The following is a 72089-nucleotide window of genomic DNA, read 5'->3' on the forward strand; positions in this document are numbered from 1 at the left end:
CCGCTCCGACGGTTCTTCTGGCTTTTTTGCCTCCTCGCTGTTGTGTTTCAAAGGGCTACTACCGCCCTAGAGGTAGTACCGCTCCTTGGAGCGGTAGTACCGCTCGGTGCGGGCTGTGACCATAACGGTTGGATTTTTCCCCACCTATAAAAGGGGGTCTTCTTCCCCAATGAACCTTATCCTTTGAGCTCGTGTTCTTCCCCATTGTTGACCTTCTTCGAGCTTGCTAACTCTCAATCCCTCCATGGATTCTTGCTAGTTTTTGAGGGAAAAGAGAGAGGAGATCTAGATCCACATTTCCACCAATCACTTTCTCCTCTATGTGAGGGGAACCCCTTGGATCTAGATCCTTGAGTTCTTGGTGTTCTCCTTCTTGTTCTTCCTCTCATTTTCCTCCCTAGCATTAGTTGCTTCGGTGGGATTTGAGAGAGAAGGACTTGGGCACTCCGTGTGCCCTTGCCATTGCATTTGGTGCATCGGTTTGAGTTCTCCACGGTGATACGTGGAAGTTACAAGTTGAGAAGCTTATTACTCTTGGGTGCTTGGTACCCTTGAGCTTGTTCCTCTTGGGTGCTTGGGCGCCCTAGACGGTTGGTGGTGTTCGGAGCTCAATCATTGTGGTGTAAAGCTCCGGGCAAGCGTCGGGGTCTCCAATTAGGTTGTGGAGATCGCCCCGAGCAATTTGACGGGTTCATGTGACCGCCCCCAAGGGTTGCCAAAGTGTACGGGTTCGGTGACCGCCCCCAAGGGTTGCCATTTGTACGGGTTCGGTGACCGCCCTCAAGGGTCCCTTAGTGGAATCACGGCATCTTGCATTGTGCGAGGGCGTGAGGAGATTACGGTGGCCCTAGTGGCTTCTTGGGGAGCATTGTGCCTCCACACCGCTCCAAACGGAGATTAGCATCCGCAAGGGTGTGAACTTCGGGATACATCGTCGTCTCCGCGTGCCTCGGTTATCTCTTACCCGAGCCCTTTACTTATGCACTTTACTTTGAGATAGCCATATTGTTTCTTGTCATATATCTTGCTATCATCTAAGTAGTTTTTCTTGCTTAGCATAAGTTGTTGGTGCACATAGGTGAGCCTAGTTGTTGTAGGTTTTGTGCTTGAAAAATTAACCGCTGGGTTTATTCTGCATTTGTTCAAGCCTCAACCGTAATTATTTTAAAGCGCCTATTCACCCCCCCTCTAGGCGACATCCACGATCTTTCAATTGGTATCAGAGCCTCGTCTCTCTTTGTTAGGCTTAACCGCTTAGAGAGTAAAGATGTCGACTAGGGGATTAATTCTGTGACACACTTAGTTACGATGGCACAAATTTTGATGTTTGGGTAATTCACATGCTTAATCTCTTTAGGCTCATGGACCCAAATTTAGAGCGAATTGTAGATATGGGTTTTTCTCCTCCAAAAGATCCCCAAAGATTATCTTTAGAGGATGAGAAAAACTCTTATCTCAATGCTCAAGCTTCTAATATGCTTTTCGATGCTTTGAGCAATGTAGTTATATTTCAACTCATGCCTTTCCGGGATGCTCATGAGCTATGGACAAAGCTTCAAGATAAATATGGCGTGTCCAAGTTTTGTGGGGATGATCGTTCTCCCTCCACCTCCGGTCGTGTTGTGTTCTCAACTTCTTCTACTTCACCTACATGTGGTTTGCCACAAGGTAATGACATGGTGAGTAGTGGTGTTCATTGCAATGATGATAGTGGGCTTAGTTTTGATAATCCTTCATCACTTTCTTGTTGCGATGCTTCATCTTTGGACTCTAGCACTCCAAATATTTCACATGCTTGTGTTGATAGTCCTTGCGTATCATGTACAAATTGCTTGACTAAATCTCATGATGATATGCTTGCTATGTCTTGTTGGCATGATAAAAATGCATGTATTTCCTCGAGTTGTTGTGCTAACAATGTAGAGGAAACCCAACACTCCATGGAACAAGATGTGGTCTTGAATGGTGCTTCAAGGGATCCCACATCATCATCTATTGCCTTTTGCCTTATGGCCAAGGCTTCAAAGGTATCTCCCACTTTGAATCCCAATATATCTTGTGATAATATTGATGATGGCAAGAGTGATAATGATGTCGATTATGATGAAGAGAATGATGATGTTGCCTCCTTAAAAGTTAAGGGGGAAATAATTTTTAAAGCTCTTCTTAAGAATAAAATTGCTCGTTACAACTTCATGGAAATCATGTCTATTGATATTGAGGGAAAGAAATATATTGATGAGTTGGAATCTCGTCTTGAGGAGCATGAGGTCACCATTGATAAAATGGAAGGTCATGAGCGTGATTACGCTAATGAGATTGCGGACCTCTCTCAAGCTCTTGAACTTGAACAAACCACCAAGGAATCTCTTGAGGAGACTTTTTCTCTAGAGTTATCTAGAGTGAAGGAATCTCATGATAGAGCTCTTGAGGTGGCCAATGTTTTTGAAACTAAAAATGCTAAGCTTGAAGTTGCTCATGCTAGACTCCTTGAGGATTTTGAGCACCTCGAAAATGGCTCAAGAGTCATCAAGGGTGAGCTCATCAAACTCACCGAGTCTCATGCTCAACTTGAAGCTTCTTATTTAAAAGAGCTTGCCAAGTTTCCTTCTCCTCTTGTTGTTAATGATGATGCTTGTGCTACTAACTCTATTTCTTGTGAAGCATCCATTTTAAAGGAGAACGTTGAGCTACGGGCTCAACTTGAGTTGCTATCTAGCAATTATGAGAAATTGGAAGAAAGCCATGAAAAGTTGTCAAGCTCTCATGATGATCTTCTAGTATCCCATAATGTGCTAAAGATAGCTCATGAGGCCATGATTGCTAAGGTGACATCTAGTGAGCCTCATGTGGACACTAGCACTACTTTTAGTCAGAATGCTATATTGCCTTGTGCTAGTCCTCGCGATTCATCCATGCATAAAGTTGGTACATCTTGTGATGAATTGCTTTCCTTGCCTTGTTGCTCTAACGATGAAGCTTATACTTCCTCTAGTGCTTGTGTTGAGACTAACCATGTAGAGGAAATCAAAGAGCTCAAGGCCCAAGTCACTTCTTTGAAGAAAGACTTGGAAAAGAGTCATGAAGGGAAATTTACACTCAACAACATCTTGAGAGTGCAAAAATCCCCCAATGACAAAGGTGGACTTGGATTAAACTCCAACAAGAAGAAGAAGTCCAAGATGAACAAAAAGAAGGGCCAAGAACAAGTCAAGAATTCGGCCAAGATTGTTTGCTTCAAGTGCAAAGTAGAAGGGCATCATGTTAGATCTTGCCCATTGAAGAAGAAGGCCATTAGTGACAAGCAACAAGGGAAGCGGCCACAAGTTCGATCTCATGCTCAACCACAAGTTGAAGAAAGTCCTCTTCCCAAGAATCCTCAAGCTAATGCTTCTCAAGTTGAGAAATCAAGTGAGAAGAAAGTGAAGAGTAGACGTTGCTACTTATGTCGTGAGAAAGGTCACCTCGCCTCTTCATGCACTAGTGGTAACTTATCCAACCCAATTATTATTGATGATATCTATTCTCTTGGGAAGGATAATGTTGGCCATGTGTTTGCCAAATCTGTTGGTGCTCAAAGTGGTGTCAAGAAAAGAACCATTTGGGTAGCCAAGCCTATTGTGACTAACCTCTTAGGACCCAACTTGGTTGGGGACCAACTAGCTCAAACTTGATCAATAGGTGTTGTTGGAGGGCATTGGAGACTTGGCTACATTATGAAGATTTAAGGGGACTTCATCATTCTTATTGTCTCAAGCCAAGTCAATTGGGTTATCAAGTTTCTATTCTAGATCCAATGTGCCTCCTTCCGGTAACTTGTACTTAAATTATTTACACCGGAAGTTACTTGCCCCTTTGCATGTTTTGGTTTTGTTCCTTGCATGTGGTTGTATATGTTGTGCCTCCAATTTGCTTATCTTGAGTAATCAAGTATGTGTGTGTTGGTTTGCACATCATGTACGTGTGTGTAGTGCGTTGAGCCTTTGCGCATCTTGTTTGTATGTTAGTTGGCTCTTGTGAGAGATTAACGGAACATCCCATTTTGGGGGAGTGATGTGCTCTGTGCACCTCACGGTCCCATAAATGTGTTTACATGAGGAATACCACCTAGTATTGATATTGCAAGCTTATCTAGTCACTATGTGGTATGTCTTCTCATGAGAAATTCAAATTCTAAATAGTCCATTAATTATCTCTTATTGGATCCTCTTTTTGCCTCTTGTTAAGTTTTCTTTAATTGGTATCACATTATGGGGGAGTAATATGCTATGTATATTACTAGCCTAGAAAATGTGTACATTTGAGATATTGTCACCTAGAATTGATATTGTAAATTATCTTGTTCCTACGTGGCATGTTAGCTCTACAAGTTGCAATTTGCTTGTGTTTGGTGTGAAAATGATGTCGGATATCCTTGCTATCTACCACCGGGAATTATTTCCAAATACTTCTTGTCTTTTGACAATTGGTACTCACTTATGTGTGGTAGAAATTATTGATCATCTTCATGTTGGTGTTTGCTTTTTATTTTCCTTATCTCTTGCCAAGTTTGTGTCAACTCCCATTGCCTTCCGTGCCACTTGAGGATCTTGTTGTTTTCTTGATCTTGTCTAGTGTTTTCCTTGATATAGTGAACGTGGTGATCCTACCTTGTGCATTTTGTATTCAAATGCAAATTCTCTATAATGCACAACTCGTGGGGGAGCTATCCTATTTTCTATAAAACACTAAACTTGTGATCCATTTTAAGTGTGTGTTGGTGGACGGCAAGCCGTTTCTTTTTGGTACTTGTGCCATCATGAAACTTTGTAGAGAGCTTGGTTTGTTTGGAACCATCCTCTCTTTTGGGAGTTTGATATCATTTTGTGGGTTCCAATGGATATCTCATTCCTTGATGTATCTTTTAATGATATCTTCCAAGTGATGATTTCTCCATTTGGTATTCTTTTCACTTGGTATTTCCTTGTATTTTGGTATCGGTTCTTGAAAGTCTTGAGCATGCATATTAACTTCATGTAGTTTCCGTGGCATGCTTTCTCTCTTTGACCCAATATATAGGGGAAACTCCACCAAGTCTCAAATTGGATGAGATGTGCATGAATTTCATTTCCATATCTATATGCACATATTTATGTGGAGTTTGTCCTATGTATTGTTGGTGTTTCTAACTCTTTGGTCCCAATGAGTTTGGGTACCATTTTGTTTGTGTTGTTGTTCTAGGAACAATTGGAGATGCATTGGATGCTCGGCTCACTCACAAGGAAGGTGTTGTCACCATGTGCTTTTTGGAGTCAAGCTAGGATGATCAATGAACTACTTTGTACCTTCAATTGGTATCTACTACATCCTTCCAATGTTAACTCGGTAACAAGTATCTTCATATACTTCATGCACGCATTTCTTGCATCAACCTTGTGTAGGTTGTATCATGACATGTTATTCATTCTCTCTTGTGATACTTGTTTCCTTTCTCAAAGCATCCCAACAATGATCTCTTGTTGCTAGTTGTGATGTCTTTGATGGTTGTGTGGTAAGAATTCATTTATGTACAATAAGACCATATCTAGCCATGTGCTATGCTTCCAAGCAAATATCTTATTGGTATATCTATGACTTCCTTTTCGATATCTTGTTCCTTCGTGTTGTAACTATTTCGGGTGTACATCCTTCTTTGTAGATATATATCATTATGATCTCGTCTACCTAGAACCTTATACACTTGAGAGAAATTACATCTCTAGATGATATCCTTTCTTTCACGTCCACCTTGTCTTTCTTGTTATTTCTTTGGTGGCTCCGTGAAAGCTTTTGTCTTGAGTGCATGTCTTATCTCGTTGCATCTTGATGCACTCCTGTGTGGTGAAGATTATTTTCCTCATGCTTATCTCTACGAGGCTTTTGCCATCTTAATTGGTATCCCTCGTCTTGATGAGGCTTTCATCTTCTATCTTCACCATGGGTTGTCACAAGTTTTGGTTATTCATTTTGCATTTTTAGTGTGCTTGTGAACCCTTTTGCTTGGTGTGTGTGGGGAGGACATGTCATGCACCTTGTATCTCCATTATCCAAGACTATGTTGATGCTTAATGCTCATTCGTACATTAGTCTTCTCAAGTGCTTTGCCATGACTCACACACATCATTTTGGTTGAGCCTACTCTTAAGTTGCCTCTTTTATATGTTGCTCAACCATTTGTTTGTTGCAAGTGCTAGGCTTTGTTTTCTATATGCTCACTTGCACTTGTTGTGAGTTTCTATTGATTTTCGGGGAGTGATGATCCTATTTTGTGCACTCGGTACCCTAATGCAAATATTGTAAGAAGTGCACAAATCATGGAGAGCTTCACTAGTGTCTTTAGAACACTCTGTTGCTCTCTTGCACTTGTCGTGAGGTTCTATTGATCTTGGGGGAGTGACGATCCTATTTTGTGCTCGTTGTATCCAGTTACAAAACTAAATTGTGCACAAATCATGGGGAGCTTCTCTAGTTTCTCTAGAACACTGCTTTGCTCATATCATAATTTATTTCATTCATGTGGCACGTAGGATCATTGGTCTAGTTGGCTCAATTGATATCCGTTGATTGCTTGCTTCAATTGGTATCTTTTGATTGCTTGTTTGCTTGTTTCTCTCTTTCTTATGTCTTTGTGGCATATCTTTCTTTTGTAAACTTTGGGCCTAAATATAGTTAGTTTTCCTCCTAGTATTTACCGTCAAACTTGTGTATTGCATTCCACTCTCTTGTTGAGAAATACACAAATTATGGAGGAACACAATTTATATTGGCCTTCTAAGCTTTTCTCCCATTTTGGCAATCGATGCTAATGGGGGAGAAGTTTGAGAGAGTTTTGTGGAGAAGTTTAGAAAAATTCTCTCCTCTTGCTTTGGTTTTGTTCCTAAGCATTTGCATCTCTTACTCATGCATCATTGGTTGTTGCATTGCATGGTGATGCATAATTCCTTATATAAACTCTCAATTACCAAAATGGGGGAGATTGAAAGAACATGTGGTGCCCCCATGTTTGGTTTTGGTAATTGACGACAATCTCTATGGACTAGTGGTTGCCTTGAGTTATATTTGAAGGTTTTGTCCATAGGCTTTTCTTGGAGTACATGTGTTGGTCCCAAGGAGAGTTTGTGTTGACCAAGGCGCTATTAAGGAATTATCCAAAGATTGGTCATGTGAGAGTTGAGCTTATTGCAAGCATGTCTTGAAGAAGAAGATTGTGTGATCATTCATGTTTAGCTTCAAGACATCATCCAAATGAAGAGAGTTGGAAAGATTCTAGGTTGATCAAGACTAAGTCAAGAGTGAATCAAGTTGATCAACTCACAAAGCGTAGAAGATGTACCGAGAGGGATCAAGTGATCCCATGGTATGGTAAGCATTGTCCATTGTGCTTTGTGTACTAACCCATGGTCTATGTGAGAGTTCTATGTGGGGTTAGGTACGTGTTCATGGGCTTGCGTCAAGAGGAAGATATCACTCAACCCATGGAGAGGATGACATCAAGTGGTGATCGTCATCAAGATTGCCGTGTGCAAGTTCAAGTGGAGCATCACGAAGAGATCAAGTGCTTGAAGCTTGCCGTCCATTGTGGTGACAATGGACTTGTGAAGATGTGCCGAAGAGTGGCTCACCCATAGTGGACTATGGGGGAGTAATCATCTAGTCTTCATCGAGCCAACGCAATCAAGAAAGGTGGTCCAACTTGAGGGAGTCAAGATCGCCATCATCTAGCTCAAGTGGACCATGTGCAAGGCAAAGGTTTGCCCTTGATAGGTTTTCTATTTTACCGGTCTCATGGAGGTAGTTGGGAGACCGGGTTATAGGATCGGTAGCCGTACTATCAAGGGGGGCTCTCAAGTGAGTAGCTTGATCGTATAGTTCGTCGAGAGCTCAAACCATTGCATCCTTGCATCATGTTTCTTGGTTCTTGTTTGGTTCTCTTTGTGAGTCTTAGAGCTTATGGTCATCTTGATGACAAGCTTGAGTTCATCGAAAACGGAGTTTGCATGCGTCTTCTATGATGTTTTCGATGTTGGAGGTTTTACCGGTCTTATCCAAGGAAGGGTTCTCACCATTTTCTTTTGGGACTTTTCTCATTTGATTCTTGTTGGTATTTCTATCAAGATTGTGTTAGCCCTTGTCGCTAGCTTTCCAACAAACTTGGTTTCGTCGAATTCGGAGTCCGTTTGCAGAAGTTGTGTCAGTTTTGGTGTTCTGAAAAGGCTGCAGCGGTACTACCGCGGACAGGAGCGGATGTAATTTTTTACTACCGCTTGGAGCAGTACTACCGCGGCTACTTCCGTGGCTACTTCCGCTCGGGACCAAAAACTCGTCACAAGTCCAGCGATGGTAGGCATGGATGTAATTTTTTAGTACCGCTCGCAAGTAGTAGTACCGCTACCCTTAGCAGTAGTACCGCTACCCCTAGCGGTAGTACCGTGAGGTCAAGCGGTACTACCGCTCCGACGGTTCTTCTGGCTTTTTTGCCTCCTCGCTGTTGTGTTTCAAAGGGCTACTACCGCCCTAGAGGTAGTACCGCTCCTTGGAGCGGTAGTACCGCTCGGTGCGGGCTGTGACCATAACGGTTGGATTTTTCCCCACCTATAAAAGGGGGTCTTCTTCCCCAATGAACCTTATCCTTTGAGCTCGTGTTCTTCCCCATTGTTGACCTTCTTCGAGCTTGCTAACTCTCAATCCCTCCATGGATTCTTGCTAGTTTTTGAGGGAAAAGAGAGAGGAGATCTAGATCCACATTTCCACCAATCACTTTCTCCTCTATGTGAGGGGAACCCCTTGGATCTAGATCTTGGAGTTCTTGGTGTTCTCCTTCTTGTTCTTCCTCTCATTTTCCTCCCTAGCATTAGTTGCTTCGGTGGGATTTGAGAGAGAAGGACTTGGGCACTCCGTGTGCCCTTGCCATTGCATTTGGTGCATCGGTTTGAGTTCTCCACGGTGATACGTGGAAGTTACAAGTTGAGAAGCTTATTACTCTTGGGTGCTTGGTACCCTTGAGCTTGTTCCTCTTGGGTGCTTGGGCGCCCTAGACGGTTGGTGGTGTTCGGAGCTCAATCATTGTGGTGTAAAGCTCCGGGCAAGCGTCGGGGTCTCCAATTAGGTTGTGGAGATCGCCCCGAGCAATTTGACGGGTTCCGGTGACCGCCCCCAAGGGTTGCCAAAGTGTACGGGTTCGGTGACCGCCCCCAAGGGTTGCCATTTGTACGGGTTCGGTGACCGCCCTCAAGGGTCCCTTAGTGGAATCACGGCATCTTGCATTGTGCGAGGGCGTGAGGAGATTACGGTGGCCCTAGTGGCTTCTTGGGGAGCATTGTGCCTCCACACCGCTCCAAACGGAGATTAGCATCCGCAAGGGTGTGAACTTCGGGACATCGTCGTCTCCGCGTGCCTCGGTTATCTCTTACCCGAGCCCTTTACTTATGCACTTTACTTTGTGATAGCCATATTGTTTCTTGTCATATATCTTGCTATCATCTAAGTAGTTTTTCTTGCTTAGCATAAGTTGTTGGTGCACATAGGTGAGCCTAGTTGTTGTAGGTTTTGTGCTTGACAAATTAACCGCTAGGTTTATTCCGCATTTGTTCAAGCCTCAGCCGTAATTATTTTAAAGCGCCTATTCACCCCCCCTCTAGGCGACATCCACGATCTTTCACCCTCCCTTTCCTCTCGGCCCCTACCTCCATTGGATCTCCACCGCCGCCGCCGGCGGGTGCCCCCGACGCTGGCCCGGGTGCTGCCGGCGGCGGCGGGCCCTTCTGTCCCCGCGCGCTCGTCCCCTTCCTGGGGCAGGTGATGGCGGCGGTGCTGCTCGGCTGGGCGGCGGCCGTCGGCGGTGGGCGAGGGGCGGTGCTGCCCTCGGCGGTAGGGCGGCGTGGTGACGTGCGGTGGCCGGCGGCGCGCCCCCAGCCCAGATCTGGGCCCTCCCGGCCCCATCTGGGTCCTAGCAGACTGGCCATTGGCGTGGCTTCGACGTCCTATACGTGGCACGGAGGAGGAGCGGCTCGGACTCGAGGTGGTGGCGCCGACGGCATGCCTTCTGCAGCGTGAAGGCGGGAGGTTTACAGGCATCTGCGGACCCGGCTGGACCTGTGGGCCCATGGGACCGGTATGCTCCTGCTGTCACGTCCGGTCGGTTACCGTCGTTGACGGTGGAGGTTGGACCCTCCCGCGTGCCGACGATGCTGCTGTCCCGAGTCCCGGCTCCTCTCCTTCGTTGAGCAGGCCCCTTTCGCGGTGCCGTGGTGAGACGGCGTGGAAGCTTCAAGACCGTTTTGGCGCAGAGTGGTGGTTTGTTTGGTGGCGTGCTCCAGATCGCCCGAGGTGAAGGTTGGGATCGGGAGAAATCCCTGTCGGCCGAGCCGACTCCGACGCGGTGATGCCTGAGGGTGCCACCGAACCTTCCTGGAGGGCGTCGAAGGTACCCTTCCTCTCTCCTCGTCGCGTACCGGGGGAAACCCTTGGCAGCAGCGTTGTCATCGCTGCGTCCCTTCTTGGAGGTGTTGATTGGTACCGGCGCTCCGGAGTATAGGAGCTTAGTTTAGGATCCCGGTGGGCGCGGTGGTCGCGAAGCTTCTTCGTTTTTGTTGATCCGCCGGTGTCGGCATTAGTTTCTTTTCTTTTTCTCTTTCGTTTATTTTGGGCGTGCCTGTGCTGCTTCCACCCCAGCACCTATCTGGTTGTATTGGTGATGTTTGCTTTGTAATACAAAGCGGGGGAAACCCTATTTCATAAAAAAGCATGGATGCATGCATGTAAATACACAAAAAGTACTTTTCTTTTGCATGATTAACCAACCGTAAGTCGCAGTATCTCATGCTTATGCTAGCCTGCCAGTGCGGGGGAGATGGTGGTTGTGGACACGTGAATTTATAGGACCACCACGTACTCCTACACACATTTGGCAGTGATAGTTGTTGGGGAACGTAGCAGAAATTCAAAATTTTCTACGCATCACCAAGATCAATCTATGGAGTCATCTAGCAACGAGAGAGAGGAGGGGAGTGCATCTACATACCCTTGTAGATCGCGAGCGGAAGCGTTCAAGAGAACGGGGTTGATGGAGTCGTACTCGTCGTGATCCAAATCACCGATGATCCTAGCGCCGAACAGACGGCACCTCCGCGTTCAACACACGTACGGAGCAGCGACGTCTCCTCCTTCTTGATCCAGCAAGGGGGGAGGAGAGGTTGATGGAGATCCAGCAGCACGACGGCGTGGTGGTGGAAGTAGCGGGGATCCCGGCAGGGCTTCGCCAAGCACTAACGGGAGGGAGAGGTGTCACGGGAGGGAGAGGGAGGCGCCAGGGGCTTAGGTATTGCTGCCCTCCCTCCCCCCACTATATATAGGGCCAAGGGAGAGGGGGGCGCAGCCTTGGCCCTTCCTCCAAGGAAGGGTGCGGCCAGGGAGGAGTCCATCCTCCCCAAGGCACCTCGGAGGTGCCTTCCCCCTTTAGGACTCTCCCTTTATCTTATCTCTTGGCGCATGGGCCTCTTGGGGCTGGTTCCCTTGGCCCATATAGGCCAAGGCACACCCCCCACAGCCCATGTGCCCCCCCCGGGGCTGGTGGACCCCTTGGTGGACCCCCGGACCCCTTTCGGCACTCCCGGTACAATACCGATAAAGTGCGAAACTTTTCCGGCGACCAAAATAAGACTTCCCATATATAAATCTTTACCTCCGGACCATTCCGGAACTCCTCGTGACATCCGGGATCTCATCCGGGACTCCGAACAACTTTCGGGTTACTGCATACTAATATCTCTACAACCCTAGCGTCACCGAACCTTAAGTGTGTAGACCCTACGGGTTCGGGAGACAGGCAGACATGACCGAGACGACTCTCCGGTCAATAACCAACAGCGGGATCTGGATACCCATGTTGGCTCCCACATGCTCCTCGATGATCTCATCGGATGAACCACGATGTCGAGGATTCAATCAATCCCCTATACAATTCCCTTTGTCTATCGGTATGTTACTTGCCCGAGATTCGATCGTCGGTATCCCGATACCTTGTTCAATCTTGTTACCGGCAAGTCTCTTTACTCGTTCCGTAACTCACATCATCCCGTGATCAACTCCTTGGTCACATTGTGCACATTATGATGATGTCCTACCGAGTGGGCCCAGAGATACCTCTCCGTTTACACGGAGTGACAAATCCCAGTCTTGATTCGTGCCAACCCAACAGACACTTTCGGAGATACCTGTAGTGCACCTTTATAGCCACCCAGTTACGTTGTGACGTTTGGTACACCCAAAGCATTCCTACGGTATCCGGGAGTTGCACAATCTCATGGTCTAAGGAAATGATACTTGACATTAGAAAAGCTCTGAGCAAACGAACTACACGATCTTGTGCTAGGCTTAGGATTGGGTCTTGTCCATCACATCATTCTCCTAATGATGTGATCCCGTTATCAACGACATCCAATGTCCATGGTCAGGAAACTGTAACCATCTATTGATCAACGAGCTAGTCTCCTAGAGGCTTACTAGGGACATGGTGTTGTCTATGTATCCACACATGCATCTGAGTTTCCTATCAATACAATTCTAGCATGGATAATAAACGGTTATCATGAACAAGGAAATATAATAATAACCTATTTATTATTTCCTCTAGGGTATATTTCCAACAGTCTCCCACTTGCACTAGAGTCAATAATCTAGTCCACATCACCATGTGATTAACACTCATAGTTCACATCACCATGTGACCAACATCCATAGAGTTTACTAGAGTCAACAATCTAGTTCACATCTCTATGTGATTAACACTCAATGAGTTCTGGTTTGATCATGTTATGCTTGTGAGAGAGGTTATTAGTCAACGGGTCTGAACCTTTCAGATCCGTGTGTGCTTTACGAATATCTATGTCATCTTGTGGATGCTACCACGCGCTATTTGGAGCCATTTAAAATAATTGCTCTACTATACGAATCCGGTTTACTACTCAGAGTCATCCGGATTAGTGTCAAAGTTCGCATCGACGTAACCCTTTACGACGAACTCCTTTTCACCTCCATAATCGAGAAAATCCTTAGTCCACTAGATACTAAGGATAAGTTCGACCGCTGTCATGTGATCCATACCCGGATCACTATTGTACCCCTTGACCAACTCATGGCAAGGCACACTTCATGTGCGGTACACAGCATAGCATACTGTAGAGCCTACGTCTGAAGCATAGGGGACGACCTTCGTCCTTTCTCTCTCTTCTGCTGTGGTCAGGTCTTGAGTCTTACTCAATACTCACACCTTGTAACACAGCCAAGAACTCCTTCTTTGCTGATCTATTTTGAACTCTTTCAAAATCATGTCAAGGTGTGCGTTCTTTGAAAGTATCATCAGGCGTCTTGATCTATATCTATAGATCTTGATGCCCAATATGTAAGCAGCTTTATCCAGGTCTTCCTTTGAAAAACTCCTTTCAAACAACCCTTTATGCTTTCCAGAAATTTTACATCATTTCGGATCAAAAATATGTCATTCACATATACTTATCAGAAATGTTGTAGCGCTCCCACTCACTTTATTGTAAATACAAGTTTCTAACAAACTTTGTATAAACCCAAAAACTTTGATCACTCCATCAAAGCGTATATTCTGACTCCGAGATGCTTGCTCTAATCCATGGAAGGATCGCTGGAGCTAGCATACCTTTTAGCACCCTTAGGATCGACAAAACCTTTCTGATTGTATCACATACAACCTTTCCTTACGAAAACTGGTAAGGAAACTTGTTTTGACATCCATCTGCCAGATTTCATAAATGCAGCTAATGCTAACATGATTCCGACGGACTTAAGCATCGCTACGGATGAGAAAATCTCATCGTAGTCAACTCCTTGAACTTGTGGAAATACTCTTTGCCACAAGTCGAGCTTCATAGACGGTAACATTACCGTCCACGTCCGTCTTCTTCTCAAAGATCCATTTATCTCGGATTTCATGGCTTCTAACCATTTGTCGGAATATGGGCCCACCATCGCTTCTCCATAGCTCATAGGTTCATCGTTGTCCAACAACATGACTTCCAAGATAGGATCACGCACTACTCTGAAGTATTACGCATCCTCGTCGTCCTACGAGGTTTGGTAGTGACTTGATCTGAAGTTTCATGATCACTATCATAAGCTTCCACTTCAATTGGTGTAGGTGCCACAGGAACAACTTCCTGTGCCCTGCTACACACTAGTTGAAGTGACGGTTCAATAACCTTATCAAGTCTTCACCATCCTCCCACTCAATTCTTTCGAGAGAAACTTTTCCTCGAGAAAGGACTCGTTTCTAGAAGCAATTACTTTTGCTTCCAGATCTGAAATAGGAGGTATACCCAACTGTTTTGGGTATTCTTATGAAGATGTATTCATCCGCTTTGGGTTCGAGCTTATCAGCCTGAAACTTTTTCACATAAGCATCGCAACCCCAAACTTTTAGGAAACGACAACTTAGGTTTTGCTAAACGGTGTCGTCTCAACGGAATTGCGTGGTGCCCCTTTTAAAGTGAATGCGGTTGTCTCTAATGCCTAACCCATAAACGATAGTGGTAATTCGATAAGAGACATCATGGTATGCACCATATCGAATAGGGTGCAGTTATGATGTTCGGACACACCATCACACTATGGTGTTCCAGGTGGTATTAATTGTGAAACACTTTCCACAATGTCTTAATTGTGTGCCAAACTCGTAACTCAGATATCTCTATGATCATATCATAGACATTTTATCCTCTTGTCACGACGACCTTCAATTTCACCCTGAAATTACTTGAACCTTTCAATAATTCAGACTTGTGTTTCATCAAGTAAATACACTCAGCATCTACTCAAACCATCTGTGAAGTAAGAACATAACAATATCCACTGCATGCCTCGGCACTCATTGGACTGCATACATCAAAATGTATTACTTCCAATAAGTTGCTCTCTTGTTCCATCTTACTGAAAACGAGGCCTTTCAGCCATCTTGCCCATGTGGTATGATTTGCATGTCTCAAGTGATTCAAAATCAAGTGAGTCCAAACGATCCATCTGCATGGAGTTTCTTCATGCATATATACCAATAGACATGGTTCGCATGTCTCAATCTTTTCAAAAATGACTGAGTCCAAAGATCCATCTACATGGAGCTTCTTCATGCGTTCTATACTAATATGTCTCAAATAGCAGTGCCACAAGTATGTGGTACTATCATTACTATTTTGGCATGAACATGTGTATCACTACGATCGAGATCCATTTTAGGTGCAAGACCATTGAAGGTATTATTCAAATAAACAGAGTAACCATTATTCTCCTTAAATGAATAACCGTACTGCGATAAACATAATCCAATCATGCTCAACGCAAACACCAAATCTCGATAGTAGAGGGAGCATGCGATGCTTGATCACATCAACCTTGGAAATACTTCCAACACATATCGTCATCTCACCTTTAGCCAGTCTCCATTTATTCCGCAACTTTTATTTCGAGTTACTAACACTTAGCAACCGAACCGGTATCTAATACCCTGGTGCTGCTAGGAGTACTAGTAAAGTACACATTCATATAACGTATATCCAATATACTTCTGTCGACCTTGCCTGCCTTCTCATCTACCAAGTATCTAGGGTAGTACTGCTTCAGTGACCGTTCCCCTCATTACAGAAGCACTTAGTCTCGGGTTTGGGTTCAACCTTGGGATTCTTCACTAGAGCAGCAAATGATTTGCTGTTTCATGAAGTATCCCTTTTGCCCTTGCCTTCTAGGAACTAGTGGTTTTACCAACCATCAACAATTGATGCTCCTTCATGATTTCTACTTTCGCGGTGTCAAACATCGCGAGTTGCTCAAGGATCATCATGTCTATCCCTGATATGTTATAGTTCATCACGAAGCTCTAATAGCTTGGTGGCAGTGACTATGGAGAACCATCACTATCTCATCTGGGAGATTAACTCCCACTCGATTCAAGTGATTGTGGAACTCAGACAATCTGAGCACATGCTCAACGATTGAGCTCTTCTCCCTTAGTCTGCAGGCTCAAGAAACTTGTCAGAGGTCTCATACCTCCTGACGTGGGCACTAGTCTGAAATCCCAATTTCAATCTTCGGAACATCTCATATGTTCTGCGACGTTTCAAAAACGTCTTTGGTGCCACAATTCTAAACCGTTAGCATTACGCACTGAACTATCACGTAGTCATCAAAACGTGTATGTCAGATGTTTCGCAACATCTACAGACGACGCTGAGGTTCAGCACACCGAGCGATGCATTGAGGACATAAGCCTTCTGTGCAGCAATGAGGACAATCCTCAGTTTACGGACCCAGTCCGCATAATTGCTACTATCAACTTTCAACTAAATTTTCTCTAGGAACATATCTTAACCAGTAGAACTAAAGCGCAAGCTATGACATAATTTGCAAAGACCTTTTGACTATGTTCATGATAATGAAGTTCATCTGATTATTGAACTCCCACTCAGATAGACATCCCTCTAGTCATCTAAGTGATACATGATCCGAGTCAAACTAGGCCGTGTCCGATCATCACGTGAGACGGACTAGTCATCATCGGTGAACATCTCCATGTTGATCGTATCTACTATACGACTCATGTTCGACCTTTCGGTCTCTTGTGTTCCGAGGCCATGTCTGTACATGCTAGGCTCGTCAAGTCAACCTAAGTGTTTCGCATGTGTTCCGAGGCCATGTCTGTACATGCTAGGCTCGTCAACACCCGTTGTATTCGAACGTTAGAATCTATCACACCCGATCATCACGTGGTGCTTCGAAACAACGAACCTTCGCAACGGTGCACAGTTAGGGGGAACACGTTTCTTGAAATTTTAGTGAGGGATCATCTTACTTACTACCGTCGTTCTAAGCAAATAAGATGCATAACATGATAAACATCACATGCAATCAAGTAGTGACATGATATGGCCAATATCATTATGCTCCTTTGATCTCCATCTTCGGGGCACCATGATCATCTTTGTCACCGGCATGACACCATGATCTCCATCATTGTGTCTTCATGAAGTTGTCACGCCAACGATTACTTCTACTTCTATGGCTAACGCGCTTAGCAATAAAGTAAAGTAATTTACATGGCGTTATTCAATGACACGCAGGTCATACAAAAATAAAGACAACTCGTATGGCTCCTGCCGGTTGTCATACTCATCGACATGCAAGTCGTGATTCCTATTACAAGAATACGATCAATCTCATACATCACATATATCATTCATCACATCTTCTGGCCATATCACATCACATAGCACATGCTGCAAAAACAAGTTAGACGTCCTCTAATTGTTGTTGCAAGTTTTTACGTGGCTTGTATAGGTTTCTAGCAAGAACGTTTCTTACCTACGTAAAACACAACGTGATATGCCAATTTCTATTTACCCTTCATAAGGACCCTTTTCATCAAATCCGTTCCGACTAAAGTGGGAGAGACAGACACCCGCTAGCCACCTTATGCAACTAGTGCATGTCAGTCGGTGGAACCTGTTTCACGTAAGCGTACGTGTAAGGTCGGTCCGGGCCGCTTCATCCCACAATGCCGCCGAAACAAGATAAGACTAGTAGCGGCAAGAAGAATTGACAAAATTGATGCCCACAACTACTTTGTGTTCTACTCGTGCATAGAAACTACACATAGACCTAGCTCATGATGCCACTGTTGGGGAACGTAGCAGAAATTCAAAATTTTCTACGCATCACCAAGATCAATCTATGGAGTCATCTAGCAACGAGAGAGAGGAGGGGAGTGCATCTACATACCCTTGTAGATCGCGAGCGGAAGCGTTCAAGAGAACGGGGTTGATGGAGTCGTACTCGTCGTGATCCAAATCACCGATGATCCTAGCGCCGAACGGACGGCACCTCCGCGTTCAACACACGTACGGAGCAGCGACGTCTCCTCCTTCTTGATCCAGCAAGGGGGGAGGAGAGGTTGATGGAGATCCAACAGCACGACGGCGTGGTGGTGGAAGTAGCGGGGATCCCGGTAGGGCTTCGCCAAGCACTAACGGGAGGGAGAGGTGTCACGGGAGGGAGAGGGAGGCGCCAGGGGCTTAGGTATTGCTGCCCTCCCTCCCACCCACTATATATAGGGCCAAGGGAGAGGGGGGGCGCAGCCTTGGCCCTTCCTCCAAGGAAGGGTGCGGCCAGGGAGGAGTCCATCCTCCCCAAGGCACCTCGGAGGTGCCTTCCCCCTTTAGGACTCTCCCTTTATCTTATCTCTTGGCGCATGGGCCTCTTGGGGCTGGTTCCCTTGGCCCATATAGGCCAAGGCGCACCCCCACAGCCCATGTGGCCCCCCCGGGGCTGGTGGACCCCTTGGTGGACCCCCGGACCCCTTTCGGCACTCTCGGTACAATACCGATAAAGTGCGAAACTTTTCCGGCGACCAAAATAAGACTTCCCATATATAAATCTTTACCTCCGGACCATTCCGGAACTCCTCGTGACGTCCAGGATCTCATCCGGGACTCCGAACAACTTTCGGGTTACCGCATACTAATATCTCTACAACCCTAGCGTCACCGAACCTTAAGTGTGTAGACCCTACGGGTTCGGGAGACAGGCAGACATGACCGAGACGACTCTCCGGTCAATAACCAACAGCGGGATCTGGATACCCATGTTGGCTCCCACATGCTCCTCGATGATCTCATCGGATGAACCACGATGTCGAGGATTCAATCAATCCCGTATACAATTCCCTTTGTCTATCGGTATGTTACTTGCCCGAGATTCGATCGTCGGTATCCCGATACCTTGTTCAATCTCGTTACCGGCAAGTCTCTTTACTCGTTCCGTAACTCACATCATCCCGTGATCAACTCCTTGGTCACATTGTGCACATTATGATGATGTCCTACCGAGTGGGCCCAGAGATACCTCTCCGTTTACACGGAGTGACAAATCCCAGTCTTGATTCGTGCCAACCCAGCAGACACTTTCGGAGATACCTGTAGTGCACCTTTATAGCCACCCAGTTACGTTGTGACGTTTGGTACACCCAAAGCATTCCTACGGTATCCGGGAGTTGCACAGTCTCATGGTCTAAGGAAATGATACTTGACATTAGAAAAGCTCTGAGCAAACGAACTACACGATCTTGTGCTAGGCTTAGGATTGGGTCTTGTCCATCACATCATTCTCCTAATGATGTGATCCCGTTATCAACGACATCCAATGTCCATGGTCAGGAAACCGTAACCATCTATTGATCAACGAGCTAGTCTCCTAGAGGCTTACTAGGGACATGGTGTTGTCTATGTATCCACACATGCATCTGAGTTTCCTATAAATACAATTCTAGCATGGATAATAAACGATTATCATGAACAAGGAAATATAATAATAACCTATTTATTATTGCCTCTAGGGCATATTTCCAACAATAGTATCCTCGTTAATTCCTACGCACAACTACTAGCTACCGTCGGTCGTCGATGGCCGTTGAACGCATGAATCCAGAACTATGTTAGTTGGAAGCCCCTCAGGCTTATCAGAGTTTAGCTCATCCTGGCCGTCGGATCGAGAGTTTGATGCATTCTGGTCCGTCGGATCGAGCCTTCGGACGATCTGGGCCACCGGATCGAGAGGAGACACTGCTACAACGAATAGTAGTCGAAAACGCGTGTCACCGCGTGCAATTCCGGTGCCCCGCCGGGGGCATTTCTGTCATTTCGCATGACTGGGAAAATATCCCATAGCGAGCGCCTCGCCGCCTCTCCCCCGCAGACCCGCGCTCGCGCCCCGTCCTCCCGCATCCCCCGCTCGCCCCTGCCCTCTCCCTCCAAACCCTAGCCCTGACCTTGCAGCCCCGCCCACTTCGCCGCCACCAACGCCCCACAGACCTCGCCGCCGCCGACGCCCCTCAGACCGCGCCATCGTGGACCCTAGCTAGCCGCCTCCTCCTCCCGCACCTCCTCCCCCACGTGACCACTCTCATCTCTTCCCCGATCCCCTCCCAACCCTAGCAGCCGCCGTCGCACTCTCGTCCTCCTCTCCTCCCGTCCCTCCCCCCCCCCCCCGATCTGAATCCTCCCCCAGAACCCGACCCATGGTGCCGCCCAGCTCGACGCCCTCGGCCGTCGCCCGGCTCGCCGCCTCGCGCAGTCCCGCCCATGCCCCCCCGCCCCGCCCTCTTCGTCGCCGCCGGCAGCGCTCCCTCGTCGCGCTCGCTGCCCCGTCCACCATTCGCCTCCCACTCCCGCCCGTCCCCGTGCACCATCCTCCCCCGACGTCGTCTGCAGGATGCACTCAGCCGTCAGAGCTGGATCGCACGGCCTCCGCCTAGGCCGCGCCCGAGGCCGACGAGGAGGCCACGGCCATCAGGAGCCCGCGCAAGGGCACCGCATTGGGGAAGATGAAGTTGGCTCCCAAGGCGGCGACGGGCAAGAAGCAGCAGAAGTGGTGAGAGGCTAGGGTTTGTCTTCGTCCAGGGAACTGCATGTCGACCCCTTATCTCTCTCCTTTCTCTGTTCTTGTTTGTTTGTAGCATGGGCTTGTAGCTTTTTTGTCTTCTCTGCCTGGAGATCCTGTTGGATTCGGGCTATATTCCAAAGACTAGATTCCAAGTGGCCTTTTGTGCTCTCTGGATTGGCTAGATTCCAAGTATTAGGAATTTGTTGGCTCGATGGTCTGGCTAGGTTCCAAAGATGGCCACTTTTTGGGGCCTTTTGTGCTACCTTGCTTGGAATCGATGGGAGAGAGAAGGGTTTAGGTAGGTTCCAAATATTGGGATCTTTTGGATCGGTGGTTTGACTAGGTTCGAAAAAAATGGGCTTTTGTTGCTGCCTTGTTAGCAAGGACCAATGAATCGATGGGAGACAGCGAAAGGGATGCATTTCAAGGACTATATTGTTTTAGTTACTGCTGTAGATTTTCATTTTGTTGAATATGGGAGAATAGCGAAAGGGGTGCATTTCAGTTTTAATATTCTTACAGATGTTTTGATGGGAGTCTTTCAGATAATATCCAATTCATCTCTACATCCTCAATGGTTCAACAATCTTCGGGTTATGTGGCAGCGTTTGGGAAACTAGTGTATAGCATTGGTGTGAGTGCGAAAGGAAAACGGTGCAGCCCTTCACGTGAATCCATATTCTTACGCAAATCCGTCCACCCAACAGTCAAGCCAGTGAAGCTGTTCCGCCGATCCCGTGCATGCTGGCTGTGCGCCAACAACGGAGCAGAGTCATTCCACGTCCATGTCATATAGCTGTTTAAACCATTTTTATACTATCAGGAGGGCAACCTCCCCCCACCCCAGTCCATTTGCATTGAAAACCAAACCAGAGAAAACGATACAGGCACACACCAGGCGTATGTTCATGAAACAGTCTGACTGAAAGATTAAAAAGACCAAAATAAACTAGTTTCAGTGCAAACTTATTACAGTTTCCAGACTTCACCGCAACGCTCCTTGGCGAAAAAAGCGTTTGATCCAAATCTTGTTTGGGGAAGAAAGCGTTTGACCCAAATTCAGAGTGTGTTCTGGATACATTTTTAATATATGTAGCAGGAAAAAATATATTAAAAATGATACTCCCTCCAGTCTTTTTTACTTTGCATATTAGATTTTTCCGAAGTCAAAGTCTTTGAAGTTTGACCATGTTTATACAAGAAATTATTAACATTCATAATACAAAATTAATATCATTGGATCAGTTATAGAATACATTCTTATGTTCTATTTATTTGGTACAGTAATGCTGCTAATTTGTACATAAATTTGTCAATAATTTATGAAGTCTGCTTTATAGAAATCTATGCAGAGTACCCAAATTCACACCATCACTCGTAGTACTTCAGGGCAAAGAGCCAAACATGACACTCACGCATGGAACCAACCGGAGGCAGGTCAAAAATTAAAGTGAGTTTTATTCGGTTAAAAAAAAGGGAGCTTTACCGGACGTGGTGTCGCTCGCGGATCACCTGCCACCTTTCTGCAAGTATATACGTGCATGCGTACTGAAGTAGTGTCGCTTGTGCATGCACTAGTAGAAAAACTACTTTACGTGAGACATATTAGTCCCGGTTTGTAATCGAACCGGCACTAATGTGACCATTAGTGTCGGTTCCAACGGCTCGGCGGGCGGCAGTCATTAATCCCGGTTCGTGTTGAACCTTTAGTACAGTGTCGTGCCACGAACCGGGACTAAAGGGGTGGTGGCAGGCTGGCGTCAGGCCGGAGCCCCACGAGCCCCTTTAGTCACGGTTTGTGACACAAACCGGGACTAAAGGTCTAACATTTAGTCCCGGTTTGTGTCACAAATCAGGACTAAAGGGGTCTAACTTTTAGTCCCGGTTGGAGACACAAACCGGGACTAAAGTGCAATTTTCAAACTCCCCCATATCGCCTTTTCAGTTAAAAAAATCAAAAGAAAATGATAAAAATTTCAAAAATTAAAATCCTTCGAGATATAGTTATGTTACTACATCTAGTAGTTAGGGAAATTTAAAAACATAAATTTCGACATGTTTTACAAAAAAGTGTTATAAAAAAGTAAAACAACTATATCTTTTGCATACGATGTCGAAAAGAAACGTATAATATATCAAAATGTTCAGCACGAAAATCCAGGTCTGATTTCAACGGCTGTAGGCCGTAGGCCGTATAATATATCAAAAGGATCTACACCAACCGAGACTAAAGATCCCCTAGACAACGGCGCCGGCTCGTGCCACGTGGTGGGCCTTTGGTCCCGGTTCGTGTTGAACCGGGACTAAAGGGGGACCTTTAGTCCCCATCCTTTAGTGCCGGTTTCAGAATCGGGACTAAAGGTCCTTACGAACCTCATTTTTCTACTAGTGATGGTGGTTGGGAACTTGGAAAAATCCGCGCGTGTATGGGTTTCTGTTGGGCGCATTTAGCTTACCGTGGACGACGGATCAGTCAGTCGACGCTGGCCGGCCGAAATTTCGCTCCGGCCAGCATGCAAATGTAGTAGGAGTAGATCTTACCTGGGTCAGATACAATAGCGTGCATGCATCGACCGATCCTCCCTGTTTCACATTTTCAGACGCCGATCATGTAGTACCAGTGCCGGCTATGGGTTTCCTGGAAGCTAGCGAGACAAGTGTTCTGGTACGTAATAAACGAACGACCGTGAGTCATGGGTGTCCTGGCAGTGGGCCGTCAACTTGTTTGGTTTCTGACCAGGAAAACCATTTATTAATTAATCTGGATGAGGAATAAGGATTAATGATAAGCGTATGGGCCATACGGTATGGCACAGTACAGTGCAGCTGAAATATTCTTGAGGCAGTGTTAAACGAATTTGTCGTCGCATAGCCAACTGCAAGACAGACATAGCGACCCATGCATACCGGTAGAAATTGAAGTTCACCGAAAGTTGCAAGAAACTTCGGGGTGAGCCATACAAAAAACTTCGCTATGCAGGGATCCAATGGAAGTAATGCCTGTACCTAACCGTCTTCACCAGGGGCGGAGCCAGGATTTAAACATGGGGGGGGGGGGGCGAAAAGACAAGAACCAACCGTCATGTAACAATATACATACCAATATATATATTCTACCAATGTAGTGTTGTTACATGTCTAAGTTTTCTAACATATATTAACACAACATTAGTATAATTTGTCTAAGATTTATAAAAATGTATCATAAAATTGTGACATGATACAAGTTTATATTCTGACACATTGTTAAACTGTCTCTTCAGATTTAAGTTTGCATTTACCTGTAACAATGTACTCGAGTTAATAATGTCCTAAAATCTTAATTTATCTTCAATTTAAACTAGAAAAATACCGCTAAACAAAAGCAAATGATACGTTAGATCTATTTCTTTCAACTGTCTACATAAAATTAGCACGTGGTATTACTGAGTTATTAGACACTAGTTGCATCATACGAAAGTAGATTAGCTATAAATATGTACCTTGAAAAAAAGATCCGGGAGAGTTCACTGAACAAGTACAGGCGTGCAGAAAACCGGCGATAAGAATGCGGCCGTTGCAGCATCACTGCGTCTCAGGATTGAAATGATTATATGTACTCGCTGGACACCAGTCTCTGGTATGCAGTATCCTAGCGTCTCGCCGTGTGCTTGTTCTGTTGTTGTGGATCTCGTCATGGCGGCAGGCGGCGGCGGCGGCAAGCGCCCTAGACGGCGATACCTAATAGCTAGACGCAGATATACGCCGATGGATCTGATTGACTTTTTTTTAGGCAAATCTGATTGATACGTGTGCACAGCCGGCAAAACAACCACACATGTGCGAGGCCGCAATGGCTTATTGGTAACATGGGCTGGGCTTTCTTATTTTTATGCGTTGATAAAGCAAGCATTGGGCTAATTAAGTTAATTACTTCCGGCCATTAGCACATCTGCAGTAAAATAACTAGTACAGCCCGCTGCAAATCCATGGGTGGCGAGCGATTGGCAGGGGTCTAGCCCCTGCTCGCCCCCGTCTCCGCCCCTGGTCTTCACTGTCGACCCGCTGCTATTGCTGTCTTCGCTTCGGTATCCACGAAATCGGAAGGGGTGGCCCTTCTTTTATAAAAGAAAAGGCTTGACGGCGCTCCACTGATTTGCTAGCTAGCATGCATGCAGTGCAGTTCAGACGAGGATCTTGAATTGCGATTTTCAGACGGAAGGAGTAGTACTTGTATAGACCCCGGCCACCGTGCTAGCTCGCTGGCTTTCTCTTAGTTGTGGTGTTGTTTAGGTTTTTGCCTCATGGTGTGCATTCCGATGACGTGTGTAGCAATGGGTTTTCTGGCGGTGATTTGGACTCGCTTTTCCTTCTTTTCCATCTCATGTTAAACTCTGGACTTCATCTATTTCCGTTATGATTAATAGAAGGGGGTTTAGCGTGGTTAAGGAAAAGAGTGTGAACATATCAACTTGGTCAATGCATTTTTTTTTGCGGGAATGGTCAATGTAATTTGATGACTCATTGACCATTCCCGCAAAAAAAGAGAAGGTCAATGCAATTTGACGAGTCGAAATATAATCACAAGCAAGTCACATCACACGCATGCATCCACGTACGTCGAGTTTGTCTAATGAAAAATATCTTGTATGTGTCCAAGAAGAAAATATGAACGCGGCGCTAGCAAGTTAACTAGAGTTTTGTGACCTCTTTGTACGTAAACAACTCAGGCAACTCCTTACCGATGCATACGTGCATTTGGGATCAACACACACGCACAGTAATTCTGCACATACCCGGATAGAGACGGTGCCTTCTTTTTTTTATCTCTTTTCAAGCGTGATGGTGCACATTTATCTTTCCCTAATAATAAAGCGGCTATTGCTTCTGCCCACTCACCATCGCGCTTTTGTTTAATAGAAAGAACCTCATCTTTTCTAGAATAAACCCGCAGTCCAAAAATAAGTGAGAAAAAACAATTCAATGATTCGCTTGTCTTCTGGTCGCCCGGCCGGGCCTTCGCACACGCCCCGCAGCCCCAGCCGTTCGGCCCCGATGGCTCAGGACGAGGGGAACCACGGCGGCCCGGGTCGATCGGGTCCAGGAGGGTGGCCCGCGAGGAGGGCACGGTGCTCTCTCTACCCTGGCGGCGCTACGACGTGAGGGAGACGAGGGATATTGAGAGGGTGGGGGAGGGGTAAAGGCCGCCGGCCTGGCTGCGGTTGGCCTGCGGGCATGGCCAAGGCGAGGCGGAGCTTGCAGCAGTGCGCCCTGGGAGGCGGTCGCAAGGTGCAGAGGTGGGTGGCGGTGGGGCAACAGAGGAGGAGCAAGGAGGCCTTGGAGCTCGCGGACGAAGCTGCAGTCGGCGAGGAGGACGTCGGCGCGGGTGGTCGACGCGACGGAGAACGTTGCACAGGGGCTACCCAGCGGCCGGCCATGGTGGTTGCGGCCATGGGACGCGCAACTCACGTCGTGACGCACGAGGCGCAGGCAAGGAAAGGCAGGGGGTTCCAGCCGACAAGGTCCGACGACGCGGCAGATGCGGAGCCATGGGAGGAGGGAGTCGGGGGAGATGGGGATCGAGCGGGGCTCTCCCCTGGCGGCGCGAGGTGGAGGGAGATGAGGGGTAGTGGGGAATCGAGAGAGTGGAGGCGATCGGGCTAGGTCAGGGGATTAGGGTAGATGCAGATGGGGCTTCGGCAGGCCAGATGGGTTGTGCACTACTTCTCTCTCTCTCTCTCTCTCTCTCTCTAAATTCTTTTATACTAGAAATTAGAAAGAAGAAGGAAAAAAAGAGAAGGATGGAAAAGAAATTGCTAGTGTACATGGAAAATGTTGGAACTTTTAATGTAGAGCCTAAGATTTATACTTAGCCCAACAAAAGAAATTTCACCCAATATGGAAGAGTTGAATTCAAACTCACAAGTTAAGGCACACACGGCGGACTAAAAAAATGTGTTTCAGGTCCCACCTTATAAACTATTCTTTTAATTACACCTTTTCTGGTATATAAATTATTGCAACGTCACTGATTTAATTTATTGGATTAGAACGGGTGGTTCTTTTTCTCCCGTTGCAACACACAACCTCTTTTGCTATTCTATTAACTACCAAGAGAACAGTCGACACGTGTTTTTGTAGCTTGCCAACTCGTGTTATGTACAAAGTACGCCGTGTCGCATGCGTGAGCAAAAGTCGATCTCTCCAAACAATCACCGAAAGGTAATCAGCTGCGCATAGATATCATCGACCACTTGGTCAAAAGATATCAACGAACCTAGTACCCGTCTAGTGTCTATTGCCTAGTCATTTCTGAATCAATTCGGCGATGACTGGATACATAATCACGGGTCATATACATGCACGGCTAGCTAATTGCATGTTCCTTCCCTTTAAACCCATCGGTCGCAAAAGTCATATTTATTTGTCATGCATGCACGCATGCATGCATTGGGAAAGCATGCACGCATGCATGTAATACACACCAAGGTGCTACTCGTAGCTAGTACCTGCCACCCATTTCTGCGTGATTAACCAACCGTAAGCCATGCCTTTGATAGGCTGCCATGGTTGTTGGACGCGTGCATTTATTTGGAACACCACGTAATTGTATGGACCCTTGTCATATTTGTAAGAGTATCTACAGCCGGACGTCCTATATCCGTCTCAAACGCTCGGGCAGGCCGTCCGGACACTGACCGATCACAAAAAACTGACCCAACCAGATTTCTCAAATTGAGGGAGTACATACGTACGCACGTATACGTCAATACGTGCATGCATACGCACCAATATCACGCGGTATAGGTTGGTGCATGCATGCCTGGTTGTTGAGGAGCTTGGGAAACTCGGCGCGTGTATTTCCGTTGGGCGCATTGAAGTTACCGTGGACGGGTTCGTACACGACGGATCCTTCAGCGGCGCTGGTCGGCCGCCAGCCGGAATCCCGGCTGGGGAGGAGAGAGGATACGTGCGGTACTCTGCTAGCAAGCTTTGGCGTTTCACAGTTGATCTTGATCGGCGCCTCACTGCAGTGCAATACGTGTCTTGTCGTGGCTGCTGCATGGCTAGGACCACACCATTACTTCCTGCGCGATTTGGATCAGCCAGCAGATATACACTCCAGCGATGATGTCATTTGATTTGATCATATTTGTTGTTCGGCTATCTACCTCCAACGCACCTAGATCGTGCCGGTGCAGCTTGCAGCTAGCAGCCAGCCAGATATTTTGTATGTATTGGTACGTAAGGAACGACCATGAGTCATGGGTGTCCTAGCATTGGCAAGTGTAGTGTTGCTTCCCTCTTTCCCTTTCAAAAACAATTAATAAAGGACTGGACTAACGTCCAAACGTTCTGTTTTCGAGAGTTAGATCCGAACGCCTCACATTCTTAGCAACTGGCTGGAGCGAGCCATGCGAGCATGCATATCCGTAAGCAGGCCACTATAATTAAAAAGACAATCACATGCATGTAAGACAAAATTAATGACATCACTCTATATTCTTTAGTATATTTAACCTTCAGAATATTTTATAGCTCAAACCGTCGGTCCGATTAAAAAATGATTTTACTTAAAAAATCCGTCGTGACGAGAGCTTCGAAACTAGATCCGAATATATAAGATTTTTTAGGGTTGGAATCATGCGAAGAGGTGCCACAGGGGGGCCACGAGGCATCAGGGCGCGCCCTGTTGCCTTGTTGGGGGGGGGGGGGGGGGGGGGGCTGTGGGTCTTTTGGTACTCCCTCGAAGCTTCCCGGGTCTTTTTCCTCCCAGAAAAAATCGTCAAAAAGTTTCGTCACATTTGGACTTCGTTTGGTATAGATTTTCTGGAAAACCTAAAACGAGCAGAAAACATCAACTGGCACTGAGCACTAGATTAATATGTTAGTCCATGAAAATCATATAAAAGTCATATAAAAATGCACCAAAACCTTATAAATTATTGCAAACATGGCACGAATACTTCATAAATTATAGATACGTTGGAGACTTATCAGCATCCCCAAGCTTACTTTCTACTCATCCTCATGTAGGTAAATGATAAAAGAGATAATTTAGGTGTGAATGCTAGCATAGTGTATAAGTTTGATCAATAATAATGTTAATCACTTTTCCTAGCATAAACAACAACCTTTTCTCATAAAACTCATCATGATAAAGTAGCAATCAATTCACATGTTATAGTTCAAACAATGCATTCTCTTGGATTTTAACAACCTATGTTCTTAGTCACCAAACAATTACAATTCATATTGTTTTCTAAAAAGTCTAAATAAGAGCTCCACATACTCAATTATCATATAGTCTTCTATGATTGGTAATACTCAAAGCATACTTTTAGAACAAATAGCATCCATCGAACACAAAGAAAGATAGGGGCTTAATGTTTCGCCTCCCAACTTACTTATCATAGAGATAATTGTGAGCAATAATAATTCACAATCAAATAAATTTAACTGGGTATATGCATTTGGATCTTTCCCCACCACATGATGATTGCGAACTAGAGAATGATTGAGGTTGGAATAAGAAGTTGACTCAACAAAAATAAAATTGACACAAAAAGTAAAAGATATGCCCTTCTCAGACGAAAGCAGGGTTTTGCCGAGGTGCCATAGCTCATTACTTAAAACAGAGATGAATACATTTTGAGTCTCGTGCTTTTCCTGTCAACGCCACGACAAAGGATTTCAATATCTTCCATGATAAACAAATTAGCGGAGGTTCCCATGCGAAAATGAAAAGTTTACTCCCCCTCAACCATACAAACACAAGCCATGGCTAGTCGAATTCACGAGTGCCCTCCAAACAATCTACTTTCTGGGGGGACTTTGTTTTATTATATTTTTATTTAATTTTTTAATAGGATTGTGCATACCAATTACCAGCCTCTCTCGTGCAATGACAAGTGAATAAACAACCATCATGAGAATAACTTGCTTAGCATGGAAGATACTGACCGCCACGTCGCACCATGAGCGGTACAGGCACAGACAAAAGATGTTTATTTGAAGGTTTTAGAGATGACACATGCAAATTTACTTGGAATGGCAGGGTAATATCATATATAGGTAGGTATGATGGATACTCATGGAAGAAACTTTGTTCATGGATTTTGGATGCACAAGCAGTATTCCCGCTTAGTACAGAAAATTTTGGCTAGCAAAGATCCTAAACAAGCACCACATGTTGGAGGATCCGTGACAATATTACTTCTATGCAAATATACCCGAATATATATAACTCATTACGTTGTCTTCATTGTCCAACTTCAAATAATTTGATCAAGTTTGAAAATAATTAATGGGTATTTACAATCATAAAAGATGTCCAAGATAATATATTTGTATGTGATACTAATCATTCATGAATTGCTTGTATGATCAATATTGTGATCGTCAAACATCAATAAATTTTACTTTCTACACTCAATGTGAAATTACTACTAAGCATATGGAACAAAGATAATTTCAGATTTATGATATTCAATTCATTTCAACAATTCGCTCGTAGGATATAAGTGAAGCACAACAGTGAATGACAAACTACTCCAAAAGATATAAGTGAAGAACAATGAGTAGTTATACAATTATGTAGCTATGTGAAGACTCTCTCCAAATAAAGATTTCAGATCCAAGTACTTTATTCAAACAACAAACAAATATAAAAGGGCACTCCAAGAATATCACATATCATGTGAACAAATAAAAACTTAGTCTCAACCGAAACTAATTGATAGTTGTTGATGAAGAAAATTTGGATACCTACCGAGGCATCCCCAAGCTTAATAGATGCTTGAGACTTCTTAGAATATTATCTTGGGGAGCCTTGGGCATCTTCAAGCTTGAGCTCTTGTGTCTCCTTAATTCCTCTCATATCACAGTTTCTCCTAAATATTAAAGACTTAAACCACACAAAACTCAATAAGAACTCGTGAGTTAAGTTAGTATAAATAAACTCAAAGCCTTATCATTCTCTATTGTAACAAATCACCAAAATTATAATTAAACATTGCACACTAAATGCCTCTGCATATTTAATACTCCTATCCTCAAATAGAATTATCAAACAAGCAAACATATGCAAACATAACAGCAATCTGTCTAAACAAAACAGTCTGTAAAGGATGAAGCAAAAATCATACTTAGTTAACTCCAAATTTTTTGAAAAATTACCTCACCGTGTAAAAATTTCAAGATTTTATCATTTTATGACTATTCATATATATTCAAGACATAACATGAAACTTTCTGTTTTCAAACAACAACATATAGACTTGCAGACTGAGCATGGTAAAGACTATACTTATCACTTTTGGTGAAATAAAGGATACAAACATGATTCTAAATATCAGCAAGCAAATAAAAATGAAAGAAAATGACACTCCAAGCAGAACACATATCATGTGACGAAATATAGTTCCAAGAAAGGTTGGAAAAAACGAGGTGGTTGGCCTTCGCCTAGTGCTTAGGTGGTGCTTATACGCCCTAGGCGTGGCCTAGTGCCTAGGTGGTGCTTATGCGCCCTAGGCGTGGCCTAGGCGGTACTATAGTTTTACTATCAGGGTGTATTTGTGAGTATTGTATGTGTGCCGATATTAATTTAAGGCATATAAATAAGTTAACTGCCAGCTACTGCCATTGAAATATGACTCGTTTGGCATATCAGTGTAATATGACATGATTCCTTGCTTGGTTAGACAATTCCTTGATTGCCTTGCCTAGACTTCCATTTATGCCCCAGACGAGGCATTTGGCCATCGCCTAGCGCCTAGGCGTGCCTAAGCGCCTCCTAGGCAATGCCATTTCCAACAAAGGTTCAAAGTGAGGTTACTGATAATGCCGAAGACGAAAGAGGGGATGCCATCTGGGGCATCCCTAAGCTTAAACGCTTGAGTCTTCCTTAAATATTACCTTGGGGTGCCTTGGGCATCCCCAAGCTTAGGGTATTGCCACTCCTTATTCTCCTCATATCGACATCTCACCAAAACATGAAAACTTCAATCACACAAAACTTAACAGAACTTTGTGAGATGGGTTAGTATGATAAAGAATAAATCATCAGTTTGGTACTGTCAAGACAAGTTTCATAATTGTTCCCACATAATTCCTATTGTACTCCATCATTTTTATAATTTATATTGACTAATATAAGCCATAGAAACTATAAAACAAGCAAACTATGCATTAAAAACGGAATCTGTCAAAAACAGAGCCGTCTGTAATGATCTGAACTAGAACCATAGTTATTGTAAACATTGCATGAATACTTCATAAATTATAGATACATTGGAGACATATCACCCCCCTGCAACCTTTTTCTCAAAAGTCCAGAAACGGCCTTTGTAGCCTAAGTCCATGAGGATGCAAACATCAAGTGTGTCTCAGAAACCTTGTATTTGAGCATTTGTTCGCTGTCCAATTCCCTCGTGTTCATCTGGACATAGACCTTCATTGAAGTCTCCCATGCACAACCATGGGAGGGCGTTCGAACTGCTTATATTTTTTATCACAGTCCTAGTTTGATGACGCATGTGTGTTTGTGCTTCTCCATACACGCATGTGAGCCTCCACGATCCTTGCCCGGGTCCTGAACTGGGCAATCAATATGATAAACAGAGTAAATCATTTTTTATTGGATTGTTCCAATAGATCCATATTCCTAAAAGCAACCAAAAGTAGGTATGTGGACCAAGTGGTTATCTCTGAATTGGTGGAGTCCATTGCTATGCGTTGTGCACTAGAATTTGCTGAAGAAGCAGGCTTCCACATAACTGTCATAGCATCCGACTCCGCCACTTTGGTCAGCAAAGTGTAAAGTGATGCAATGGACATGTCTCAAATAGGTGCCATAGTTTTCGATATTAAGAGTAGGGCTCCCAAGTTTGTTTACTCATGTTAGTTTGTCATGTAGTATGGCAGCTCATGTTCTGGCAAAATTATAGGAACACGATCTTGGGTCCTGTTGGTTTAATGAAGTTCCTGAGTTAATTAGGACCATTCTATGTAACGAACAATCTATGTTTGTCTAAATGTATCTGGCATTTTTCTTAATTTTTTGTATGGTGATACAAATAAGAGGCACGTGAATAGACCAAGCAAGCTAGGGTCTTCCCAACATAAGACAAATGTGGTTGCACTGTGGCATTTGTCTTATTGCAAACTATATCTTTATCAAAATTGCCAAACCCTGAGTGCTGGCTTACCTTGACTTGACCAAACCAATAAAGGGTCTGATTAAACAAGTTTATATTTATGTTCAATTGGCAAGCCGGGGTCAAAGAATATAGAACGGCCAACGTCCGGTAATCATGCCCTCTTCGTCGATCGCTTGGTAAACAAGACCTGCAAGGAGCTAGAGCCGGGCTTCAGGAATTGGTTCCAATTTTATATGACCTTCCGTCTTGATTAGCAAGTTTATACTTGTCATAATCTTCCCTTTCATTTTGTCCATTATGTTCTGATCCAAGTCATAGCCATATTTACTTACTATATGAAGAAATCATCACATGGTCTGCATTCTTGTCATATTTTGTATGCAACCATGAGCATTGCCATTTGCTAGCTTCGCATGATTTGTTAGCTCAGCATGATTAGACATGTAGGCTAGTGTTCATGAAGTATACATGCAATGCCTTGATGCATCCATATCTTTTTTTGCGAATGGATGCAATCATATCAACATGAGCCTAGCAACAATAAGTACCAATAAAAGCATCGTAATAATACAAAATAGCCAAAAATGCATATTGCAAACCATAACTTTATCAAATCGTCAAACCCTCAAAGTGGTGGCATACCTTGACCAAAATGGAGTGCCAAGATCCTCTGGAGCTTCAACACCTAAGAAAAAAGTTGCTAGAAAAAACAAATAAAGCATTTAGGAAATCTCCATAAAGTCAGTGTTACTACCTAGCCTACCTAGAAACATCACAAAATTGGAACAAGCATACCATTGGAAAGAAGATCTCAAATTTAAAACGTGGGAAAAGTAATTAGCTCATTTGGACATGTGGATCAAAAGTTAGAATAGGTCAAAGTTTGATCAAAATAATGGTTTAATTGATATTGAAAGAAATTCACAGAAAGGCCAACTTCGAAGGCGTATTTCCTGGAGGCACTTTCACTTATACCGCCTCAACCCTCGGCATAAGTTGATGACATGTGGGACCGATTGTAAGGTGTAAAGGAGGGAACAGAGAGACATGACTACAACGAGCCTCATCGGCGGCTATCTACAGTGAGAGGGACGAGGGAAAGGAGGGCACCGGAGAACGCAGCGCTTGCCGGTGAGTCCAGCGGTAGTCATTTGGCGGCGACGGATGAACGGACGACAAGGCTCCTCCTCCAAAGTTTCTTGCATACCGCGCTTGATGTCGGCACAATGACGTGTTTGTTTGCGAATATTTTGGATATCTTAGACGCGCGAAGAAATTTTAACTATAATTTATATGTCCTATTTGTACACTTGATTACATGTGCGGAAGACTTTTATATAAGAAAGTACGTCGGCTTTTGTGTATCTAGAAGGTTTCCCGGACTCTGATTTTTATTTTAAGTGTGTTTTCTTCGGGAAAAGACACCCGCTTAATTCCTCCTCTCGAACTCCCTGGAAACTCACCGACACGCAAGTGCGAGGGCTTCCTAGCCGTGCCCACCGTCCGATTGCCTCGCGATCCGCGAGGTCGTTGAATTCGGCACAATGACACATCAGTTTTAAGTTTTAGTTTCTAAAACATCGATTTTAGCGTTCGCTCGTACCAAGTTTTAGTAGCTAAATCTTAACAATGTTTTTAAAACTTGTCAAAATGTATTTACAGTGGATCTTATTCAAAAGTCCTCATCACAAGAAACGTGAATATGCGACGAAACTTACTTTGAAATTTATGTTCAAAAGATATAAAAGATGAAAATCAAAATCCAAAAGAAAAAATGGGGTCGGCGCCCTCGCCCCTATCTGCCACAAATCACCTCCCTCGAATTCCCAAACGATCAACCATCTCTAGAACTAATCCATGAAGGTTGCCGGCAGGAAAGAAGAGTAACAACTTCGAACTAAATTAATTTGACTTTTAAACTAATTAATTACACATTTCTCACAAACAAAAGTTCCAACTAATTTTTTTCACGTTCCAACCATGTCATCGTCAGATACTTCCAATCTGAGAACAGTTCGTCTAAACTTCAAACCAATTTAAAATCTTTCAAGTATACTTCAACACAGGAAGTTAAAGCACTCAGGATATGAAGGCTAGGCAAACAAATCCCATAACGATCGCCTCTAGCTACACACTGCACGTCTATCACACATCCACCCGGGTACAATACCACTCAGTAAAAGAGTATATAACCAAAAATGCGCAAGAGAAGATATAAATACTACAAAGCCAAAGTGACCAACAAAAAGCAGTAGCTACACATATCGGTAACGCCTCAAGAATGCTACCTTAAATTACCTGGAAAATAAGTTGCTTGCCTCTAATAAAATCACAATTAAAACAGTGTTTCATCAACATTTCAAAAGCAACACTTTGGATTGGTGTGCCAATTTCATTTACTGAAAATCCCTTGATTTGATTGCATTTTTCAGTTGCCGTAGTTGCCTGATTTGGGTTGGTACATCGGCCCACAGTCGCGCCGTATACATATATAGTACTCGAAGAATAGTCGTTCTGTTGTAGTAATTAATTAAGTTCTACCTAAGTGTACTTTTCGTTCACTAATAGCTCAACATTGATTACGCGAGCTGCTTGTTCTATATATACACCTATCTAGCATGTGATGTGCTCTTGTACCCATATCTGTCAATTTTGAAAATTGTAGAAGGATTAACTAAACCATTTGCGAACACAGGGGGTCGCCATGGCTTCATATTCAGAGAAGCAGGCCAACGGCATTGGTGAGAAACATCATGATCTAGTTTGTGTGACTGGAGCAGGAGGCTTCATTGGGTCATGGGTGGTGAAGGCGCTCCTCCTCCGTGGCTACCGTGTCCGGGGAACTGCCAGAGATCCCGGTAAGTAATACTAGCATCATATCTATAGCATAAATGAGATGCTAACCGTTCTCTAAATATATGCTTATTTAAAAAGTACTATTTATCACCACTTACAGCGGCTAAGGATTGGTTTGTTTTGTTGTTTATCTTAAACAGCAATATACATATAACTCGCCCCGTTCCATAATTATTGTCATGGTTTTAGTCACAACAATAATTATGAAACTGTGGGAGTATGTACCAACTAGCGACTATACGGTCCGGTAGTAAAACGAGGTGACTGATACACGTCTGCTATGACTGTGAAGCTGATCACAAGAACGCCCACTTGCTTGCTCTGGAGGGAGCCAAGGAGAGGCTATCCCTGTGCCGCGCCAATCTCCTGGACCGCGACAACCTCATCGCCGTGTTCAGCGGATGCCACGGCGTCTTTCATATCGCCTCACCGATCTCCAATACGGACCCGGTAAGTTCACAAACATTCTTCTTTTTTGATAAGGGGAAACCCCGGTATATCTGCATCATAAAGATGCACACAGCCATTGTTCACAAACACTCTGAAGCTTCAAGATACATGGGAGTGATCTACTTAATTATGAGCTTGTAGGACCTCATGGTGGTTGCCGTGGAGGGAACCAAGAACGTGATCAACGCGGCGGCGGACGCGGGCGTGCAGCGTGTGGTGTTCACCTCCTCCTACGGTGCCGTGCACATGGACCCCAACCGGAGCTCCGACGCCGTGCTCGACGAATCGTGCTGGAGTGACTACGAGTTCTGCGAGCAAACAGGCGTAAAAATCACAGCTCCCCTCTTGCGATCCTGACCCAATCTCAGGCTTTAAAACCTCATTGTGTGCCATGCAGAATCTGTACTGCTGCTCGAAGATAATGGCGGAGATCACGGCGAAGGAGGAGGCGGCCAAGAGGGGGCTGGAGCTAGCGGTGGTGCTGCCTTCCATGACGATCGGTCCCGCCCTGCAGCAGAAGCTCAACCTGGGCATCAGTCACATCATCCGCTACGTGACTGGCGCCAAGAAGACCTATCGCAACGCCATCACCGCCTACGTCGACGTCCGCGAGGTGGCCCGCGCCCACGTCCTCGTCTACGAGCGCCCCGACGCGCGCGGCCGCTACCTCTGCATTGGCGCCGTCGTCCACCGCGCCGACTTGGTGCAGCTCCTCGGCGACCTCTTCCCCGAGTACCAGATAACTGCCAAGTAAGTACGTCAAGACAACTGAATTTCTTTCCGTTCATGCCTCCCTACGAAAGCGATGTCTAACGAGTATTTCGATCATATGGCGTGCATGGCATGGCAGATGTGAAGATGACGGCAAGCCTATGGCCAGGCCATACAGGTTCTCCAACCAGAGGCTCAGGGACCTGGGCTTGGAGTTTACTCCCCTCAGGCAGACTTTGTATGACACAGTGGTATCGCTGCAGCAGCAGGGTCACCTGCTTCTGCCCGCGGTTCCAGGCCCAGAACGTGCACGCCTCTAAAGCAACTGCATTATCCTTATGCATTAATACTGCATTAGCGGAATACCAATAACTTGCGCCTGTCTATGAAAATAATCCAATAATATATCCTAAATAAAGTCATGTATATGCTGGTGCATACTATGATACTTGCCTTATGCAGTTACTAAAATGCGACTAGCACCGGTTCATGTGTGTGGAAATTAAAGATCTAAACCCTATATATGTATTTGGTATCCCCATAAAAAAAGAAATACTATATATTTTATGCCATCTGTAATAATGTTGGATTATGACCAAATGTAGATTGTTATTCTTTATGCAATCGTGTGTTGTTATGCTATTTGTAATAGTGGCCCATCATGTATGAATGTGCTATATGCACCCCTTTTTTATAACTAATGTGCTATACACACCTGATGTTACATCTATCTATCTATTATCTATTATTATATAATTATTAAAACAGAGAAACAATCACTAGTAGAAAACAGGGCTTCCGGGCATGGCAAGCCCATTAGTCCCGGTTCAGTCACGAACCGGGACCCATGGGGGCATTCGTCCCGGTTCGTAGCCCAGGGGGCCGGCCGGGGCCTCGTGGGCATTGGTCCCGGTTCGTATGGAACCAATTGTCCCGGTTCGATGCACGAACCGGGACTAATGGGCCTCGCTCCTGGCCCACAACCATTGGTCCCGGTTCTTGGCATGAACCGGGACAGAAGGCCCGGATTTAGTACCGGTTCTAGCCACGAACCAGGACAAATGAGCTGCCTATATATACCCCATCGCCGCAGCAACTATTTTTTCAGGCCGTCGAGGGGAGGGCATCTGGGTGCTCTAGCTCACCTCCTATGCACATGAGGTGTTCGATGAAATGTCTGAGCCACACTAGTTAATCTTTCTCCTCTCGAAACTCGACATCCGAGCTCCATTTTCCCCGAGATTTGTCTAGGTTTAGCGGTCCGTCACGTCCCGTCCCCGTCTTCACCGCCGTCGATCGCCCGCGCCGATCTCGTCGCCAGTACCACCATGGTGAGCCTCTTGTTCTTATCTTCTTTCTGAAAGAAAAAAAATATTCTTACTTCAGATAGATACTTGTCTAATTTTGTTACTTTTATTATTCCTTCTTATTATATAGTGCGATGGTTTTGGTATCCGCCCCCGTCGGCCCTCGTCCTGTCTATGATTCGGATGTGGTATATATTATCTTTTTATAACTATTTGGTTCATTTATTGTTTATGACAATTATGCCGACCAACGTGACATAGATTTTATTTATCTAGGAGGTGGTTGAACCGGAAATTCCAACCGACCCTATTGTCGAGAGGTTAAATTTAGTTGAAGAAGAAAACAATTACTTGAAGGAAAAAATAAAAAAATTGAGGAGGAGAAGATGATATTGGAGTTGCATGTTGCGGATGTCGTCGATGATCACAAGATCAAGATGGATGCAATGCGCTTGAAGATTAGAAAGATTAGAAAATATGCCATTCATACCGAGGCTTGGTATCATTATGCCGTTGGATCAATTGTTACCTTGGTTGCGATTATGATCGCATTTGTTTTCGCATTGAAATGTTTTACATAGTTTCAATGTATGGTTTGATTAATTAGATGCTCTGGAGAGCTATATGTTGTTAGATGAGAACTATGTATGTACTTTGGTTTTAATGTGATGATGAACTTCTATTAATTTGGTCACTTAATTATCTATTCATGATGTTCTGTAATGGTTTTTGACACACTTAATTATATATAATGCACGCAGATGAACCGGCAATGGATGTACGGTGACAGACACACCTCCGAGTACATTAAGAGCGTGCATGATTTTCTCGAAGTGGCTGAGGCAAACAAGCAGAATGGTTTTATGTGTTGTCCAGGCCCTACATGTGGGAATACGAAGTCTTACTCTGACCGGAAAATCCTTCACACCCACCTGCTTTACAAGGGTTTCATGCCACACTATAATGTTTGGACGAGGCACGGAGAAATAGGGGTTATAATGGAAGACGGCGAAGAAGAAGAGGACGATGACAACTATGTGCCCCCTGAATACGGTGATGCTGCAACGGGGGAAGCTGCTAAAGATCAAGAGGAACCAGACGATGTGCCCAATGATGCTGCAACGGGGGAAGCTGCTGAAGATCAAGAGGAACCAGTGCCCGATGATGATGATCTCCGCCGGGTCATTGTCGATGTAAGGACGCAATGCGAAAGTCAAAAGGAGAAGCTGAAGTTCGATCGCATGTTAGAGGATCACAAAAAAGGGTTGTACCCCAATTGCGAAGATGGCAACACAAAGCTCGGTACCGTACTGGAAAAGGATTTGAGAAGCTATTGAAAATATTGAAGAAGAAGCTTCCAAAGGATAACGAATTGCCCGACAGTACATACGCAGCAAAGAAGGTCGTATGCCCTCTAGGATTGGAGGTGCAGAAGATACATGCATGCCCTAATGACTGCATCCTCTACCGCGGTGCGTACAAGGATTTGAACGCATGCCGGTATGCGGTGCATTGCGGTATAAGATCAGACGAGATGACCCTGGTGATGTTGACGGCGAGCCCCCCAGGAAGAGGGTTCCTGCAAAGGTGATGTGGTATGCTCCTATAATACCATGGTTAAAACGTCTGTTCAGAAACGAAGAGCATGCCAAGTTGATGCGATGGCACAGTAAGGACCGCAAGAAAGGCGGGAAGTTGAGAGCACCCGCTGACGGGTCGCAGTGGAGAAAAATCGAGAGAAAGTACTGGGCTGAGTTTGCAGCTGACCGAAGGAACGTTGGTTTGGTTTAAGCGCGGATGGCATTAATCCTTTCGGGGAGCAGAGCAGCAATCACAGCACCTGGCCCGCGACTCTATGTATGTATAACCTTCCTCCTTGGATGTGCATGAAGCGGAAGTTCATTATGATGCCAGTTCTCATCCAAGGCCCTAAGCAACCCGGCAACGACATTGATGTGTACCTAAGGCCATTAGTTGAAGAACTTTTACAGCTGTGGAATGGAAACGGTGTACGTACGTGGGATGAGCACAAACAGGAGGAATTTAACCTGCACGCGTTGCTATTTGTAACCATCAACGATTGGCCCGCTCTCAGTAACCTTTCAGGACAGACAAACATGGGATACCACGCATGCACGCACTATTTAGATGACACTGAAAGTATATACCTAGACAAATGCAGGAAGAATGTGTAACTGGGCCATCGTCGATTTCTTCCGACCAACCATCAATGTCGAAAGAAAGGCAAGCATTTCAAAGGCGAGGCAGATCACCGGAAGAAGCCCGCCGTGCGTACCGGTGATCACATACTTGCTATGGTCAATGATTTACACGTAATCTTTGGAAAAGGTCCCGGTGGACTAGTTGTTCCGAATGACGCTGAGGGACACGCACCCATGTGGAAGAAGAAATCTATATTTTGGGACCTACCCTACTGGAAAGACCTAGAGGTCCGCTCTTCAATCGACGTGATGCACGTGACGAAGAACCTTTGCGTGAACCTGCTAGGCTTCTTGGGCGTGTATGGGAAGACAAAAGATACACCTGAGGCACGGGAGGACCTGTAACGTTTGCACGAAAAAGACGGCATGCCTCCGAAGCAGTATGAAGGTCCTGCCAGCTACGCTCTTACGAAAGAAGAGAAAGAAATCTTCTTTGAATGCCTGCTCAGTATGAAGGTCCCGACTGGCTTCTCGTCGAATATAAAGGGAATAATAATTATGCCAGAGAAAAAGTTCCAGAACCTAAAGTCTCATGACTGCCACGTGATTATGACGCAACTGCTTCCGGTTGCATTGAGGGGGCTTCTATCAGAAAACGTCCGATTAGCCATTGTGATGCTATGTGCATTCCTCAATGCAATCTCTCAGAAGGTGATCGATCCAGAAATCATACCAAGGCTAAGGAGTAATGTGGCGCAATGTCTTGTCAGTTTCGAGCTTGTGTTCCCACCATCCTTCTTCAATATCATGACGCACGTCCTAGTTCATCTAGTCGACGAGATTTTCATTCTAGGGCCCGTATTTCTACACAATATGTTCCCCTTTGAGAGGTTCATGGGAGTCCTAAAGAAATATTTCCGTAACCGCACTAGGCCAGAAGGAAGCATCTCCATGGGCCATCAAACAGAGGATGTCAATGGGTTTTGTGTTGACTTCATTCCTGACCTTAAGAAGATATGTCTCCCTAAATTGCGGTATGAGGGGAGACTGACTGGAAAAGGCACGCTAGAAGCGGACTCAATAATATGCAGGGACGGGCATTCTTGGTCTCAAGCACACTACACAGTTCTACAGAACTCTACGTTGGTGACCCCGTATGTCGATGAACACAAGAACAGTCTGCGCTCCAAACACCCGGAGCAGTGTGACGACTGGATTACATGTGAACACATCAGGACTTTCAGCAGTTGGTTGGAAACACGTCTCAGAGGTGACACCACTGTTTGTGATGAGTTGTACTCGTTGTCCAGGGGACCATCTTCGACTGTATTGACTTACAAAGGATACGAGATAAATGGAATACATTTTATACGATCCCCAAGATCAAAAGAGCACCAACCAAAACAGCGGTGCCCTCTTTGATGCAGCAACCGAGAGGGGAAAGGACACATATTATGGTTACATAATGGACATATGGGAACTTGACTACGGACATGATTTTAAGGTCCCTTTGTTTAAGTGCAAATGGGTCAATCTGTCAGGAGGCGGGGTACAGGTAGACCCACAGTACGGAATGACAACAGTGGATCTGAACAATCTTGGGTACACTGACGAACCGTTCGTCCTAGCCAATGATGTGGCACAGGTTATCTATGTGAAGGACATGTCTACCAGACCGAGAAAAAGATAAGATAAGGAAGCGAATACATCATACTATGAGCCAAAGCGCCACATAGTTCTTTCAGGAAAAAGGGACATTGTGGGAGTGGAGGGCAAGATAGACATGTCTGAAGATTATGAAAAGTTTCATGAAATTACTCCCTTCAATGTCTAGGCTGACCCAAGCATCCTGATAAACGATGAAGATTATCCATGGTTACGGCGCAATAAGCAAATGACACAAGCGAAGAAAAAGTGAAGACTTTCTCCCGCAACTATTTTGATGATACCATGCCAACTTTGTAACAGACGAGTATGATACCATTGTCCGTTTTGTACATGAAGTGCATCTAGTTTTTTGTCGTAACTCTCTCAACTTTCTTGCACATGCTATGTGGATGAAATGATGATACCATGCCAACTTTCAACCTTTTCAGAGTTCATTTGAAATGTTTTTCAATTTTAGGGTCTTATAGCTCAAAATAATTAGTAAATGCATGAAAAATGGTGCATGAAAAATAACAAATAAAATAAATAAATAATTAGAAACAAAATAATATAAACTTTATTAAAATATATAAGTAGAAACAAAATAAAATAAACTTTAATAAAATTGATGAAACTAAAATTAACAAAGTATTTTTTGTTCAAAACATTATAAGAAACCTCTAGTATTATTGAAACTAAAATCATATAAAATTGATGCAACTAAAATTATCGAAGTATTTTCTGTTCAAAATCAGTAAAAGCAAAAAGAATTTTCATAAAGAACTTTTTTTGATAGAAACTTTAATAGCAAAAAGAATTATCATAAAGTAAAATAAATAAGTAATTAGAAACAAAACGAAATAAAATAAATAAGTATTTTGTTGTAAGTAGAAACAAAATAAAATAAATAAAGCAAAAAAGAAAACAAAAAAACTGGGAAAAAATAAAAAAAATGCCACCTACTGGGCCACCACGGCCTGAATACGACTAGAAACCCATCCATGGGCTAGGATTCAGGCCCGCAGAAGGCCCAGCAGGCCCACAGGCATAGCAGTGCAAGATTAGGCCCAGAGGCCTGCAGTTCAGAGGAGTTCAATGGAGATGGCGGGGCAGGGCTTATAAACAGGTCCTGCTGCTCCTCGGCTAGCGAGGTAGGACTAAACATCCCACCGCACCGCGGCTTTGGCACGCACAGGACATTGGTCCCGGTTGGTGCCACGAACCGAGACCAATGCACACCTTTGGTCCCGGTTCGTGGCACCAACTAGAACCAATGCCCCCTTTAGTCCCGGTTGGTGCCACCAACTGGGACCAACACTTGTGAAAATTTTCATCTTCATCTCGCAGTTGCCCCTGACGACCCCTCGACGACATCGACGCCGCCAGGCTGCCCCGACGCCGCCCGCCGCCCTCGCCGTCGCCGTCGCCCGCCCCCGCCGTTGCCGTCGCCCGCGCCCGTCGACGCCGTCGCCCGCGCCCGTCGACGCCGTCGCCCGCGCCCGTCCACGCCGTCGCACGCGCCAGTTGACGCCCTCGCCCGCGCCCTCGCCGTCGCCGCGCCCTCGCCCGACGTCGTCGCCGCGCGCCGTCCCTGCCCCGGCGCGCGCCGCCCCTGCCCCGCGCCCTCGCCGTCGCCGCGCCCTCGCCTGTCGCCGTCGCCCACGCCCTCGCCGTCGCCGCGCGCCGCTCCTACCCCGATGTATTTTTTAGATATATGTATTTTTTATGTATGTTCATATATGTATGTATGTATTTTTACATATTTTTGTATGTATGTATGTATTTTTTCAATTGTAATGATGTTTTAAAAATACATATATGCAAAAGTTAGATTTTTAGAAAAGTTTTATCTATATATGTTCTCTGAGTGTGGGTACTGTCATGAAGTTGGAGTAATTTTTGTGGTTGTAAAAGACTTAGGAAAATTCAGAATGTGCTAAATATGTCAAAAATGTTTTTTTGTTCATAGAAAGTTTTTTGTTCATATACAGAAAGTTTTTATATATGACTATGGATATATGAGCAATGATGATCCATGGATGTATGCATTGATATATATGAGAAACGGTGTTCATAGAATATTTACCAAGTATATATGTATTTTTGTTCATAGCATTTTTTTCCATTTATATATGTATGTGGCTATAGATGGATATATATGAGGAATGATGATCCATGAAAAAGTTTTATATATGCAAAAGTTACGTTTTTAGAAAAGTTTTATATATCTAGCTAGGAAAGGAAGAAGAAGAAAAAGAAGGAGAGGAAAAACGAAAATAAGAAGAGGAAGGAAGGAGAAGAAGAGGAGAAATAAAAAAGAAGAGGAAAAAGAAGAAAAAGAAGAGGATATCTAATTTTTCTTCTTCTCCTCTATTCCCTTCTTCTTCTCCTCTTTATTCTTCTTTTTTTCTTCGATCTTCACCTCTATTCCTTTCTTCTTCTCCTTTTTTATTTCTTCTTTTTTTCCTTCAATCTTCTCCTTTATTAATATCTTCTTCTCCTCTTTTTATTTCTTCTTCGTCTTCTTATTTTTTATCGGATATGTCATTGTCGATATACCCCGTGTCCCGATAACTTCAACACGAGGGGGGGGGGGGGTTCGACCTACCCCCTTCCCGATAACATTATTTTCCCATGTATGTATGTCGTCGTTGTCGATATAACCCCCCTCCCGGATAACTTCGACCGTGATAACTTATACCACGGGAGCACCCCCCGGCCCTCTCGTTCGACCAAAACTCTCGAGGACACCCAAACCCTAGAAAAAAATGATGTCGGTCTCCTACCCCCTCCCGCCGCGCCCCTACCCTTGAAGCTTTGCCGAGGCTACCCCAAACCCGGAATAAGCTAGGTCTACGTTTGCACTAATATATCCACCTGCTGTCATGTTTGTGTAATAATTGCCATGTTGTAATATTTGCAGAAACAATGGAGCACGGACGAGACGAGGAAGCAGAAGAGGTGTTGGGGGACATAATCTTAGCCGGAGGTGATATCTTGTCGTATCTTAACGACAATGATGGTCTGGAAGAACAGGGTGAAGAAGCAGGCTACGGTGATCGAAGAGTGGAGGAGGAAAGACATGATTATAATGGCTCCGGTGACCCAATGCTGGTGCAAGAAGGAGCCCGTGGTGACGGCTCCGGTGGCCGAACAGAGTCCGGCCAGGTAAATCTATTAGTTAAGCCTGTGCTGACTAGCTAATTGATGCATTCATTGTTTTGGTATGTACACATATTAATTAATTCTCGTCTTTCTTCTTTTTTCTAGCCCTCCGGATCGAGCACAACTTCGGTAAAGAGACGAGGCCCGAAGAGAAAGTTGCACTCGGATGAAAGGTTTGAGATCACAGCAATCGCGCGCGACGGCCAACCGATTGAACCCATCCGGATAAAGGAAGCATTTCCTGCTCAGTGTGGGGTTCTTGTTAGGGACAAGATCCCGATCAGCATCCACCAATGGTATAAGCCTAAGAAGGAAGACCCTGAGGTGTCTTATGTCAATGATATGCAGAAAGATGATCTTTGGCCTGAGCTGAAGGCCACCCTACCGCCAGAGGAGGATCCGGAGAAGCCAGTTAAAGAGCAATTAATCATGTCTCATGCTCTTAAGAAGATGGCAGACCTATTCAGGAGGTGGAAGAATGAGCTGAAAACGTTTGTCGACAAAGAAGAGACACCAGAATTCATCGGCCGGTATGAGAAGATCAGAGATCACTGGCCCGCATTTGTGGCCCACAAGACATCAGAAAAGAGTAAGAAGATGTCAGCGACAAACAAGAAGAATGCTGCGAAGAAGAAGCTTCACCATCGCACGGGGTCAGGTGGCTACCTCAAAGCCCGGCCTAAGTGGGCCAAGGCTGAGAATGATCTGCTAGATAAAGGGATCGAACCAGAGACAATGAACTGGCCAGACCGTTGCCGGACTTGGTTCTTCGGGGCTGGCAGAAAATTGGACCCTGTATAAGGGAGGTGCGTTTGGACGGATGAGCTTTTGAGAATACCAGTCAAGAGGCTTCAGCACTATATCGATGCAGCGCGGCAAGGGACGCTCGGTCCAGACAGAGAGAACGACAAGCTCACAATGGCCCTCGGGAATCCTGAGCACCCTGGACGGACACGAGGCGCGCCAGGCTCCGTTCCGTGGAAGGCTGGTTTTCCGGACGCAGGCGGTTACAAAAGCCAGGAGAGGAGGAAAAAAGTGGAGCAGACCCAAATTCAGAAGCTGCACGAAAGGGTTCAAGCGCTAGAGGAACGAGACGCCAATCGACATGCCGAAACTACCCCCGAAGCTACCCCTCCATCTTAGCGGAGAAGCATCGTGGCTTCCACCGAGCTGCTTCAGCCGGAGCATGTCTTGACGGCTCCTGCTAGCTACCCCGTGGATGCTATCACGGAGTCTCAACATTGCCACCTTATGACGCAATGGCAGAACTTAAAAGTCAAGGCGGCTGTTGGCTCTGTTTTACCTCCTGAACCCGGCGCAACCTACCACTGCCGGTCGATTCCAGAAGGATATGCTAGGGTGATGGTGCATGAAATAACGGAGGGATTTGAGGACCTCTGGCTTGACCACCCTACCGGTGAAGGGGAGACTCGGCTGGGTTCTGCTCTGAAGACTCCATGCCTATGGCGGAAGGAGCTCATCAACCTTCCGAACTGGATGCCTCCGGCGAGTAAGGGCACTCCGCCTCCTCCTCCGGCGAGTGATCAAGGCACTCAGCCTCCTTCTCCGGCGCGTGGCGGCACTCCACCTCCTTCTCCGCCTGCGCCGGCGCGCCAGAGCAGCCAGCCTCCTCCTTCTCCGCCTCGTCAGCAAGGGCGGAAGAGACCCGCCGCCGCTCCGGCTGCTCCGGCGCGTCGTAGTCCTTCTCCTCCACCTCGTAAGCAAGGAAAGAAGACAGCCGCAGCCGCTCCGTCTGCTCTGCCGGCGTCTAGCAGTACAGCCAGAGGCGGGAGGCAATACAGTTTCGGTCCTTCTCTGAAGACTCCAGAGAAGTTACCATACGAGAGGACCGAGGAGGAAACCAGGAAGATCGTGCGAGCCGAAGTGACGAACTTCTTTGAAGGGGTGAAAGCAAATAAACATCCACCTCCGGAGGAGAAGGTAGATTCGGTAAAAGCGAAGCGCACACTGGCTGCCCTGACAAAACCACCAAAGTCTCCGCCAAAAGGCAACTATGAGCGCATCATTGCAAAGACATTTGCCGAAGCGGAGCGGTCGGGAAGTACTGTCAGTGATCAAAGGTTAAAAGAACGACGAGCTGGAAAAAAAATTGCCCAGCTCGGCGAACAAGCGAACCAATCGTGCCCCCCGCTCAAGGTGTCTTGCGACATCGTCGCTAATGATCCGAGGATGGTGCCCGGTTATAGCAATCTTGGAGATTACCTGCCCGACGATGTACATCATGATATCTTGGAGGTGGACGAACACAAATACCATTGCGGGAAGCCTCTCGTCAAAGATGAAAGATCTCTAACAACGATGATGCGAAGATTACATGATTGGTACATGAAAACCTACAGAGAGTCTGGGGGGAGGAATACTTTGACGCTGAGAGTTAACCGGAGCATGACCTCGTTGGAATTGAACTGTTGAATGTTCCATTTGAGGAGTTCTTCCAGTTTTTCAATCAAAAGGCCCTCGATAAATCAACGATCACTTGCTACTGTCTGTAAGTAGTACTTCTTCTGTTATTAAATCTCTCTATATAGGTCAGCTCTTTCATTGCATGTATTTATAATTATCCTGACTATATTATGCAGATTGAAGATCGCCGAATTGAAGAAAAGACAAATCGGTGATATTGGGTTCATTAACACAAATCTCATAGATGCAACTGAGGTTAAATATCATGCCAAAAATACCGAGGCCAACTTGCTACGATCGTTGGTAATAAATGAAAACAAAGATATAATACTCTTTCCTTACAACTTCAAGTGAGTGTTACTGTCTTGTGCATATTCGGTTTCCCTTATTAGTCCAGGTTATAGTAATGTAATTGATGACTTATGCATGCGTGCGCAGCTTCCACTATATTCTCCTAGAGATTAAGCTTGAGCAGGGAGTAGTAACCGTCTTAGACTCGAGACGAAAAGATCCCTAGGACTATGCGGACATGACTCAAATGCTCGAGAAATAAGTTAAATCGATCATTATCCACCATATCAGCAACTTTGTTCATTTCCCGATATCAAGTAATTGTTTTCTTTGTCTGGCAGGGTTTGGAGAAAATTCACCAAAAAAGCTCCGGGACTGCCGAAGAAGCTGCAATTTAAACACCCGAAAGTAAGTACTATAGTAGCATGTTTCGCGCATCTTCTAGTGATTCAAGCGCTAGTTTCATCAATACCATTTAGCATGCTTGCTTATCAGTTTGATTGACCTCTATTTCTTGTAAAGTGGTTGTGGCAGGAATCCGGAAATAATTACTGTGGATACTACGTTTGCGAGTCCATCCGCTACACGACCTGTGAGCGGGGCTACTCTGACGAACAATATGAAGTGCGTAAGCAATAATATTCACAATTTTATTTTATTACCATCATTTGTGTTGAGTTTCATTTATTCATATATATATGTATTGACCCCCTTCTTCAAATTAGATGTTTCGGAAGCGGGATGAACTCCTAGCACCAGATCGTATGCGAGCAATTCAAGAGGAATTGGCGGCATTCTTCCTTGACCACGTGATCGCTGAAAACGAAGAATACTATGTGGACCCTGTGTTCTTACAATTTTATTAGGAGATTATATTGTAAGAGATAATTATTGTATATATGTAGGCGGTAGTGTCGGATAGATATACGAGAACTTGTTGTTCGACCAATCTCTCGGGGAAGGAGAGGTGGTCGATATCACTTCTCTCTGTATGCATATGTTCATGACGATCTTTCATTTCCTCCATTTGATTACTAGCTAGCATGTCTAGTCCTCTCCATACGTATATAGTACGTAGCGTCGACCAAGCACGGAGATAAGAGAGGAAACTTCTCTTTATTAATTAGCTAGCTAACACAATATATGAAACACCTAAATTAAGCCCCCAAAACCCCCAAACCCCCCCCCCCCCCCCCTCCCTAAAAAGAAACCCCAGCCCCTGAAATGCTGACGCGTGGATGCCTATTGGTCCCGGTTAGTGCTAACCGGGACCAATGGCCCTCCTGCCTGGGCTCGCCGCACCGGCCACGTGGAGGCCCATCTATCCCGGTTAGTGTAAGAACCGGGACTAAAGGGTTAGGACATTACTAACGACCCTTTAGTCCTGGTTCAAAAACCAGGATAAAAGACCCTTACCAACCGGGACAATAGACTCTTTTTCTAGTAGTGAATAGCGGCTCAGATTAAGCTAAGAAAAACAAACGGGTCAGATTTAAAGGTGCCAAGTCCAAAGACGTGCGCAAGCAACATCGATTACACGGACATCAGATTAGCGTCCTCCTATTTCATGACCGGCACAATGGAGACCAGCGTGACATGCACAGCCCATCCCCTAGGCACGAACAGGGGCAGCCGAGGTGCGAGCCCCCCCCCCCCCCCCCCCCCCCCCCCCTTTTTTCTTTTATTTCTTCTCTGTAGTTTTAGTTGCTTCTTTAAAATAACTTAAGGATTTTGAAAAATTTCCGAATTTCAGAAAATGATCATGAATTCAGAAAAATGTTCCTGAATTCAGAATATGTTCTCAAATACAGTTTTTTTTATTTCAAAAACTGAAGATTTTATGAATTTCGATATTCATTTTTTGGTATTATTTATGAACATTTTCGTATTTGATGAATTGTTTTCGAATTTGATGAACAAAATTGAATTCAGAGAGCAATTTTTAAAATAATGGATCATTGTTTTTAATTCGATGCGCATTTTTAAATATTATTAACATTTTTTACAATTCATGATCATTTTTACTATAATGAACAATTTTTGGATTGTGGGAACATTTATTGAATTCGATGAACATAATTTTGAATTTGATGAACAAATTTTGAAACCGACGAATATTTTTCTCAAATTCGATGAACATTTTTTTTCAAAAATGTTCACCATATAAAAAATGTTCGCAAATTTGAAAGAAAATTCTCGAAATTAAAATAAATGAAAACGTAAAGAAGAAAAGAAAGTGTAAAAATAAAAGACAGAAAACAAAACAAAAAATAGAAAGAAAGATAAATAAATAAATAAAAACTGAATGGAAAAAAGGGAAAAATGAGAAAAAAAACAGTTCAAGGAAGGTTCTAGAATATTCACCGGGGAGAAACGCTTGCGAAACTCCCGAATATGGACCATGATGGGGATGAAGAAGGAGCAACGCGTACAGACAGTGCACAGGCAGATCATGTGTGGCACCTATCGGTACAGGCAGCATCGGGCACCGAAGCCCCCCACTGTCTACAAATTCGTGGCTGGTTACAGGGGCAATAAGTGCTTATGCTAGTTGATTCAGGCAGCTCGGCATGGTTCTTTTCGCAACACCTTCTGCCGCACCTTCAAGGGGTTCAAGAACTGCACAAAACTGTCAAGGCGTCCGTTGCCAATGGAGCAGAATTGCAATGCACAAAAGAGGTTCCAGGTTGCTCTTGGTATACCCAGGGACACACCTTCTCCACTTAGTTCAAAGTGTTGTCGTTGGGAGCTTACGACGTCATACTCGGTATGGATTGGTTGGAATACCACAACCCTATGTTCATTGACTGGCCACGCCGTCGCATGCAGATCCAAGATGGGGGATGCACTATCATTCTGCAAGGGGTCGCCGCACAGCAAAAATCGTTCTCCTTGCTATCAAGTGTTCAGCTGGAGGGTGTTCAAAAGAGTGCAGCTGTTGCGTTTGCAGTGCAACTATGTTTCGTGGATGAGGCAGATCAAGAGGTCACTCTAACAGGCACAAGAGCTTCCTGACTTGGTCCAACTGCTGCTGGAGTTTGATGATATTTTCAGTGAACCCATAGAATTACCACCACGGAGTGAGTGCGACCACAAGATACCACTGATACCTGGAGCACAGCCAATGAATATCAAACAGTACAGACACAAACCAGAAATGAAAGATGAGATAGAACGGCAAATCAAGGAGTTGTTGGCAGCCGGGATCATACAGAAGAGCAACAGTCCATTCTCATCCCCGATCATATTAGTCAAGAAAAAAGATGGAACATGGCGGATGTGCATTGATGATCGCCGGCTTAACGCTCTCACGGCGGTCAGCGGGTACCCAATACTTATCATTGAGGAGATTCTGGATGAGCTGGCTGGGGCACGCTGGTTCTCAAAGCTCGGCCTACGGGCAGGATACCATGGAATCACTCTGGCCCCCGGGGAAGAACACAAAACAGCATTTCAAAGCCATTCTGGACACTTCGAGCTTAAAGTGGTCCCCTTTGGATTGGCAGGGTCCCCACCCACATTTCTCGGAGCGATGAACACAACACTACATCCAGTACTCCGTGTCTGTGCCATGGTTTTCTTCGATGATATAGTCATGTTCAGCTCCTCGTTTGCCCAACACCTGCAGCATATGTGGGAAGTATTTGCACTCTTGAGGAAGGACCGTTGGTATGTAAAAAACTCAAAGTGTGTATTTGCGCAACAGGAACTCAACTACCTCGGGCACACCATATCAGCTGTAGGGGTGTCCATTGACAAAAGCAAGATACAACAAGTAGCAACATGGCCGACACCAACATCAGTAAAAGTGGTTCGATCTTCCTCGGCCTAGCAGGGTATTACAGGTGCTTTGTTCGATAGTTTGGCACGATTGCGCGACCAATCACGCAGCTGTTGCGCAAGAATGTGTCGTTCCAATGGACAGAGACAACGGAAACAGCTTTTGAGGCGCTGAAGACAGCACTGATTACAGCCCCGACGCTAGCTCTACCAGATTTCACCAAGCATTTGTGGTGGAGACGAATGCTTGTGATTATGGGGTCGGAGCCATGCTCCAGCACGATGGGCACCCAGTTGCTTACATGAGTAAAGCACTTGGACCAAGGACACGAGGTCTCTCCACCTACGAGAAAGAGTATATGGCCATGGCGCTCACCATGGACAAGTGGAGAGCTTACCTGCAATTCTCTGAATTCATCATCAAGACAGACCAGAAGAGTTTGGTCCACCTAGAAGAGCAAAGTCTGCACACTCCTTGGCAACAGAAGGCGTTCACCAAGTTATTAGGATTGCAGTATCGTATCAGCTACCGCAAGGGCTCAGACAACAGCGCAGCGGATGCTCTTTCCAGAAGGCCTCTTACTAGCAATCAGCAGGTGCATGCGGTCTCTATCTGCCAACCTGCCCGGCTCTAAGAAGTCAGGCAAGGGTATGCCAAGGATACTAAAGCTCAGCAACTGATCACACAGTTAGCTATCGCACCTGTGGCTGGGGGCAAGTTCCCTCCCACCGAGGAGTCATCTAATTCAGGGGAAGGGTATGGATCGGTAACAATTCCAAACTACAAAGCCAGACCATGCGAGCACTCCATGACAGCGTCGTGGGCGGCTATTCAGGATTTCCAGCAACATACAGTAGAATCAAGAAATTGTTTGCGTGGCCGGGCATGAAAAATCATATCAAGACGCACGTTCATGTTGGGGAACGTAGAAATTTCAAAAAAAAAAATCTACGCACACTCAAGATCATGGTGATGCATAGCAACGAGAGGGGAGAGTGTGTCCACGTACCCTCGTAGACCGAAAGCGGAAGCGTTATGACAACGCGGTTGATGTAGTCGTACGTCTTCACGATCCGACCGATCCAAGTACCGAACGTACGGCACCTCCGAGTTCAGCACACGTTCAGCTCGATGACGTCCCACGAACTCCGATCCAGCAGAGCTTTGCGGGAGAGTTCCGTCAACACGACGGCGTGATGACGATGTTGATGATGCTACCGACGCAGGGCTTCGCCTAAGCACCGTTACGATATTACCGAGGTGGAATATGATGGAGGGGGGCACCGCACACGGCTGGGAGAGATCAACAGATCAACTTGTGTGTTCTAGGGTGCCCCCTGCCCCCGTATATAAAGGAGCAAAGGGGAGGCCGGCTGGCCCTGTAGGGCGCGCCAGGAGGAGGAGTCCTCCTAGTAGGAGTAGGACTCCCCTCTTTCCTACTCCTACTAGGAGGAGGAAAGGAAGGGGGAGAGGGAGAAGGAAAGGGGGCGCCCCCCCCTCTCCTAGTCCAATTCGGACCAGAGGGGGAGGGGCGCGCGGCCTGGCCTAGGCCAGCCCTCTCTCTCTCCACTAAGGCCCATAAGGCCCACTATTTCTCCCGGGGGGTTCCGGTAACCCTTCGGCACTCCGGTTTTCTCCGAAACCACCCGGAACACTTCCGGTGTCCGAATATAGTCGTCCAATGTATCGATCTTTACGTCTCAACCATTTCAAGACTCCTCGTCATGTCCGTGATCATATCCGGGAGTCCGAACTATCTTCGGTACATCAAAACACAAAAACTCATAATACCGATCGTCACCGAACTTTAAGCGTGCGGACCCTACGGGTTCGAGAACTATGTAGACATGACCGAGACACGTCTCCGATCAATAACCAATAGCGGAACCTGGATGCTCATATTGGCTCCCACATATTCTACGAAGATCTTTATCAGTCAAACCGCATAACAACATACGTTGTTCCCTTTGTCATCGGTATGTTACTTGCCCGAGATTCGATCGTCGGTATCTCAATACCTAGCTCAATCTCGTTACTGGCAAGTCTCTTTACTTGTTACATAATGCATCATCCCGCAACTAACTCATTAGTCACATTGCTTGCAAGGCTTATTGTGATGTGCATTACCGAGAGGGCCCAGAGATACCTCTCCGACAATCGGAGTGACAAATCCTAATCTCGATCTATGCCAACTCAACAAGTACCATCGGAGACACCTGTAGAGCACCTTTATAATCACCCAGTTACGTTGTGACGTTTGGTAGCACACAAAGTGTTCCTCCGGTATTCGGGAGTTGCATAATCTCATAGTCATAGGAACATGTATAAGTCATGAAGAAAGCAATAGCAGTAAACTAAACGATCAAGTGCTAAGCTAACGGAATGGGTCAAGTCAATCATATCATTCTCCTAATGATGTGATCCCGTTAATAAAATGACAACTCATGTCTATGGTTAGGAAACTTAACCATCTTTGATTAACAAGCTAGTCAAGTAGAGGCATACTAGTGACACTATGTTTGTCTATGTATTCACACATGTATTATGTTTCCGGTTAATACAATTCTAGCATGAATAATAAACATTTATCATGATATGAGGAAATAAATAATAACTTTATTATTGCCTTTAGGGCATATTTCCTTCAGTTCAAACGTGTCAGGTTTGTCAACAAGCAAAGCTTGATAGATCACCCTACCCAGGACTGCTACACCCATTGCCGGTGGCCAAACGGTGTTTGGACTTGGTTTCACTTGACTTTGTGGAGGGCTTGCCAACTTCAGGACGAGCAAACTGCATACTGGCCGTGGTCGGCACTTTTTCTAAGTATGCACACTTCCTCCCAGTGTCTCACCCTTACACAGCTCAACAGATCGCCCAATTATGCATCGATCAGGTTTACAAGCTGCATGGGATGCCTGAAGCGTTGATCTCGGACTGAGATGCTATCTTCACGAGCAAAGTATGGCAGGCCATTTTCACTCTCCAAGGCGTCGAGCTGAAGATGAGTTCGTCTCACCACCCGCAGACGGACGGCCAAACTAAATGCGTCAACCAATTCCTAGAAACATACCTCCATTGATTTGTCCACCTCACACCAAAAAGCTGGAGCAAATGGTTATCGCTCGCGGAATTTTGGTAAAATTCAACCTTTCATTCTACCGTAGGCAAAATTCATTAATGGTGGTCTATGGGCAACACGACAGCTAGGTATCACACCGGATCATGCTGCTCCTATACCAGGGCTCAATGAGTGGTTGGAAGAAAGGCACCAAATGAAGGATGTCATGCATCAGCACTTACTGAGAACAAAGCAGACTATGAAGGACCAAGCCGATAAGCGACGATCTTGGTGGGAATTTCAAGTGGGGGACTATGCATTCCTGAAACTGCAACCATATATTTAGTACTCGGTCGCTAGGCGATCCAATCATAAGCTAAGCTTCAAATTCTTTGGGCCGTTTCAAGTCATCAGGAAGATCAAATTCTTTGGGCCGATAAGCACAATGAAGTAACGTATGAGCTGCTCCTCCTTGCCGGATCATCCATCTTCCCGGTGTTTCATGTATCGCAGCTACGGCATGCACTCAGTCCAGGTGCGAGCACCTCGTCTCATTTACCTTCAGTTCCTGACATCTACAACACACTAGTCCAGATACTGGATCGTCGCTGGCGACGGGACGCGCGCAAGACCCACGAGCAAGGCCTTGTCCGTTCGCAAGATGAAACAGCGATGCAGGACACGTGGGAGGACCTCGACGACCTCAAGTGCCGGTTCCCTCGAGCTCTGACTTGGGGACAAGTCGGTTTTGAAGATGGAGGGGGTGTTCAGCGACCTGACGCTGGCGAACGGAACAGCAGGACCGCAAGAGGAGAAGAGGGCCAAGCCCAGCAGGCCACCACGTGAGAGAAGGCCCAACCACAAGTTCACGGGCCCCTAGTGGGTATCGTACATGTTCGAGCCCACAAGGGACGATGGCCACGATACAAGTAGCGATGGTAGTAGGTGAGCAGGGTATCCTGGCTGGGATCTGACGAACGGCGGCGGTGGTGTGTGTATCTGTTTTCCCTTCACCTTCTTCTTCCTTGAGATTGATCCCCATAGACATCATCAACAATTCCTCCTGATTGTAATAGAGACTAATGGGTACCTTACAGAGTGGGAGGACAACATCAACATGTGTTTTTTACATTGACAATGTGTAGCACACGGTACCTCAATGCGTGAGCAAGGACAATCAGGTGGCATAGATATCATCGAGCACCGCCGCGTTACGGACCATTGCCCTAACTAGCCATGCATGGTGGCCGGAGAACGCAGTACGCGTCTATCTAGTAGTGTTTGCCCTAACTAGCCAGGCTTGTTGTTTGTACGTACATACACCCTTCATTCCACAATGTAGTGCGCCCATGTTTCCCGAAATCTAAGTTTGACCATAAATTTAAACAACGAGACCGACTCAAGGGGAGGGTGTGATTGAGGGAGAGGATAACCTAATCAAATACATCACTGATTTTTACAAACATCTATTTGGATAACCAGACATCTACAGTCAATTCAAAAAAATTGGGGGGACAAGGAATCACCAGGGGACAGGCTGACCTGTTGACTAAACCTTTTTCAACGGAAGAATTACACTCAGTAGTCTTTGGAATGAAAAAAACAAAAGCCCTGGCACTGATGGACTTCCTATTGACTTTTATCAGCACTTTTGGGAGTTGGTTAAATGGGATCTTATGAAACTATTAAATGACTTTCATGCTGGGAAGTTGGACACTGCTAGACTTAATTATGGAATCATCACTCTGGTTCCAAAGTCTGCTGATGCTAAACAAATCCAAAAATTCAGACCAATATGCCTGCTCAATGTTAGCTTTAAAATCATTACCAAGGTGCTGATGAATAGACTGAGCACGGTTATTAAACCTATAATCCTACCAACTCAAACTGCCTTTATAAAAGGCAGATATATAATGGAAGGGATTGTAGTTTTGCATGAAGCTCTGAACTCCAATCATAAAAAACAAAGTGATGTTTTGTTTAAAGTGAACTTTGAGAAAGCCTATGATAAAATAAAATGGCCGTTTGTATATAAAATGCAAAAATTGAAACAATTCCGGGACAAATTTTGAAACCTACACAGGATTGAGAGAGGGCGATACCATGTCACCCCTTCTGTTTGACATAGCTTCAGATGCTTTAGCAATTATCTTAGATAAAGCTCAGAATGCAGGATATGTCAAGGGGGTGTTAAATGAGCTGGAGACAACGGGGTGAACATGTTGCACTATGCAGAGGACACCATCTTTTTACTAAAGGATGATGAAGAGAGTGCTTGAAATTTAAAGTTCATCATCACTGCTTTTGAGGAAATGTCTGGACTGGCCATCAATTTTCATAAAAGTGAGGTGTTCTTATTTGGGGGGGCTAAAAATAAAAGTGAGATATATCATGAGATATTTACTTGTAAAAAAGGGGAAAGTCCATTCAAATATTTGGGGGTGCCTGTTACTGACATTAGATTGGGAAACAAATTTAGGAAAGAGGTCACTAAAAAAATTGAAAAAAGATGTGCATGCTGGCAAGGGAGAATGCTAAATATGGCAGGGAGAGTTACCCTGGTACAATCCTGTTTGTCATGTATATGATGCCATTCTACCCCTTGCCAGTGGGAGTAGAAAGAAAGCTGATTTTTTCAGAGCTAGGCCAGTGTGGCAGGAGAATGAAGATAAGAAAAAAAATATCATCTGGTTAATTGGAAAACTTGTTGTCTCCCAAAATACTTGGGGGGACTGTGGATTTTAAACCTGGAACTAATGAACAAAGCACTCTTAGCTAAATGGCTTTGGAAACTTGAAACAGAGGAAGGGATGTGGATAAACATTCTTCTTAACAAATATGTAAGGGGAAGATGTATCTCTGGATTAAAAAAGAAACCAGGAGACTCTCAATTCTGGGGGGCCTCATGCAAATTAAAGACATATATTTCCAAAATGTTAAGAAAAAACTGGAAGATGGCAAAGGCACACGCTTTTGGGAGGATTGGTGGGTAGGGTCAAAACCTCTAAAAGAGGCCTATCCAAGCCTATATTATATCAATTTGAATCATGGCATTTCAGTGGCAGGGGCCATTGATATGGGATGGACTGGGTTCAAATTCAGAAGAAATTTGTCTGGAGACAAAAGCACTCTATGGGACAGTTTGAAATCGAGATGTGAGAGGGTGAGAATGTATGAAGGTAAAGATCAGCCACAGTGGATGCTGACGCCGAACAGACAATTTTCTATCAGATCATTATATGACTCCTTGATCAAAACTGAGGTGGGATTCCCACATAGATTCCTCTGGAAGATTAAAATACCTGCAAAAAATAAAATGTTCTTTTGTCTTATTGCAAGAAAGAGTGTGCTAACCAAAGACAATCTAATGAGAAAAGGGTGGCGAGAGAGGCAGGGCTGCGTATACTGTGGAGAGGATGAAACCATAGATCATCTGTTTTTCACTTGTTCTGCTGCTAGGCGGCTCTGGAGTGTGATAAAATGTTCATTCAATCTGGAAAAAACCCCAAATGGGCTAGATGAATGTTTGGGAACTTGGATCAGAAGCTTCGTTAAGATAGATAAAAAACATGTCTTGGTTGGAATCTCTGCCTTGTTCTGGTCCATTTGGAAATGCAGAAATGATATTGTTCTCCGAGATAAGAAAATTAATGATACTATGACATTGATAAAACTCACATGCAATTGGATCGTGTACTGGTCTGTTTTGCAGAGAAAAAACCCAGAACGAAGGCTATTGATGCTGGGGGCAAAGCTAATCGAACGAGTAGCAAGTGACATCTACAAGGCATCACAAGGATGGAGGCCCAGAGTGTTACGTCTGGTAGGCTGAAGCGGACCTGGGTTCTATTCTCGCCTGATAGCTAGTAGGTTGCTTGTTTTGCTTATCTTCCATTCGGGGCTGCGTCCCCTCTCTATCTTGGCCGCCTGTGGCTTAGGTATTTTAGTTGGTATGAACTTGAACTGCTAAGGTCTATACACCCCTCGTAAGGGGTTAACTGTCTGAGGAGTTGAACTTGCTACCTGAACTAGTTCTTGTGCGATGGTTTCGTTAATGAAATCGGAGGGGAGCCCCCCCTCTTTTGCTAAAAAAACACAGAGGGAGTACTATTTTCTTTGGTGAATACGCAAGCTTGTATATCATTGCATTGATAGAAGAAGTAAGAATGGTTACAGGAGGTGGTACAACACATGACACGGACGCAAGGGGCGTGAACATGGTGCCCGAAACAGAGAGATGAAAGATGCACGACCCAAACAAGAACACGGCTAAACTCTCCGACCAGAGAAGCATACCAATCTACAGCTAAACGACCTAAACTCCGAAGCCCGCACCGAGGACGCCGGGAGCAACCAAGACGACGCCTTCAAGAAGGAAAACGACACCGAGATGCCGTCGTCGTCCGATCCAGAAACCCAGACCTAGGGTTTCCCCTGGTGTTCGAAGAGGGGCACAAAACGGCCATGACAACGCCTCCAGGAAGGTGACGACACCCGCGGGTGTCGCCGCTGCCAGCAAAAGATGCAGGGCTTTCGCCCTAGCCAATTCCAAGCAATCCCAAGCCGTCGGAACACGAGTCGAAGAGGAGGTCGTCGGGTACGTGTAGGCCGGTGCTGCGACTGTAGGCAGGGAGACACGCGCGCTGCCAAAGGAGGCACCGTGCATCGTCGGGCGCGCGAGTTCCAGAGGAGGACGAGGATGCGTGGCTGCGTGGAATGGAGTGGGGATGGGACGGTGACCATGGCCCCGGATAAGCCAGGATCTGGAAGGAACGCAGATCCGGGCCACCGGGACCGGAGCAGCAGGGACGCCGACGGGCCCAGGGAACTGGAAGGGGACGCAGCACCCGGAGCATGCCGCTGACGAAGATGCCCCGGGATGGATGGCCAACCAAAACACCGCAGGGTGGTGATGGAGCGGACGAGGAGCCAAAGAGCCAAGAGAGCCGGAAAGAGCGCATCTTTCGAGGTTCATCGGGCCCAAAGCCGCACTGGCCGGCGACGGACGCAGGAAGGGGCGCAGGTGCATCACCGCCAGGCTGAAGTCGCCCCTGCGGGGGTTGGCGAGGTGGTGAAGTCGAAGTGGATTTGCGCGCAGCCAAATCCGACCGGCGTGCCAAAGAAGGCGGACACCGACGGCACAACCGCAGCCTCCATGGCCGGCCCCCGAAGAGGCGGACTAGAACTCGCCGGAAAGGGGGGGGGGGTCGGAGGAGGAGGAGCCGCAGCTAGCAGGGCCCAGCCGAGTCCGGCCGGCCATAGAACCGCAACTAACCTGAGAGGGCGCCCAGATCGCGCTGGGGCAGAACAGGGCCTCACCGCGGGGAACTGCGGCCGGGGCAGTCCACCCGCGCCGTCAGCAAGCAGGGGAGACCGGGGGAGGCCGCCGCCGCCGGAGGAGGAGGCCAGCGCCGCAACCGGCCCAGATCTGGCGCGAGGGGGAGCGGGGGGGGGGGGGGGGAGGAGGAAGGACAGCCCCGCCGCCGCCATCCTAGGGCCCGGCGCGGCTTTGCCGGCCGGCCCTCCGGCGGCAGCAACGCGGGGGCGAGCGAAGGGCGGGCGACGGGGCGCCGGCGGCTAGGGTTCCCCCCGAGTCGCCCGGCACGGGCGACGCGGGGGTCGGGGGGGGGGGGGGGGGGGTGGGGAGGGGTGTCGGCCGTGCACGCAGTTCTGGTTTCTCCACTTCTTTTCTTTTGCAAGGGCTCACAGAGGGAGTACTAATTTATGCTACTTTTCTTTTTTCTTTCTAAACGTGATCAGTCCAGCTACCAGTGCACGTTTATTCTACTGAGGTGTGGCTCACTTTGTTGTGCAAGGAAAAAAGAGCCGGTGCGTGTTTTTATTCTGTGTGAGAGAGTGGGAGGATGTACAACATCAACACGTGTTTTTTTTGCTTGACAATGCGTGTAATGTAGCACCCATGCGTTAGCAAGAACAATCAGCTGGCATAGATATCATCGAGCACCGCCGCGTTACGGACCATTGCCCTAACTAGCTATGGCGGCCGGAGAACATCGTACGCGTCTAGCTCGTAGTGTTTGTCATTTTGGAATCTGAACATAGCACTTGGTCAATTCCGTGATGACTGGATACATAATGACGGCCACATGCATGCATATGTTGTTGGTTCCAATTAAAACAGATCGGTTTCAAAAGTCGTGGCACTATGGGGCCATGCATGCACGTATATCCCTTGGAGAAAATGGACCACGGTGCCAAAGCATGCATGCATGCATGTAATGTAAGTACATAAAAAGCACTTTTCTTTTACTCCCTTGTTCGAAAATACTTGTCATCAAAATGGACAAGAAAGGATTATATGTAGAACTAAAATACATGTAGATACATCCTCTTTCATTTATTTTAATGATAAGTATTTCCGGACGGAGGGAGTACATGATTAGCCAACCGTAAGTCGTGGTATCTCATGCTTATGCTAGGGTCCTTGTGTCGGCAGATGGTGGTTGTGGACACGTGAATTTACAGGACCACCACGTACTCCTGCACACATTTGGAAGTAATGGTATATGAAGTATCCTCGTTAATTCGTACGTACAACTACAACTACTAGGGACGAGACTTGCCTGCTCCCCCGGCGTGTGCCCATCCGTGCTCCCGCGTACGTGGCTTGATTTGATTGGAACAAAATAAAACCCGGCCCCACCCCCTTAAAATCAGGGGGAGATGATTAGATTAGAAAGAAAAAAAAAAGACAGCCGTAGGATGAAGTGGGAGCACAGATGGAAGCATGGGAGGGAGCAGGCAAGCCGGATCCAACTACTAGCTACCGTCGGTCGTCGATGGCCGTTGAACGCGTGAATGTATAGCATTGGCGTAAGTGCGAAAGGAAAACGGTGCACCCTTTCACGTGAATCCATATTCTTACGCGAATCCGTCCACCCAACAGTCAAGACAGTGATGTTTTTTTTAGAAAACCACATATATTTGATTAAACAAACGGATTACAAATAGTACACATGTGGTCATTACAAGAGACATACGTAGATGTCTTGCAATATTGCATTAAAGATTCTGCAAGAAGTAAAACTAAAAATTCACCGTGACAGAATCTTGTGCCACACCGAAACGCCGCCCACCATTGCCTCCACGGCCACCGAGGCAACGCTGAAGAAAGAAGGGAACTGCCGTCATACCCAGATCTGGAGGAGCACCTTCGCATACAATGATGCTTTTCGAGCGGATGAACCGAACCGCCGCAAGCGACAGGACCGGTGATGTTGTTCCGCCGATCCAGTGCATGCTGCTTGTGCACCAACAACAGTGCAGAGTTGTTCCACGTCCATATCAGAAGCCGTTGTCTCCCATATTATACGGTCTCAAAATACAGCTCACTGGATATCCTGGGACAGGATGACTAAACCTAAATGCAGAGGAGGGCTGGGTTTACGTGACTTCCGCCTTTTTAACCAAGCGTTGCTTGCGCGACAAGCTTGGCGCCTTTTAACAAAACCGATGTCCCTATGCGCGAAGGTTTTAAAAGCTAAATATTATCCTAATGGCTGCCTCGAGGATACTATTTTTGCAGGAAATGCATCTTCGACATGGCATTTTTGGTCATGGACTAGACCTTCTCAAGAAGGGCTTGGTCTGGCGTATTGGTAATGGCGAGAGTGTTAGAATCTGAAGAGACCCGTGGTTGCCGAGGCCACATTCATGTCGGGTCATCACCAACCGGGCAAACTGCCGTCTACACCCGGTCTCAGATCTACTGGACGGCCAATGACGTTGGGACGAGGCTGCTCTTTGCACCCACTTCATGCATGTTTACTTTCAAGAGATACTAGAGGTTGGGGCGCACCATTGGCGCGCCGCCTGAGTGGTGGCTGGGCGGTGTTAGGTTGATACACTGCCCTTTTCTCGTTGTTGTTTGCCATTTGTATAGAAAATCTGCATGTAAGCAATGCCGACCTGTTGAACATATTTTTATTATTTCGAACCGCTGTTCAACGATTATATTATGAAAAAGCTTAATCGCATCAGAGCGTACAACTACAACAAGCAAACATCTTTCAAAATGCCCTCTCGTCAGACTACTTGATTACTTGTACACTTTCAGTCAGTGTACTTGACTACGTGTAGATTTTCAGGCACGCGGTGCTGACTTTAGCGGATTTTTCATGTCAAATAAAGCAGCGGACAGTAACACTACACCCTATTGTGAGAATAAGAGCCACCTCATCTTGCTAGAGTTACAATACCTACCTCTAGGTATTCTTTGTTCATTTCCTCCCAAATTATCTTTTTCTACTGTGTCTTTTCCTCATTGTGAAGATACCCATGAACCTACAAAATTAATGAAGAATTAGAGATAATGAATAACCTATCAGGTCCTTTTTTCAGGCTCAAACATGTTCAAAGATGGATGAATAAAGGTACCTCCACATCATCAATATCAGAAAAAACTTTCTAGATCACCATCAACTTTACCGCTTTCACCTAGGGATGACAAATAGCATTAAGAAGTTGATCAGGAGCAATCAACTTGACACTATGAACCCAAATGCGGACAGGTAGACTGAACTGAAATTACTATTGCATGTTACGGGTAACTAACAAACCTTGCGTGCCAGGATTGAGGATCCTTTGAAGCCACATAATCGTTTGCAATTTCACTATAACTAACTGTTGGAGATTTAACTCCCACTAAATCCCGTGTCAAAAAAGGCAAACGGAATTTCCAAAAAAATAAACACATATAGAGTATACAGAATGGATAGTAACAGAAGGAGCTAACACAACTCTACTGAAGAGGTAACATCGATGCAATAAATCAATAGTTTTGAGCAGAAATAGCGTGTACTTACTGACAACCGTCTGGTCCTTCACATCGCTGGCCGGCAGGCGTGACGGCGGAGGCTTCTCGCATGCTAACGACCAGGAGAATCATGACGAGGCATATGGCTATGTGGCTGCTTCGGGCACTGGAAGAAGAGGCCATTTTTTCGCGAGTATCGATGAGGAGAATGACTGCAATTAAATATTTGAAATGTATGATGCAAGATTACCCAAATCGACACGAACTAAATACAATAAGAAATATAAAGTTACCGGAAAGCAATAATTTGTTGAAAATCAAAATGATAATTCAAAGCAGAAGAAAGTAGTACTAAATTTTGAGGCCCCATCTTCATACTTAGCTACATAGGAAAACAATTAGTACCTTACAGCTTACTAAAATACTCTCTGCTTCATGAAATAATAAAAAATGCACTCTTATTTAAGCTGGTCTATTTTTTGGAACTATTTCCCTGCTTGGTTATCAAACCAATGATAACCATGCTCCTAAAAATTTGCCAACATATTTTTCTGCTATTCAATCATAAGACAGTGTGATATCCAATATGTTATTTGTTTTATTGTGGCTCGCTATATTATTTTCAGTCCAACTGCTACTGTACTCAACTTTTCTATTTGTCAAAATGGTGTTGGCGAAACTTTTCATGAAACACCAACACCATTTTAGGCTGAAAGTCATGTTCCTAAACAAATAAGTCTGACTCAATTCCGTGTTTTTCTAATGGCTCTTTTCCCTTTCTTATTTTTTTCGGTAAAGGGTGGATTTTATTGACTCAAAATGGAGCATCAAGAAGATACAAACACAATGAGCACACACCCGGCCTCTGCATAGCTAGGATGCACACAGCCAACACCAACGCACGCACACAAAAACACGCCGACAAATAGCAAAGTCATACAAGACCAAAGTTATGCATAGGCGAGGAAAAAAGAAAAATGCCCCAAAGCGATCACATCACGATCGGCAAACTATAACAATGACCATATCTGCACCGACAATCTCATGACACTACGCGGACGACGAGGTTCTTCAACATCAACGCCTCAAGGAAGGGAATGACATTCAAGTGTCACCGTCACCGGATCCAGCCACCGAAGGTTGGAATCTAAGTTTTCACTCTGAAGAATCAGTCCGAACATTCCGAACAATGCCTTCAACAAGGTAACGACGTCAAAACATCGCCATTGTCAGGTATACCCAACTTGGGGCAGACCAAGGCTTTCACCCCGGAGCTCAAGACCAGGTGCTCAAGTAGCACCACCATCAAGGTCATTCATGTGTTGTCGCCGCCACTTTTCCACGATCCCAGCAGCTACAAGCAATATGACCGCCGTCACTGCACAACAATTCCTCTGCATCAAGACATCGTCCATAGTTTGCATCTCGCCGTCGAAGTGAACCACCATATCTGCAGAGATGAAACTCTCACAGAATCTTTTGATAACTAACTAGTTCTTATCAGACTGTACTGCTGAATCCAAGCAGGTCGGGTACCTGATCTGCAGAGCGCTCGGAGATCTTGACCAGATCAGATCCCTCTCCATGACTGTTAGTATAAGAGATGTATCACCATGATGGAAAAGCCTGTCCAGAAAAAGACAATTAAAGGGAGATAACATTACAATCTTGTTTCTATATGTGCAGCCTATAACAGAGCAACCACAAGACCCTGCAACTAATCTGTATCGAGTTTGTCTGCATCAAAAGCTTCAGCAGTTTCACTCCAAAAAGACGATGTAGCTATTTCCCTGGAATAAATAAAAAAGCATAGTTAGAACTGAAGCTACCGGTATACAAAATATTCAGAATGCCACCATGCACAAATAAATCTGGAAACTATGTTCATCACAGAGTAAAGCAAGCGGGACATTGTATTGGTAAGTCTGAAGGTTCTCTTCGAGTTGGTTGTTGCTACTAATCACATCAATAAATATAGGGAAGGAGATTCATTCATGTAAAAATGGTAGACAATATTGCCAACGAATCACAGTAAAAAGAGAATCTATACAACATGTGTTTAGCTAAATACCTGCAACGTAAGTCTAGCCATTGAAGTTACTCGGTATACTATAGAACGGCTTAATCTTGTAAGGATAGCGCAGCTTACTTCCACTCACGGGATTAATCTCTGTATTTTTTGTCTATTTCATCTGCCAAGCAACGAAACGATGGTCCACAACATGAAAGGAATATTTCGCTGCCTTGATCTCAATAAATTCCAGGTAAATAATTATGTCCCATAAACTTATCAAAATGTGCTCTGGGTATGGAACCTTGCGTGGAGCAACCCTGCATCCAAATTTCAAGAAAGAGTTATCTCAAACCCCAACTTCCAAAGAACATTGTAGGATAATTACACAAATAGAATAGAGCAAACAAAACGGCATAAACAGAAATTAAAAACACCAAGGCAAAAGCAAGGACCAATCTTTTATATTTTTCTAAGATGTCCATTGCTTCGTCTTATTGCGTACAGCGGTGGAGCGCTATGGTGAACAACTAATTTCATTCACTGTATGGTAAAGGTAAAACAAGATTGTTTCGAAGCTAATCAGAGAGTGTAGACTGGGTTGCTAGCAATATGTGCACATGTTTGGAAGGATGAAAACCTTGGTTTAATAGATGTCCAGAGCTCTTTACTGAACATAGAAAAATGGGACAGCAGCTGCATCCAAAATCTCAATGTAAACACCCCAAGGATTGGGTGATTTCACCATGGAACCAACATACAGGGCACTAAATCTGGCGATGGTTCAAATGTATGAAATCACCTTCGATCAGGAAGGTAAACCAAGAATCGAAGAATAAATAATACTGGCCGTGCAGATTTCATCATAACATTCACTTATATAGCACTATTGATGCCAAAAGAAAACTTGTCTTACTTCATGCAATAAGTACCATAAAACTTCCCTTTTATTCTAACCAACAAAAGGGGAAAAGGTCCCTGCTCACCCCATCTAAAATAACAGAGCACTGGAGCCTACAAACCAGGAACCACATGAACAGAAAAAGAAAAGGCAAACCAACCATCTACTGCCAAGCTCAATTTAACCATATACTAACATGCACCTACCCTTTCATCCACCATGAAAAGGTGGCACAACTCGTTCTTCACACAATGTAGGCCGACAAAATTAAATAGAATAGCCATAGCATCAGCAAGACACACAAATCATGGATCGACCAACAAAAAAAAAGTACCTCACACTGAATTAAGGTAGACCAATCTGCAAAACCAATAGGTCTGGTGTGGATAGTTCAGGGAGGTCAATGGGGATAATTCAGACATCATATAATGATTAATCTCACTACAAAGCCAGTGATGCTAATGTTTGCATTATAAGCCTTGCGATACAGGTAGCATTTTAGATGTGGGCATACAGATGCACGAAATAGTGGACGTGAGACTATTAGAGAACAATGAAAAGGACCATGCCAATGATTGACGCTAGTAGAAAAAAATCACTGGCCGTTGCATTCATGTAGGGGGACTTAATTGTGAGAAGAAACCTGCACTTGAAGTGAACTGAATATCATGCATATAATTGGGTTCTCTAGATTAAAATAGCATGTGTGCTAAAACAGTATTATCTCATATCTCACAAAAATCACCAACTTCCTGTTTTTGGAAGACAAATATGACAAATTTAGTTCCATATTTGTTGTAACTTAAAACATCATAGATTATGAGGAATTACAAATCAAGACGGTTAGCAAGAGTGTCCTCTTACCTGAATTGGCCGGTCTGCGACAACAAAAAACACAGAGAAGTGATTCCTGGCAATGTGTTGCCGGTGCAAACATTAGAGCAACTAAACAATGGATATGGCTACAAAAATTATGATTCCACTACTTGTCGAGGGCACCAACTTGCAACAATGAGAAAGTCATGGTCCGCTTGAAGTCTGTAGCTTCATATTGGTTGTTCCCCAAGCTAATTCACCCTTCAAACTGCCTGAGTCAAATCAATAAAATCTTCGGTCCATTGTGAGTATGCAATACAATCAGAAATAATTGAATATATTCTCTTACAATAACAAACAAAAATCACTCAGAAAAGTTTCAAGGTTTGGTAAATTTCTATGAATTCCGATTAGTTCAACAACCAAACATGACAATCATCCAAAAGAGATGTAAGCTTTGGAAAAGTATTGCCGGTTCAGCACAGAGGAACACACCAGCATGATGCTACCATCTTGTCCATCCATTGAAGCTTCTATTCACAACAATAATAGATGTGGCATCACAGTAGATACACCCTACAACCAGCACACACAGAAAAAATCACCTCGTCACGCGGCCTCGGCCTGCATCATGGGGCTCGCACCGTCGTGTCCGTGGATCCGGACCTGTTGCTCGATTTGGGGAGAGGGGGAGGGGAGAAGGTTTCCGATGGAGGGGAGAAGATGATGGTAGGAGAGAAGGGGCGGGGGCGGGGGTGGCGGCTGTGGGGAAGGGCGCTGGTGGCGGCGGCGGATGTGGGGGAGGCCCAGACGAGGGAGAGGGAGAGGAATCGCGAGGGGTTGGGCTGTGCGATCTGTTTTTTTTTTCTTCCTTCGGCTGTTTGGTATACCAATCACAACTCGACCTGAGGCACCTTTTCTATCCTACGTGGACAGCGCGAGGGGGCACGCCTTCCGCGTACCTTAATGTTTTTAATTGAAGATTTGGCCGTCACCGCGTCAGCTTGAGGACGTCTTCGCATGGGCGCCCGACCCCCACAAAATCTTGAGCGTCAGGAGCATGTACAAGCTGTAACTCGACGAAAAAAATCACACTTTTGCGTGCACCACGAGCAGGGCACCGAACGGCACCAAAGTCGTCTAAGACACGGTATGGGGGTGCCCTGTTCCCCCTAAGATACGAGTAATGGCTTGGAGAGTAGTGACATTAAGGGCAACCTGACCTAACACTATTAAGGAAAAGGCTAGCAGTAGCGCGGTTTTAGGCATATCAGTAGCGCGGGGTGGCGCGCTACTGATACGGCGCTATAGCTAAAGTTTATCAGTAGCGTGTGCTTGCCCGCGCTACTGCTATACGTGCTTAGGAGTAGCGCTTTTGGTGCACAGCGCTACTGGTAGTTACTAGTAGCGCGCCTCCCTACCCGCGCTACTACTATTGTTGGGTATTTCTTTTTTGTTTTATTTTGTATTCATACGTCATTATACAAGTTTTCATACAGTAGCAATTTAGAGATTATTTTTATATCATTGGGTGAAAGAACCATGGATTAGTTTCAAGTGCATGGATCCAATGACATAATATATCATCATCATCATCATCATCATCATCATCATCATCATCATCATCATATCATTAACAACTTATCATCATAATACATCATTGTCATATAACACCTCCTCATGATCATCATTTTTATCAATGATATATCATATAGCAAGTTGGTCAGTAGTCATAATCACAACTCATCCTCATCATCAACTCTAACACGTTGTACCACATAATAACACATTGTACCTAGGACCTACTAGGTTCTCTTAGGTAAAATAGCATAAAACAAGATAGGCCCCGAATCTCCATTATGGAGAATGGAGATTATCCTGTCTTCAATTCTTGCCCTTCGCCTAATGTTGCTTCCAAGTAGCTCCCTACGACTGACCATACATTTTTTCCAATCTTTGATTGTCATGTCTTCATTGGTTTTAGAAATCCAATATGAACAGGAGTGATTCGTAGGATGACCTGGCTGTATATTCAAAACATCAAGGCGACCTTTCTGAAACATCAGATGAGGCACACACTCCTGCGGGATTATCTGTTGAAAAACATTGTAATAACTTCGTAGTTAGCAATTTAGTTCAGTTTTAGAAGAATTTATGCAAAAGATGCACAAATGTCGTAATACTAAAAATCTTACCATGACATCTCCATGGATGTTAGCATAGTTCAACACGTGCACTAGTGGCACATATTGACCATAATATGGAGGAGTTTGATAATAGATATTGTAATTCTCAAGATCAGTACAAAATGCGACCAGATGATTTTTCTCCTGGTAAGTTAACTCAGAGCCATTGGTGTAGTAGGTTCTGTCTACCATCTTCCGCACATTCTTTGAAGAATGAAAATAAGCTGTTAATGGAAATAAGCTGTCAACTATTTTGAAATAAACAATATAAATTACTTAATAATTATGTTTGAGAAACTCACATAGCGGTAGAATTGGAAGCGTATCAACAAGGACCCAAATGTCCAAATTGTCTTCCTCGATGTCAGGATCACCAAGACCCATGGTGACAAGCATACCCTCTTGAAAATCATACATCTTGCAAAGTGCTTCCCAATCTGGGCAACCAAAATGGGATACGCTCTCGAAATTATATAGATTTACCTCAAAATCCATACCATGATGGGTCCTTAGGTGAATTTTCTTTGTTTCCATACTCTCATGATCTTCAAAATCCATCCCCTCCAAGACATAGCGTCTTGCATGGCATGGGATAAGCTAGTCGAATTGTAAAAGACGAAAATTACACGTTGAAGTAGTAGAAGTCGAGCTTAATTACGAAAAAAAACACTTTGCTTTGTAGCGTACCGTTTCAACATCGAAGGCCTCCTGGAGCTTAATGCTAAAGCGCCGACCTTCTACCAAGTGAGGCCTATCGCAGAAACCCCGGTTGTCGCTGCACCAGGAGCACTTCGCGAGACTTTCATCCGACGACATTTCCTATGTTCATAATTCAAAGATTAAAGTTCTAAAATTCAATATATGTACTACAAAAACTAAATTAGATCATTATTATTCAGCTCACGTGATGTATATATTCGACCGTTGGTGATGGTCGCTCCTCCCTACGTCCCCGAGTGCATTAAACCAATATATGGTGCAGACTTTCTCCCTCGCTCATTTTTTGATTGTCATGTATGGAGCCTCGATAGACTTAAAGTCAACCCGAAATGTCGTCTAATTATCTATCTAGAAAATCCAGGCCACTCGATATTTCCTACATATTCTAGCACTAGTCATGCCAAAATTCACGGAAAAATCCGGCATGACCTTTGCTAAAAAAGGACATATCAAGCGCCTGAAATTTGCCGGAACGAAAATTAATCAACACTCCGGCAAAACATAGGCCACTCGGAGGTGTTACCTGCAAACATGGCCACTTGGGCAAGCACATATCCTATTTGCATTCAAACTTGATGGTCATTGCATTCAAACTTGATGGTCATTGCATTTCAATGGTTGAAAATATGAACAAAAAGATTTCAAAATATCTTATAGGACTCATATTGACATGGAGATTTGACTAGTCTCACCTCGAGGTCGGAGGGGGCATGTCACGGGGATGACGGCGGCGATGACATGGAGATTTGGCTGCAAAAACAAAATAGTATTCAAAATAGTGCTCTCCAATTTGAGCATTCAAAATAGGAGTAGTTCTCCAATTTGAGCATTCAATAAGCAAAACTAAATCATAAAATAAATTAGTATTTAAATTAGCATGCATTCAATAAGCAAAACTAAATCATCTCTTGCGTCCGTACATCGTCGAATATTATTGGAAGGCTACATTCGGACACCAGAATGGTTCGGGTCGTTTCGGATAAGTTTCAGAGTACCGGGGGTTACCGGAACGCCCCCCTCCCGGGAAGTTAATGGGCCACCATGGGCCTTAGTGGAGAAGAGAGAGGGCAGGCCAGGAGGTGGCGCGCGCCCCCCTTGACCCAATCCGAATTGGACAAGGGGAGGGGGCGGCGCCCCCTCCTTCCTTCTCTCCTCCTCCTCCTTCCCCCCCTTCTCCTTGTGCGAATAGGAAAGGGGGGCGAATCCTACTTGGAGTAGGACTCCCCCCCCTTGGGCGCGCCACCCTTGGCCGGCCTCCTCCTCCCTCCCTCCTTTATATACGTGGGGAGGGGGCATCCTAGGACACACAAGTTAATCTTTTAGCCGTGTGCGGTGCCCCCCTTCACAGTTACACACCTCGGTCATATCGTCGTAGTGCTTAGGCGAAGCCCTGCGCCGGTAACTTCATCATCACCGTCACCACGCCGTCGTGCTGATGAAACTCTCCCTCGGCCTCAACTGGATCAAGAGTACGAGGGACATCATCGAGCTAAACGTGTGCTTAACACGGAGGTGCCGTACGTTCGGTGCTAGGATCGGTCGGATCGTGAAGACGTACGACTACATCAACCGCGTTGATAAAACGCTTCCGCTTTCGGTCTACGAGGGTACGTGGACACACTCTCCCCGCTCGTTGCTATGCTTCTCCTAGATAGATCTTGCGTGATCGTAGGATTTTTTTGAAATTACTGCATTCCCCAACAGTGGCATCCGAGCCAGGTCTATGCGTAGATGTTATATGCACGAGTAGAACACAAAGAGTTGTGGGCGATAATAGTCAAACTGCTTACCAGCATGTCATACTTTGATTCGGCAGTATTGTTGGATAAAGCGGCCCAGACTGACATTACATGACTGCGTTCATGAGACTGGTTCTACCGACGTGCTTCGCACACAGGTGGTTAGTGGGTGTCCATTTCTCCAAATTTAGTTGAATCGAGTTTGACTACGCCCGATCCTTGTTGAAGGTTAAAACAACACACTTGACGAAAAATCGTTGTGGTTTTCATGCGTAGGTAAGAACGGTTCTTGCTAGAAGCTCGTAGCAGCCACGTAAAACTTGCAACAACAAAGTAGAGGACGTCTAACTTGTTTTTGCTGGGCTTGCTGTGATGTGATATGGTCAAGACGTGATGGTATATAAATTTTTGTATGAGATGATCATGTTTTGTAGAAGTTATCGGCAACTGGCAGGAGCCATATGGTTGTTGCTTTA

General features: G+C 45.2%; 1 protein-coding gene and 1 long non-coding RNA gene across 3 annotated transcripts; one reads left to right on the forward strand and one right to left on the reverse strand.

Annotated features, from left to right (window-relative positions):
* Positions 1-35260: 35260 nt before the first annotated feature.
* On the forward strand, positions 35261-37288 carry LOC123142143 (cinnamoyl-CoA reductase 1). Its single transcript, XM_044561154.1, has 5 exons — positions 35261-35467; positions 35758-35915; positions 36057-36239; positions 36313-36665; positions 36766-37288. Exons 1-5 carry the CDS (start codon positions 35314-35316, stop codon positions 36944-36946), a joined length of 1029 nt encoding a protein of 342 aa, XP_044417089.1. The 5' UTR covers positions 35261-35313; the 3' UTR covers positions 36947-37288.
* Positions 37289-64028: 26740 nt separating this feature from the next.
* LOC123146105 (uncharacterized) lies at positions 64029-67708 on the reverse strand. 2 transcript variants are annotated; one of them, XR_006472615.1, is made up of 3 exons: positions 67017-67708; positions 65312-65571; positions 64029-65030 (listed from the first exon to the last, which is right to left on the reverse strand). It is a non-coding gene; the product is annotated as an uncharacterized lncRNA (long non-coding RNA). The 2 variants fall into 2 exon arrangements; XR_006472614.1 differs by having other exon boundaries at positions 64029-64690; positions 64777-65030; positions 65312-67708.
* Between the last annotated feature and the right edge of the window lie 4381 nt (positions 67709-72089).

Source organism: Triticum aestivum, chromosome 6D, assembly GCF_018294505.1.
Source record: "Triticum aestivum cultivar Chinese Spring chromosome 6D, IWGSC CS RefSeq v2.1, whole genome shotgun sequence".
Taxonomy (NCBI): domain Eukaryota; kingdom Viridiplantae; phylum Streptophyta; class Magnoliopsida; order Poales; family Poaceae; genus Triticum; species Triticum aestivum.

Coding starts and splice junctions, on each gene's coding strand:
- LOC123142143 (XM_044561154.1), top strand. CDS start 35,314: ATGGCTTCATATTCAGAGAAGCAGGCCAACGGCATTGGTGAGAAACAT. Junction 35,468..35,757: donor GGGAACTGCCAGAGATCCCG/GTAAGTAATACT, acceptor ATGACTGTGAAG/CTGATCACAAGAACGCCCAC. Junction 36,666..36,765: donor GAGTACCAGATAACTGCCAA/GTAAGTACGTCA, acceptor ATGGCATGGCAG/ATGTGAAGATGACGGCAAGC.